Source organism: Musa acuminata, chromosome BXJ2-7, assembly GCF_036884655.1.
Source record: "Musa acuminata AAA Group cultivar baxijiao chromosome BXJ2-7, Cavendish_Baxijiao_AAA, whole genome shotgun sequence".
NCBI classification, from domain to species: Eukaryota; Viridiplantae; Streptophyta; class Magnoliopsida; order Zingiberales; family Musaceae; genus Musa; species Musa acuminata.
In genome coordinates this window covers 21,430,245-21,502,333 of record NC_088344.1, presented here as the reverse complement: position 1 = coordinate 21,502,333, position 72,089 = coordinate 21,430,245, and the positions used below count along the sequence as shown (strand labels likewise).

Here is a 72,089-nt window from a genome sequence, read left to right as displayed (position 1 = left end):
TCGTCGAGAGCCACCAAGGTATAGTTCACCACTTTATCTTTGTTAGTTTGTTCCTTGTTTTCGGATGTACTAGATTTGTCTCACGTCGCCTTCAGTGTCTTCTTCTTCTTTGGCAATCTCTTCTTTTTAAGTTTATTTTTATTTTTTGATTCTTGTTTTATGAACTTTTGAACCTTTGTTGTTAGGAGTTCAAGATCATCATCACTTGAGCTTTCGCTCGAGTAGTCTTCTTTTGTTCTAAGTACAAAATTCTTCCTATTCTTTGGAAGGTTATTCTTATGTTCATCATGTGCCACATAAGTCATTTCGTAGGTCATCAAAGACCTGATAAATTCTTCAAATGGAAACTTGTTTAAGTCTTTTGCCTCTTGTATTATAGTTATATTTGAATCCCGGTTTTTAGGAAGAGAATATAAAATTTTATTCACAAGTTCAAGATTCAAAAAACTTTTACCAAGTGCATTTAAACCATTGACGACATCCGTAAAACAAGTGTACATGTCTCCAATGGTTTCACTTTGTTTCATATGAAACAACTCAAAATCATGCATCAAAAGATTTATCTTAGAATCTTTCACTCTACTAGTGTCTTCGTGTGTGATTTCAATTGTGTGCCAAATCTTATAAGCTGTTTCACAAATAGAAACTCGATTGAATTCATTTTTATCCAAAGTACAAAACAAAGCATTTATAGCTTTGGCATTCAAAGAGAAAGACTTCTTATCCAAATTATTTCAATCATTCATTAGAAGAGAAGACTTTTGAAATCCATTTTCAACGATATTCCATAACTTGAAATCCATAGAAATCAAGAAAATCCTTATTCTAGTTTTTCAGTATATATAATCCGTTCCATTGAACATGGAAGGACGTGTGATAGAATGACCCTCATGATTACCAACAAAAACCATCTCTCTTGGGTTTTAAACCAAATTAAGAGTAATATTGCTCTGATACTGACTGTTAGGACCAAGTTGGTACTAGGAGAGGGGGGGGGGGGCGGGGGGTGAATTAGTGCTATCGCAAAACTTTATGTCGATTCAAAAATCTCATTCGATAAAAGCCGATATCGGAAATAAGCTTGACTTAGAGCGCACATTCATAAGCATAGTGAAAATAGTAAGTAAAGTAGTTTGCAATGAAGTTAAAGAGCTTACAATAAATGTAAACCGAGTTTTATAGTGGTTCGGTCATCGTGATCACATTCACTCTCGATTCCTCTTCACTCGAGGCGACTGACTTTCACTACTGATATTCCTTCAATGAACGAAGATCTACTACCTCTTTTTTAACAGGCTCAAGAGAGAACCTTTACACCTCTTTTTTAGACCTCACTCCCCCCTTAAAAACCTTCTAACTCTAGAAGGAAGAGACTCACAAATCTAGAGAGATTATAATTTTTACTCAAGTATTCTTTCCTCCTATTTTGCTCAAGTACATGCTATCCATATAGGAATAGCTGGGGTATTTATAGACCCCTAATGACTACAAAATTGGAGCAAAAAAAGGTCATATCCTGAGTTTCTTGGGTCCTGGCAGTACCACCACCTGAGCTGGGTAGTATTACTACCTGCAGCACTAATACTAAGCAGTACCACTGACTAGTCTGGCGATACCACCGACTAGTCTGGTAGTACCACCGCTTGACACAGTTTGGGATACTGTGTTTAGGTGGTGCCTAACACTGGGCAGTACCACCTCCCAGTCTGGCGATACTACTGCTTGACATAGTCTCGGAGACTATATCTTGGAGACTGAGCCTCTAGCGGTGCCACCACCGGACCTAACTTTTAGGTCACTGAATGGGCCTTTCTCTTGGCCCAATACAGCCCCAATTTAATCTAAATTGGCCCATAATTGAGTTGCTTAATTATATTATAAACCAACCTAATTATAACTAAAACTACTTTGATCTAGACAATTATTACAATGTATTAATCACATGTTATCCGGTATGTCATTGGTTCATCGGTGCATCATCCTCTTTTGTGGTCTTTTACCCAATTGGCATGTTGACCTATACAACTCTGATCTCCTTGGCACAATGTCCACTCTTCTAAGCCTAATGCCCGAACTCATGGTACGAAGCCTTTTGTCGACATGTCAACCAATCCTCCAGCTCGACGTCCAATATTCTGACATGTTCCACTTTGACCCAACATTGAATCTTCTTACTTTAATTGTCTCTTAATGATCAAAGCTAATCCTACATTACTCAATATGTAGATTAGATCATAAATTCTATCAATTGGTTTCATCATCAAAATGCAAGATTCAATAAGTCAAGCCTCACGTTTACCAACTTAATATTATCGATAGAGGGGATTTTATTTGGTCTCCTAATATGACATGTCACACACATACATATTTAATATATATCTACATTGTATGCAAATATATATACATATCTAGTAGGTGTAGAGACAATTACATATCATATGAGCAATCACACTAGATGATCATGGACCACAGACTAATGTGATCATACATGAGTTAGTGGGCCTAATCAATCACATCAAGATCTATGAGTGCAGCGATGTATCTCAATGCCTTGTGATCCTCCATCTCATCCTAGTCGGTTCTATCGGCATCTCGATACATCTCCATGTTAGGATCGAGTCGGCACTAAGAGGGGGGGTGAATCAGTGCAGCGGATAAAAATGACGTCGTATCTAAAAATCTTCGTTTCAATTAAAACCAATCTTGGAATATATTAACTTGAAAGCATATGAGAGCGTAGTGAGAGTAAGAAATCAGTTTGTAATATAAAATAGATTAAAATAAAGGTAAATAGTAAAACAGAAATGCAAACCGATTTATAATGGTTCAGTCATTGTGACTTACATCCACTCCCGATTTTTCTTCACTCAAAGCCACCGGCTTCCACTACCGATCTCCTTTTGATAGGTTCAAGAGAGAACCTTTACAACCCTCTTCATTTCTCTCTTAAACAAGATTAACACTTAGAGCTTGAGAGGAGTTCTCAAAAGATTACAATAGCATTTTTGTTTCTTTTTGCTCTCAATTCTTATGTATATTAACCAAGGATGAGAGGGGTATTTGTAGGCCTCAAGTGGATTCAAATTTGGAGCCTAAAAGTGTCTCATCCCCGGTTTTAGGGGTACTAGCGGTACCACCGCTTGTAGCACTAATACTGGGCGGTACCATCGTCCTGTTAGGATCGGAGCGGCACTAAGAGGGGGGGTGAATTAGTGCAGCGGGAAAGTACGATAAACTTTTGACGATTTAAACACTTTCGAAAACTTTGTACGATAAAAGCAACGTTTCGTTTGAAACCATTTCGATTGCATTTTAACTTGAAGGGATACGTAAGAAGGAGACAAAGAAGTAAAGCATCAACGTGAAGATGGTTTGCAGTAATATAAATGACAATAAGATAAACACAAACCAATTTATAGTGGTTCGGTCATGCGACCTACATCCACTTGCGAAGCCTTATTCAATGAGGCTCCCAACTTCCACTAGCAAATCACTTTGAAGGGGAAGGACAAATACCCCTCTTACAACCTTTTACAAGTGGTTTACTCTCTTACAAATTTTCAAAGAGAAAGAAGGAGGTGAACACTCAAGCAATTGAAAATAAAAAATTGCAAAAGACTTTGCTAAGACTTTTATCTCAATATCTTGCTTCTCAAAGGTTATAATCTCAGCTGAGAATTGAGGGGTATTTATAGGCCCCAAGAGGATTCAAATTTGGACTCCAAATTTTGAATTCTCTTGGGTTCCCGAGGCTGGCGGTGCCACCGCCCGACCTCTCGGGTTCTGGGCAGTGCCACCGCTCAGTCCAACGGTGCCACCGCTCAGTTCTCAGGTTCTAGGCAGTACCACCACCTAATCTGGCGATGCCACCGCCTACACTATTTCAGCTCACTGGTTGGGCTCCAAACTTGGCCCAAACCAGTCCGAACTCGGGCCCAATTGGCCCCTACTTGGGTTATAGGATTAACACCTAATCCTAACCCTAATTAACGTGTTAAATACGAATTTAAAGACATTTCCTAAGCTATTACAAAGTCCACAAGTCAAGACTTCTTCCGGCGAGCTTCCAGTGAACTTCCGGCGGTCTTCCGATAAACTCTCGGAAACCATTCTGCGGACTCCCGGCAAGCTCCTAGACTTCACAATTTGATCTTGGCGAGTTCCAACGAGCTTCTTCGGCAAGCTCTGATCTTTCTTGGTGAGCTCCGCGAACTTCTAACGAACCTTCCGGCGAGCTTCCGAAAAACCCTTCGGCAAGCTCCCTACTCATTCTCGGCTAGTTCCGACAGCATTCCCGACGAACCTTCGGACTTCCGTCGAACTCTCGAACTCGCAACAAATCCTTCGCGCTTGACTCCGACACTTTGTTTCACTTTATGTCTTCATCGTTATCGTAGTTAATCCTGCACACACAAGCCAAAACTCTACTCCGATCTAGACAATTATTACAACATGAATTGACATTCTGTTGCCCGGCACGTTATTGGTTGGCGCTTCGTCTGATTCTTCAGTGCATCGTCCTCTCTTGCGGCTTGTTGCCCAATCGGTGGTTGACCTCCGTAACCCTGATATCCTTGACGCAATTCCGCTCTTGGCCCGATGCCCGACGTCCGAAGCCTTCTGCCATCCAATATCCTAACGTGATCTCCTTTGGCGCAACGTCAATTCCTCTTGCGTTAACTATCTAATCCTGATCGAGTAGACCTGCATCACTCAAAATGCAGTTAAACATCTAAACACAATCAATTAGTTTCATCATCAAAATTCGAGATTCAACAATCTCCCCCTTTTTGATGATGACACCTAATTGATGACTAACGGAGTTAACCTTAACTCCCCGGAGTTTAACCAAACTCTCCCTATCAATATGCCATTGATAGAACACTTGGATTATCCCAAATCCAAGTAACATTCATCACATGTTATGAAAAACATTTAAACCATCATGCAAATATATATAAAATATTCAATTCAATGCATGAAGTCATCAATATACTTCTCCCCCTATGTCATCAATAAAAAGGAGAAGTAGCTCTAGCTATTTTAAAATATATTCAAGTTTTTATAACATGAAGCTAGATTTTCATCATAACATATAAGCACAAAAGCATACCAAGATTCTCAAGTTCAATCATGGCAATTCAACACTTGAATTTTTGAGCAAGATTGCACTTTGCTTTTCTTTGCAAGTAACAATATTTATGATGTTTGATATAGTAAATTTCTTCATTACAATTATCGAGCTAGCAAATTCTTCATTCAAGTGTGCAAGCTAGCAATAACTTTCTCCCCCTTTGTCAATGTCAAAAAGAAGGAGAGGAACCAATGATTTAGACTTTTACATCAACTTTGCATCAATCAATATTTCAATCATCACATGATGCATACAAGACAATAATGCAAAGAAATCATTTCATGAAGGATATCAATGTGAAAATTCACCAAGGATCACATGATACAATCGTAAATCATGATATCATTATACGATACATCATGAGATTGATAATTTATCATATCAATGAAAGATATCAATTGTTAAACATGATATGATAATAGTCTCAAAATTTTCAATTTGCGATACATGTGATACATTGCAATACACTAAAAAATTTAATGCGATGCTTTTAAAGATATCAACCTATTTTTGATACAAAGCATGGCAAGAGCAATTTTGTTGCAAGATTTCTAAGTTTCGCACTTTTTGCTTCTTTCGATAGGCAAGATCTTTCTTCTCTTTTTGAGAAGTGCAAGCTTGCAAGTTTTACTTCCTTAGCATGCTAGGAAGTTTACTTTCATTTTCAATGCACAAGCTAGCAAAACCTTCTCCCCCTTTATCAAAGTCAAAAAGAAAGGGAGGACTCAATGGCTAAAAATTCCAACCATTCAACAAGCTAAATATGCAAAGAATTCATGAAATATATCAATAAGGATCAATTCATGAATACCAAATATATGATTCATGGTTCATTAAAATTCTTCTTAACAAATTCACGATCAAGATTCATATAATTCATAATAAAGCAAATTGATGTACAATCATCACAAAAGTGTTAGGATCGGAGCGGCACTAAGAGGGGGGGGTGAATTAGTGCAACGGTAAACTATGATAAACTTTCGACGATTTAAACACTTTCGAAAACTTTGTACCATAAAAGCAACATTTCGTTTGAAACCATTTCGATTGCGTTTTAACTTGAAGGCAGTAAGCTATTGAAGGGGTTTGCAGTAAGGTAATAGCAGGAAGTAAATGCAAACCAGAGAAGACGGTAGTTTATAGTGGTTCGGTCAATCGTGACCTACATCCACTCCTCTGATTCCTCTTCCGTCGAGGCCACCGGCATCCACTAACGATCTTTCTTTACTAGGCGAAAATCAACCTCCTTCTTACACCCCTCTTACAACCTCTTACAAGTGGTTCACCCCTTTTACAAAGATTTCAATGAAAAGAAAGGAGGTGAACACTCAAGCTGTTGAAAACAAGACTTTTCCTTAAGCTTTTCTCAACTTCTAGCTTCTCAAAAGGTTGTTGTCTCAACTGAGATTTGAGGGGTATTTATAGGCCTCAAGAGGATTCAAATTTGGGCTCCAAAATTTGAATCATCTTTGGTTCCCGATGCTAGCGGTGCCACCGCCTATCAGTGTCATACACTGACAGTCGACTAGCGGTGCCACCGTCCACCCAAGCGGTGCCACTACCCAGCTCTGGGTGCTGGGCGGTGCAATCACCTAGTCTGGCGGTGCCACCGCCAAACCCTTCGATTCACTGGTTGGGCTTTAAATTTAGCCCAAACCAAGTCTAATTTTGGGCCCAGTTGGCTCCTAACCAGGATATAGGATTATCTCTTAATCCTAATCCTAATTAATGTGCTAACTATGAATTTAAAGACATTTCCTAAGCTATTACAAAGTCTGCAAGTCAAGACTTCTTCCGGCGAGCTTCCGGCGAACTTTCGATGGTCTTCCGATAAACTCTCGAAAACCGTTCTGCGGACTCCCGGCAAGCTCATAGACTTCACGATTTGATCTTGGTGAGTTCCAACGAGCTTCTTCGGCAAGCTCCAATCTTTCTCGACGAGCTCCGCAAACTTCCAACGAACCTTCCGGCGAGCTTCCGAAAAATCCTTTGGCAAGCTCCCTACTTATTCTTGGCTAGTTTCGGCAGCATTCCCGATGAACCTTCGGACTTCCGTCGAACTCTCGAACTCGCAACAAATCCTTCGCGCTTGACTCCGACACTTTGTTTCGCTTTATGTCTTCATCGTTATCGTAGTTAATCCTACACACATAAGCCAAAACTCTACTCTGATCTAGACAATTATTACAACGCGAATTGACATTCTATTGCCCGGCACGTCATTGGTTGGCGCTTCGTCCGATTCTTCAGTGCATTGTCCTTTCTTACGGCTTGTTACCCAATTGGCGGTTGACCTCCGCAACCCCGATATCCTTGGCGCAATTCTGCTTTTGGCCCAATGCCCGACGTCCGAAGCCTTCTGCCATCCAATATCCTAACGTGATCTCCTCCGGCGCAACGTCAATTCTTCCTGCGTTAACTGTCTAATCCTGATTGAGTAGACCTGCATCACTTAAAATGCAATTAAACATCTAAACACAATCAATTAGTTTCATCATCAAAATCCGAGATTCAATAATCTCCCCCTTTTTGATGATGACAACTAATTGATGACTAACGGAGTTAACCTTAACTCATCGGAGTTTAACTAAACTCCCCCTATCAATATGCCATTGATAGAACCCTTGGATTATCCCAAATCCAAGTAACATTCAACACATGTTATGAAAAACATTTAAACCATCATGTAAATATATAAAATATTCAATTTAATGCATGAAGTCATCAATATACTTCTCCCCCTTTGTCATCAACAAAAAGGAGAAGTTCCTACTCTTATGTGTTTAGAGAAAAAAAGTTCCATACATTGCATGAAAAACATAGTATCAAATTTTATCGTCATGCAATCTAGCAATTAAAGACGTGTAAGTTTAGCATGTTTGCTTTTCTTGAGATAACAACTAATTGCTTGTCTTTAGATTACAAGCTAGCAATTTTCATGATATGCAAGTTGCAAACTAGCAAATTTTTGCTTCCTTTGCAATGTTTGAGCTAGCAATTTTGCTTCCGTAGCATGTTTTGTATTTTGAGATAGGCAAGATAGCACTTTTACAAATTTTTTGTTTCTTAAGATAGGCAAGCTTGTGATGTTTAAGATAGCAAGCTCTTTCTTCTCTTTTGAGAAGTGTCATTTTTGCTTTCTTAGCAAAATGCCAAACTACCAAGAGACAATGTTTTACATGAGGCAAGCAAACAATTTGGCAAGTGTTACATTTGCATCTTCTCTTTAGATGTGCAGGAAAGTAAATAATTTTTTATATTTTCTTGACATTTCAAGCTATCAATTTTTGGTGATGTTCAAGATATCAATTTCTTCTCTTTTGAGAAGTGTAATTTTTTGCCTTTTTCTTGAATTGTGCTAGCAATCTATCTCCCCCTTTGTCATTGTCAAAAAGAAGGGAGAACTCAATGGCTAAAAATTTCAACCATTCAACAAGCCAAATATGCAAAGAATTCATGAAAGATATCAATAAGGATCAATTCGTGAATACCAAAGATATGATTCATGGTTCATTAAAATTCTTCTTAACAAGTTCACAATCAAGATTCATATAATTCATAATAAAGAAAATTGATGTACAATCATCACACAAGGCATACAAGGCAAAGAAATCTTGTTATTTCTATATTATGAAATATATGATATCAAGGCTCATGATTCATTTGAAAAGATATAGCACAAAGAGTAACTTGAAACATTCTTATCAAGATCACATTTTAAAATATTCCAAGTATCAAGATATCAATATGACGCTTTATTGAATTCTTAGAAATCAAAAGACAAGTTACACTTCATTTGAAGAATTCCTTTCTGATAAATGGAGGGAGCATAATGAACGATCTTGATTTATAAAGAACTTCATGTTATAATTATCAAGATCATGATTTTAATAATTATTTTCTTTAGCAAAGAATCATAAAAACACTTTATTTTTGCATAAGAAATCTCATTATATTATGATTTATAAATTCTTTCTCTACACATGAATCATAGGAGATATAATAGCAATGATAACATGATTCATTTGGTAATAAATAGCAAGGAGAACAATTTGTTTCATGCATAAGAAATCTCAATAAGATCACATTTCACAAGAAATTTCAAGCATCAAATATCAAGTAATCATCATGTTTCTTCTTAAGTCAAGAAGTCAAGGGAAAGTTCATGATTCAGTTAAAACAAAATTTCATTCAAGTTAATTAAAAAAATCATAATCAAATTATCATTTTTGAGATTCATAACATGAATAACGTTATTACTATTTCATCAAAATCAATTTCGAGATTCACACAATATCATGAAATCATTAATCTCGATAAGATGGGAAAAGCATTTTCTTTTTAAGTGATTCTTTTAACACATCAAAAAAAAAAAAAAAAACTCATTCATAATTCAAGTGATTTACAAGATATTATAAATGAATTTATCACTTGTATTTCATCAAAATCGAGAACTCTAGAGATAGAAAATGATTGAAGCATTATTCATATTTAAAATGTATCTTATGTCGTAAATACAAATCAAGCATTTGTCAAATCTGAAATCATCCTCAAAATTACATTCAATAAATTCATATATGACAAGCATAGATTTATTAAAAAATCAATAAGATAGAGGATTACTTTTCATTTTTATAAATTTCTATTCATGTGATTTGCTTCTTATGAGCATGCCTTTGCCCCCTTTTTTTTAAAAAAAAAAATGTCAACATTCAAGATAGAAGGGTAAATTTCATAAAATAAATCATCAAGCATGATTCCATGATAACATCCTTTTAATATCTTGATATTCATTATCAAGTATGATTTCAAAAAGTATGTTCAAGAGAAATCATTAAGACCAAATGCATGATACACTCATTTATTTTCAAAATATTCATCATGTTTATTTTCATGAGATTCACAAGATTGGTAAAATAAATTCATTAATCTCAATAGGATATAAAATTCATTTCTATTTCATATAATTGATTTCATGTGAGGGTATTCAAGTCTTTTTGTGAAAACATGTATCATCATTTAAAATCAAAACATAAGTTTCGTCATTAAGCCGTCAAGACCAAACACATCAAAAATGATATCACATCTATCATCAAAAGACTATCAAGAAATTCATACAAGGATGTACATGCACTATGTCATCTTAATACGTCATAAAAATGATTAAACCAAAAATATGTTAATCCAATTGTTAATTTAAAATGAGAGTTTCAAATCAATATTTACTTCAAAAACTCATGCATGACATAAAATCATCAAGATACACATGCATAGATTAATCCTAAGCATTATCACATATCATATAGTTAGCATCCCTAATGTTGCATACATCATTCAACATTTCAAAACATAACATATATGAAACCTTAGCAATATACTTTTCATGATTAAATATTTAATTTTTCAAAGATGCTAAAAATAAAAACAAATTTTTATTTTCTATTCCTACTATTTAAATTAAGCACTCACGAAAAACTTCAAGTAATTTCAAAATAATTCAAGAGAGTTGAGTTACTTACCTTGTAGTCGAAGCCCGTCAAAGCTCAATTTGCCGTTTCATCTTTGGAAGTTCTTGATTCATCCTTGGTTGACTTCCTCTTTTTTGGCCTCTTCCTTCGTTCAAGTTCATTGTCTATTTTAGATTTTTGTTTAATAAACTTATTAAGATTTAGTGTTCGAAGTTCAAGTTCATCATTGTCCTCATCACTTGAGTCATCGCTCAAGTGGTATTCATTTGTCCAGAGTTCCAAATCCTTCCTATTCTTTGGAAGGTGGTTCAAGTGTTGATCGTGTTCATCATGTGCATTGCGCACCATTTCATATGTCATCAATGAGCCGATAAGTTCTTCAAGTGGAAAAATATTTAAATCTTTTGTTTCTTGTATTGCCGTTACTTTTGATTCCCAAGCTTTAGAAAGTGATCGTAAAACTTTACTAACAAGTTCAAAATTCGAGAAACATTTGCCAAGAGCTTGTAAATCATTGACGACATCCGTAAAACGGGTGTACATGTCAACAATGGTTTCGCTCGGCTTCATTCGAAAAAGCTCGAAATCATGCACTAAAATGTTAACTTTCGAGTCTTTGACTCTACTAGTTCCCTCGTGCGTGATTTCAAGTGTTCGCCAAATATCAAAAGCCGTTTCGCACGTTGAAATCCGATTGAACTCATTTTTGTCCAAAGCACAAAATAAGGCATTCATAGCCTTTGCGTTTAAAGAAAAATACTTTTTCTCCAAATCCGACCATTCGTTCATCAGTTTAGAGGGAAGTTGAAAATTGTTTTCAACGATATTCTATAAATCTAAATTCATAGAAATCAAGAAAACTCTCATTCGAGTTTTCCAATAAGTGTAGTCCAATCCGTTAAACAGCGGTGGACGAAAAACCGATGTGCTAACTATGAATTTAAAGATATTTCCTAAGCTATTACAAAGTCCGTAAGTCAAGACTTCTTCCGGCGAGCTTCCGGCGAACTTTCGGCGGTCTTCCGATAAACTCTCGAAAACCATTCTGCGGACTCCCGGCAAGCTCCTAGACTTCACGATTTGATCTTGGTGAGTTCCAACGAGCTTCTTCGGCAAGCTCTGATATTTCTCGGCGAGCTCCGCGAACTTCCAACGAACCTTCCGGCGAGCTTCCGAAAAATCCTTCGGCAAGCTCCCTACTTATTCTTGGCTAGTTCCAGCAGCATTCCCGATGAACCTTCGGACTTCCGTCGAACTCTCGAACTCGCAACAAATCCTTTGCGCTTGACTCCGACACTTTGTTTCGCTTTATGTCTTCATCGATAAGCCCTCTTGAAAGCCATGAAGAGCCATTTCTCTCGGGTGTAAATCCGAAATGAGAAATACCGAGCTCTGATACCAATTGTTATGATCGGAGCGGCACTAAGAGGGGGGGGGTGAATTAGTGCAACGATAAAGTATGATAAACTTTCGACGATTTAAACACTTTCGGAAACTTCGTACTATAAAAGCAACGTTTCGTTTGAAACCATTTCGATTGCGTTTTAACTTGAAGGCAGTAAGCTATTGAAGGGGTTTGCAGTAAGGTAATAGCAGGAAGTAAATGCAAACCAGAAAAGACGGTAGTTTATAGTGGTTCGGTCAATCGTGACCTACATCCACTCCTCCGATTCCTCTTCCGTCGAGGCCACCGGCATCCACTAACGATCTTCCTTTACTAGGCGAAGATCAACCTCCTTCTTACACCCCTCTTACAACTTCTTACAAGTGGTTCACCCCTTTTATAAAGATTTCAATGAAAAGAAAGGAGGTGAACACTCAAGCTATTGAAAACAAGACTTTTCCTAAAGCTTTTCTCAACTTCTAGCTTCTCAAAAGGTTGTTGTCTCAGCTGAGATTTGAGGGGTATTTATAGGCCTCAAGAGGATTCAAATTTGGGCTCCAAAATTTGAATCCTCTTTGGTTCCCGATGCTGGCGGTGCCACCGCCTATCAGTGTCAAACACTGACAGTGGACTAGCGGTGCCACCGCCCAGCCCAGGCGATGCCACCGCCTGGCTCTCGGGTGCTGGGCGGTGCAACCGCCCAGTCTGGTGGTGCCACCGCCAAACCCTTCGGTTCACTAGTTGGGCTTTAAATTTAGCCCAAACCAAGTCTAATTTTGGGCCCAATTGGCCCCTAACCAGGATATAGGATTATCTCTTAATCCTAATCCTAATTAATGTGCTAACTATGAATTTAAAGATATTTCCTAAGCTATTACAAAGTCCGCAAGTCAAGACTTCTTCCGGCGAGCTTCCGGCGAACTTTCGGCGGTCTTCCGATAAACTCTCGAAAATCGTTCTGCGGACTCCCGGCAAGCTCCTAGACTTCACGATTTGATCTTGGTGAGTTCCAACGAGCTTCTTCGGCAAGCTCTGATCTTTCTCGGCGAGCTCTGCGAACTTCCAACGAACCTTCCGGCGAGCTTCCGAAAAATCCTTCGGCAAGCTCCCTACTTATTCTTAGCTAGTTCCGACAGCATTCCCGATGAACCTTCGGACTTCCGTCGAACTCTCGAACTCGCAACAAATCCTTTGCGCTTGACTCCGACACTTTGTTTCGCTTTATGTCTTCATCGTTATCGTAGTTAATCCTACACACACAAGCCAAAACTCTACTCCGATCTAAACAATTATTACAACGCGAATTAACATTCTGTTGCCCGGCCCATCATTGGTTGGCGCTTCGTCCGATTCTTCAGTGCATCGTCCTTTTTGCGGCTTGTTACCTAATTGGCGGTTGACCTCCGCAACCCCGATATCCTTGGTACAATTCCACTTTTGGCCCGATGCCCGACGTCTGAAGCCTTCTGCCATCCAATATCCTAATATGCAAGTTTTACTACATACAAGCTAGCAAATTTAAAGATTTGCAAGTTAGCATATTTGCTTTTCTTTGCGATGTGCATGATAGCATTTCTTTGTAATGTTCAAGATAGCAAATTGTATATTATGCTAGCTAGCAAATTAAAGATGTTCAAAAAAGCATGCCCTTTCTTCTCTTTTGAGAAGTGTCAATTTTGCTTCCTTAGTAAAATGCCAACCTAGCAAGGGAGAATGTTTTACATGAGGCAAGCAAGCAATTTGGCAAGTGTTACATTTGCATCTTTTCTTTATATGTGCAAGAAAGTAAGCAAGTTTTTGTATTTTCTTGACTTATGCAAGCTAGCTAATTTCATTTTGAGATGACCCTTTACATCAATTCAAGATAGCACATTAGCAACTCTTTCTCCCCCTTTGTCATTGGCAAAAGGAAAGGAAGATTCAAGTCATGAATATCAAAATAATAATTTTATCATGAATATTTCATCATTGCATGCATCATTATCATACGTTAAAGTATTGCATACATAATACCAAATCATCATATATTTTTTTAAAATATATAAACTCATCATTATATGCATGATTCCAAATCATCATTTATATTATTTCAATCATTTTTTCAATCATCACTATAACTCATCATGCACAAAATGTAAAATTATCTAACATGATACAAACATTTATTTTCAAAATATTTATCACTATTTTCATGTATGTTAATAAAGTATTCATGATACCGAACATTAAATCAATATTTTTAAGTATTTATCACTTCATGATTGTTGGTACCAAACATTTATCATTTAAAGCATTCATGATACACATCATATGCAATACATCACATACATCATCATAATAAAAAAACATATGCATCATTCCAAATCATAAACATTTCAAATCATCATGGTATTAATCTATCAAATTGCATCCTGCCATACATGATTATAACTTGTTCCCATTTTATCATTGTAAACAAGAAAGAATAAGGGAAGAATAAAATAGTGCATAATATTTCAATTATTTCGAGGCATACAAGCCATAAATCCAATGGCATCATGTCATGAAAGATAAGACCTCTTGAATTACAAAAGACATGATTCATTTTATCAAATATCTTTTTTAAATAAAATATCAAGAAAAATCATAAGAGTACAAAGAATAGATCTTGTTTTAAAAGAAAATCAAGTAATAAATCCAAGAAATCAAGATCATAATTTGAATACAAATTCTTTCAAATTCAAATCGTCAAATTCATCAAAATCTCAACATTACTTTCAAGAGATTCAAAATGGTATACATAGATTTATCATAATAAACATCAAGATCAATAGGATAGAGAAAAATAAATTTTCAAGGAAAAAATATTTTCCTCTTTTTAGTTGTTTCAATTCATATGATTTTATTTCACTTATACCAAATAAAAACATGTATCATGTTTAAAACCGAAAGTGTAAGATTTATTACAACAAAGATTAATAAGGCACTTTCATTATGGTAAAAATCAATAATCCATAAATCACAAGATTCATCATGCATAATTTCAAAATTTATTAAGCATGATCATTATGCATGACACTAAAACATAGTTTCAAAATGTTTAATATTTTCATTACATCATTATGCAATGATTTCATTGAACATAATTTTGAATGATTCTTATAGATAACTAAAACTTTTTTAGTTTTAATTTATGTGATTGACTTTATATTAGCATGCTCAAGTTTTGTTCTTATGTCAAAAACATACATCATGTTTGAAAACCAAAGACAAGATTCATAAAAAAATCATCAAGCCTTCCATATAAAAACCATGCATTATCATTGAAAGTCAATATGGAAATCATCAAAATACACATTCTTGCCTCTCAAGCGCATATATATATATATATATATATATATATATATATATATATATATATATATATATATATATATATATATATATATATATATATATATATATATATAATCATTTAAATCTAACATTTTATTCTATTAACATAAAACATACAATTTTCAAGAAAAATAATTATTCAAAAAAAAGAAAAGAGAAAATGCATCATGGAAAACATCAAGTAATTTCAAAATAATTCAAGAGAGTTGAGTTTTACTTACCTTGTAGTCGAAGCCCGTCAAAGCCCAATTCACCGTTTCACCTTTGGAAGTTCTTGATTCATCCTTGGGTGCCTTCCTCTTCTTTGGCCTCGTCCTCCGCTCAAGTTCATTGTTTATTTTAGATTTTTGTTTAATGAACTTATTAAGATTTAGTGTTCGAAGTTCAAATTTATCATTGTCCTCATCACTTGAGTCATTGCTCAAGTGGTATTCATTTGTCCAGAGTTCTAAATCCTTCCTGTTCTTTGGAAGGTGATTCAAGTGTTCATTGAGTTCAACATGTTCCAAAAGTGTCATTTCATAGGTCATTAATGACTCGATTAATTCTTCTAATGGAAAATCATTTAAATTTTTTGTCTCTTGTATTGCAATTATTTTAGAATCCCAACTTTTTGGAAGGGATCTTAAGATTTTAGTGACTAGTTCAAAATTAGAAAAACTTTTACCAAGAGTTTTGAGTCCATTGATGACATCCGTGAAACGGGTGTACATGTCTCCGATGGACTCACTTGGTTTCATCCGAAAAAGTTCGTAAGAATGCACAAGAATATTGATTTTGGACTCTTTCACTCGGCTAGTGCCTTCATGAGTGGCCTCTAGAGTTCTCCAAATATCAAAAGCCGAGTCACACATAGAAACGCGATTAAATTCATTGTTGTCAAGTGCACAATATAAGGCATTCATAGCCTTTGCATTTAGAGAAAATATCTTCTTCTCCAAATCATTCCAATGGTTCATTGGAAGAGAAGACATTTCAAATCCATTTTCGACTATGTGCCATAAATTCAAATCCAAAGAAAGTAAGAAAACTCTCATTCGAGTTTTCCAATAAGTGTAGTCCGTCCCGTTAAACAACGGTGGATGAACAACTGATAAGCCCTCTTGAAAGCCATGAAGAGCCATTTCTCTTGGGTGTAAATCTGAAATAAGAAATACCGGGCTCTGATACCAATTGTTAGGATCGGAGCGGCACTAAGAGGGGGGGGTGAATTAGTGCAGCGGTAAAGTACGATAAACTTTTAACGATTTAAACACTTTCGGAAGCTTCGTACGATAAAAGCAACGTTTCATTTGAAACCATTTTGATTGCGTTTTAACTTGAAGGGATACGTAAAAAGGAGACAAAGAAGTAGAGCATCAAAGTGAAGATGGTTTGCAGTAATATAAATGACAATAAGATAAACGCAAACCGATTTATAGTGGTTTGGTCATGCGACCTATATCCACTTGCGAAGCCTTATTCGATGAGGCTCCCAACTTCCACTAGCAAATCACTTTGAAGGGGAAGGACAAATACCCCTCTTACAACCTTTTACAAGTGGTTCACTCTCTTACAAATTTTCAAAGAGAAAGAAGGAGGTGAACACTCAAGCAATTGAAAACAAAAACTTGCAAAAGACTTTGCTAAGACTTTTATCTCAATATCTTGCTTCTCAAAGGTTGTGATCTCAGTTAAGAATTGAGGGGTATTTATAGGCCCCAAGAGGATTCAAATTTGGGCTCCAAATTTTGAATTCTCTTGGGTTCCCGAGGCTGGCGGTGCCACCGCCCGATCTCTCGGGTTCTAGGCGGTGCCATCGCTCAGTTCTCGGGTTCTAGGCAGTGCCACCACCTAATCTGGCAGTGCCACTGCCTACACTATTTCAGCTCACTGGTTGGGCTCCAAACTTGGCCCAAATCAGTCCGAACTCGGCCCAATTGGCCCCTACTTGGATTATAGGATTAACACCTAATTCTAACCCTAATTAATGTGCTAAATACGAATTTAAAGACATTTCCTAAGCTATTACAAAGTCCACAAGTCAAGACTTCTTCCGGCGAGCTTCCGGCGAACTTCTGGCGGTCTTCCGATAAACTCTCGGAAACCATTCTGCGGACTCCCGGCAAGCTCCTAGACTTCACAATTTGATCTTGGCGAGTTCCAATGAGCTTCTTCGGCAAGCTCCGATCTTTCTCGGTGAGCTCTGCGAACTTCCAACGAACCTTCTGGCGAGCTTCCGAAAAACCCTTCGGCAAGCTCCCTACTCATTCTCGGCTAGTTCCGACAGCATTCCCGACGAACCTTCGGACTTCCGTCGAACTCTCGAACTCGCAACAAATCCTTCACGCTTGACTCCAACACTTTGTTTCGCTTTATGTCTTCATCGTTATCGTAGTTAATCCTGCACACACAAGCCAAAACTCTACTCCGATCTAGACAATTATTACAACGTGAATTGACATTCTGTTGCCCGGCACGTCATTGGTTGGCGCTTCGTCCGATTCTTCAGCGCATCGTCCTCTCTTGCGGCTTGTTGCCCAATCGGCGGTTGACCTCCGTAAACCTGATATCCTTGGCGCAATTTCGCTCTTGGCCTGATGCCCGACGTCCGAAGCCTTCTGCCATCTAATATCCTAACGTGATCTCCTTCGGCGCAACGTCAATTCCTCTTGCGTTAACTATCTAATCATGATCGAGTAGACCTGCATCACTCAAAATACAGTTAAACATCTAAACACAATCAATTAGTTTCATCATCAAAATCCGAGATTCAACACGTCCAGCCTAGCGGTACCACCTCCTGATACCCTACCACTAGGTAGTATTGTTAGGATCGTAGTGGCACTAAGAGGGGGGGGGGGGGGGGGTGAATTAGTGCAGCGGATTAAAACTTGTAAATTTGAAAACGATTTTGTAAATGCGTAGAGATTTCAATTCGTCAATGACTTAGAGAAAGTAGCTCGAGTAAAGTGAGAAGATGAAAATAAAAAGCTTGCTGCTATGTAAATAACAGTTTCAGAAAAGTAAATACTCACACATTCAAGGAATACATCAATTTAAAGTGGTTCGGTCAAAATGACCTACATCCACTTGCGAAGCCTTCTTCAATGAGGCTCCCAACTTCTACTAGCAAATCACTTTGAAGAGGAAGGACAAATACCCCTCTTACAACCTTTTACAAGTGGTTCATACTCTTACAAATTTTCAAAGAGAAAGAGGGAGATGAACACTCAAGCTATTGAAAACAAAACTTGCTAAAGACTTTGCTAAGGCTTTTATCTCAATCTCTTGCTTCTCAAAAGTTGTTATCTCCGTTAAGAATTGAGGGGTATTTATAGGCCCCAAGAGGATTCAAATTTGGGCTCCAAATTTGAATTACTTTTGGGTTCCCGGTGCTGGCGATGCCACCGTCTATCAGTGTCTGACACTGACAGTGTACTAGCAGTGCCACCGCCCAATCCGACGGTGCCACCGTCGGACCTCTCGGGTGCTGGGCGGTGCCATCGCCCAATCCAGCAGTTTGCTGGTAGTACCACCGCCGAAACTCTCAGGTTCTGGGTGGTGCCATCGCCCAGTCTGGTGGTGCCACCGCCTAGACTATTTCATCTCACTGGTTGGGCTCCAAACTTGGCCCAAACCAGTCCAAACTTGGGCCCAATTGGCCCCTAACTGGGTTATAGTATTAACCCTTAATTCTAACCCTAATTACATGTAAACTACGAAATTAAGACATAGTTCTAAGCAAGTTTTTATTCGGCAATGTCGAATTTCCTTCTGGCGAGCTTTTCGGCGAACTTCCGACGGACTTCCGATACACCCTCGGATTTCTTCCAACGAACTCCCAGTAGGCTCCCGATCTTGTGGTGAGTTCAGCGAGTCTTTGGTAAGTAGCCAAATCTTCTCGGTGATCTCCGCGAACCTCCGATGATCTCTCCGGCGGACTTCCGAAAACTTTGGCAAGTCCCCGATTTCTTCTCGGTTGGTTCCAACAACACTTCCGACGAATCTTCGAACTCTCGGCGAACTCTCGAACACCTATCAAACTTGACTCCAGTAGACTTGCTTTATGTCTTCATGCTATCGTAATTAATCCTACACACTTAACTCAATAATATGGATTAGATCAATTAACCCATCAATTGATTTCATCATCAAAATCTGAGATTCAACAATCTCCCTCTTTTTTATGATGGCAATCAATTGATGATGGAGTTAAACATAACTCCCCCTATCTACATGCCATATAATGAGAAAATAAAAACTCTTGAATTCAATTTCTTTGAATTTAAGCCTAAACCGATAAGTTCTATCCGTTGAACTTATCGTTATTTTCTATAAGCATGAGCAAATATGAAACTTCATATTTCTCATAATTTCAAGCTATGAAAATTATTTTCAAGTCGAATGATAAAAGACAATTATCATTTCGACAAGAGATATGAACTTTTAACATAAATCTCATGATATCAATGTAAGGCATGATTTCATATGATCATGAGATGAAATGACAACCAATCTAAAAACTTTCATACTGCGATATTCTCAAAAAGTTTTACAATGTATATAAGATATTTTTGCGATGCATATAAGACATTTACATTACACAACATATTAGCTTTTGCAATTCATATAAGTCATGCTATCACATTTGCGATGCATATAAGACATTTGCATTACACAAGCTTTTATAATTCATATAAGTCATGCTATCACATTTGTGATACATATAAGATATTTGCATTACATAAGATTTTGCAATTCATATAAGTCATGCTATCGATGCTTATAAGACATTTGCATTACATAAGCTTTTGCAATTCATATAAGTCATGCTATCGATGCATATAAGACATTTGCATTACACAACATATTAGCTTTTGCAATTCATATTTTGCACAAGTCATCAATCTTTTGCACATTCTTCTCCTCCTTTGTTATCAACAAAAAGGAGATGAGGTTTTAAGCATAAAACTCATGATCATTGAAGCCATTCATAAAATTATCTCATAAGAAAAAAATCTTGAAAAGGAGATGGCAAAATTGACAAAGCTTTAACTTGGCATTAATATTGATCATTCAAGGAAGACATCAAATCATCCAAAATAACATGAAGGAGCCATCAAAATGTTGATAAAATTTTGAAAAGAAACATCCAATATCATATTCTAGAATAATGTCAAACGCATGTGAAGATAGCATAGAGGTTTACAATAATAAGAAAGAAGTCAAATCCACGAAAGCCGAAAAGAGGATGAAAAATTTTTGAAAAATATATACAATCAAACTCATTCACAAGGACAATTCAACATGCCTAATTCCCTTCTAATAAAGTCAAATTGATCTTCATTTAAGGATTTTATAAAAATATTTGCTAATTGATACTTTGTATAAATAAATTCTAGAATGACATTATTATTATTGACATGATCTCGTATAAAGTGATGCCTAATATCAATATACTTAGTTCTATAGTGTTGAATTGGATTTTTGGTTAGACAAATATCACTTGTATTATCACATTTTATGGGAATGTTCTTTAAGTAAATTCCATAGTTTTCCAATGTATTTTTCATCTAAACAACTTGTGTACAGCATGCACTTGTAGCTATGTATTCGGCTTCCACCATAAATAGTGCAACTAAATTTTATTTCTTGGAAATCCAAGAAACAAGTGCATGTTCTAAAAATTGATATGTTACGGATGTGCTTTTTTTATCTATTCTACATCCGCCAAAATCGATATATGCATAAGCTATTAAATCAAAATTATCAGATTTTGGATATCATAATCCTAAATTAGGAGTTGCTTTAAGATATTTAAGGATTCTTTTAACACTTTTAAGATGAGACAATTTAGGATTAGCTTGAAACGTAGCACAAAGTCCTACACTAAACATGATATCCGGTCTAGTTGCAGTGAGGTAAAGTAAACTACCAATCATTCCCATACATGTTTTTTGATCAAAGTTTTCACCACTTTCATGTCTAACTTAATGGAAGTACTCATAGGAGTGTTTATAGCTTTTGAACCATCCATGTTAAATCGTTTTAACAATTCACTTCATCTCTATTTAGCCCCTCCATCAGATATGCCCTTATGTTGAGATCCTTCACAATAAATAGAGTAAGAATTTAATTAAAATATTATTAAAAGAATATAATTTAGAGATAGATATTAGGTTCTTCATAGTAGGAATATAAAGAACATTAGAGAGTAAAAAGGATTTTGAGAAAGATGGAAGGTTTATAGAACCAATGAGTTATTTTAAGACCTTTATCATCACCTATCATGAGATTATCTGAACCATCATAATTTGAATGAAGAGATAGATTATTCAAGTTAAACATGACATGATAAGAAGCCTCGGAATCAACTAATTTGATGAAGGTTGAAAGGATTAAGCAATAAAGTGAGCACATGATAGTAGTAATAAGAATCAAGCAAGAGTAAAACATCCGTGGAATAGCAACTTACAAGCGATAACATTCTTACTAGCATGGCCTTCTATGTCATATATTTGATAGGTGATTTTGTTATTGAATTGTTGCTCGAATTTATTGACTCTTTTTTTATGGCATTGTTGCAAGTTGCTTCTAGAATGATTGTTTGGATGATTATGGATCTTGCCTTTATTGTTAAAATTAGCCTTGTTAGCAAAATTGGTAGTGAAAGAAGTAGTATCACAAGATTGTGACTCTCGCATAAGATAAGCTTTATAGTCAGAAAGCCTATCATGAAGTTCTTCAAAAGATATAGAACTATCACGAGCATATATCGTAGCCGAGATCTTCTTATAATCTAAACAAAGACCATTTAATATATAAAAAATAATCTCTTCATCATTAAGAGATGTATCAACTATAATAAGTGCATATGCTTGAGTTTTGATAGCCTACATATAGTCAGAAATAGATTTTGTACCCATAGAAAGCTTGAAGAAAGTTTCTCAAAGTTGCATGAGGCAACCACGAGATTGGTCCGCAAATATTATTGCAAGGGTAGACCACATCTCATGAGAGGATTTTGTAGAGGGTATGTAGGGAATGATTTGAGAAGAGAGAGAAGTAATTATAGCACTTTTAAGAAGAAGATCTTGAGAGATCCAAACAAGTGTATTTATGATTAACAACTTCGAGATTATTTTCTCTAATCATTTATGAAGGACAAACGATGGCTCCATCTATATAACTTATGAGATCATAACCGATTAAAAGATAATAAAATTGAGTATACCAAGAGATATACTTTGTGGGCATGAGTTTTTTAAAGGAGCTTTAACTATAACGTTAATGGAGATAAGAGTATTTTGAAGAGTAAAGGAGTTAGAATAAAATTAGATAACTAGCTTGTTGAAGATGTATTATCGGTCATATCAAAAAGTAAAGAAGAAAAAAAAACGAAGCAACTTATAAGAAAGATAAGCTTGTTTGAGCATAAAACCAAATAGAAATTATAATGCTAGTTTGAACGATAATCGAAAAGAAGATACAAAACAAGAGAGAGGATCAAAGGAAAAAAAAAAAAAGTTCATTGGAGCAAATATTGCTGTGATATCATGAAATTAATGACTAGCTTGAATTTTTACTGATAATATATATGAGTTTATATATACAAATAGAGATTACAAAATATGATAATTATATAATTTTCTCAATCAATAGTAAATATAAAATATTTATCTAAATTATTTCATAATATAGGAGATTATGTTGATAGAATTATGATAATATGTTTCATAATTTTTATAATTTAAAATTATTATAATATATTATCAAAATATTTAAAATATTAATAATTTATTTTCCTCAATAACATTCATGCTAATAATAATTTTCGTGTTCTAAAGATACCTGAGTCAGGTAGCAGACGAACTCCACCGATGGACATGCACTGTTCGAGCCTACTTCGCTTGTAAAAAGACCACAATACTGTTGCAGGTTTCAGGCTTCTCCCAAGACGAGTGCAGAAAAGCGACATAAAAGCAATAGTAGATGGAAGGACGGGGCAAAAGGGTTGCGATGGCGCTGCCGCTGTGGAATCCCAACCATGTCCTCCATTTAAACTCACTCGAGATACCTAGAAGAAAATGACAGAAGGAAGCAGGTAGAGATAACAGTGGTAGAGGAAGCGTCTCCCTCGTCTCCTCTTCCTCCTCGTTCTATTAGAGTGACGAAGAAAAGGAGAACAAAGATGGCTCTTTTGCCTCTCTTTGACCCTCTGTGTTGCCAAGAAGAGAGCTTGGAGCTGGAAGAAGAACGGACAGGACCATTGTCGCCCGTCCACCTCCTCGAGGACTGGGCGGCGGTGGCCGAGGAGGAGTGGGTGGAGGCGCTTTGCTCCTTGGCGACCAGAGAAGGGGAGACCCGGCTGCCTGACGGCCGCGGGGAACACACGTACCTGCTGTCGGCAAGGATGGAGGCGGTGGAGTGGGTGGCTCGCGCCTCGGAGCGCCACTTGTTCTCCGCCCTCACGGCGCTGCTTGCCGTCGACTACCTGGACCGGTGCTTCCTCACCTCTTCCGTAGCTGGCGGGCTCCGGCTTCAGCAGGACAAGCCGTGGATGGGGCGGCTGGCGGCTGTGGCCTGCCTGTCTCTGGCAGCGAAGGTGGAGGAGACCCGCGTTCCCCTGCTCCTTGACCTGCAGCTGTCGTTAGCCGCGGCGACGGCGACGGAGCCGGAGGACAACAAGTTCGTGTTCGAGGCCAAGACCATCCGGCTGATGGAGCGACTCGTGCTCTCTTCCCTTGGGTGGCGGATGAACCCCGTCACGCCGCTCTCGTTCATCCACCACCTCCTTCCTCGACTCTGTCCCTGTTCCAAAGACAAGAACGCGATCTCCACCACAACCGCCGCCGCCCGTGTCCGAGATCTGGTTAACGGGTGCGAAGCTATTCTCCTCTGCGTCATAGCCGGTGAGTGCTCGGCCAAACGTCTCCTACTCCTCAAACACTGTTCGTTTTGTCAATCTCACATCATCATCGGATCTGTTCGTGGAAGATCGGAGATGGATCCGCTATCCTGCATCCATTTGGGCCGCGGCGGCGCTGTCCGCCGCTTCGCTGGAGTCCCACGAGACCCACCACCTCATCTCTTTCCTCAACGTTCCAAAGGTTGGATTCTTCTCCCATGTCTGGTTCCCCATTAACTGCTCCGTTGTCATCATCTGCTCACCGATGGAAGTAATCCATCTGCAGGACAAAGTGGACGAATGCTATCAGCTCATCATGGAACGAGGAATCCATGGCGGTAAGCGAAAGCATTCCTCTGCCTCCTCGTACTACGCCTACAGTTCACCAGCAAGTCCAAGCGAGAGTTCGTCGAGCGGCGGCGATTGCTGGTCAAGGTGGCCAACCTCGGGCTCACCTTCGCCGGAGATTCGCCCTCTCAAAAGGCCAAACTGCAGCAGCGGCGGCAAGACCTTCGGAGACAATGAACTCTGCTCCTGTTCCAATGTAAATAGATTATGATCCGGCACTCGTACTAACTACTGCACTCCATCTCTGTTCTCCTTATAATCGGCACTGTTCTTTCCTCGTTGTTGTGAGGAATGCTCGTCTTCATCAAGTCATTCTCTTATCACTTAAGCTCATCGACTCATAAAACGATCCGAAGGATGCGCGCAAATCCTCTCGCCATGTTATGCTTGCCTCTGGCTTTTCTTCTTAATGCTTGTTCCGAGGCATTTAACCCCTCTCTCTCTCTCTCTCTCTCTCTCTCTCTCTCTCTCTCTCTCCTCCTTATCGAGTACTCTCTCAGCTCAGCTCTGCTCTGCACGTCATCTTTTGCTTTAAACAAGGATGTCATGGCTGAGTGTGTGGAGTGTGGTAGGACACATAAGATCGGATTGCTGCCGCAGCACTGGCCACTCCGAGTTCTATCTACCGGAGGCCTACGAGCCATCATGCCACAGGAGCTATCAATCATGAACATTTGTACCAAAATCTTTCTTGGAGTAAATGTCACACTTGGTAAGGAGAAACAACGAGGCCTGTGATTAAAGATTAAAAAGAAGAACAGAGGAGGGTAGCTAAAGCAATTTGCTTCACTTTCTGAGCTGGTTGACCAATGACCTTGACATTGCCTGCATAACCTTGTGGTGCGTGTGTGTGTGTGTCTTCCTTGATGTGGGGAGATGGATAGGACTCGTCCGATTTAACTCATCATTAGGTCTCTGTGATTTGCCTGCTACCCAACTGCTGGCGTTTCGGTTGGGCACAGCTCGAGGGCTGGACGGATTAACCTTGCAAGGTCACATCACGTGTACTAATCTAAGAGCGGAGTATTTAGTAAATAAAGATTGTAATTGAAGTATCAGTTATCCCACAAGTTTAATTTTAAATGAGTATTATACAAGATATTTTTAATTAAATATTTTTTAAAAAAAAAATATGAGTAGATACAAATATTTTTTTTATTTTATTAAATAATCTCAAAAAATTGAGCTATTAGAATATGACTCGATATATCCGTCGTTATGAGCACGATTCACTTGTCTTCTTTTTTTTTTTTTTTTAAGTACTTTGTAAATTAATTGAACTTGTGATGTAGGAGCTCCTCAAGCTTGAGCATATGACCATATTTTAAGAAAAATATTTTAACTTTTAATTAAAAAATAGGTGGATTTTTAAATCACAAAGAAAATTCACCTAATAAATTAGATTACAATTCCATCAGCTCAATCGTCATGTTATCATCATATCAAAATGAAAAAAGAAAATTCCTCTTAATGATCCATGTATGCAAAATCTGTTCTCCAAACCCATCCGTTAAATTCTGATTATTTTTTTTCATGGGATAACAAGATAAATATTTGATTTTTCTTTTTCTTTTTTTTTAGCTTTTCGTTTGCTTTTCTCCGCTTTGTCCTCACTCCATTACTAAAATGTTGACCTCTCAATTCCACTTGCCATGTCGGTCGACGTGCTTTCAAACATGAAAAGTAGATCAGATCAGCTCTAATCATTCATCTCGGACGACTTTACTTTGACTTTTGTCACTCAAATAAAGATTGATCCAAACCCATCTTCTCCCTACATCGAATGGAGGAGAGTACTGCTGTTCCCAGCTTTTCTTTTCTTTTCTTTTCTTTTATTACTTTCGTTTTTGCCGTGGTTTACTGATCACTGTTGGTTCGTCTTTTCTCTCTATTTTCACCTGCTCCTACGGTCCACGCTGCTTCGAGGACACTTTTTGGGTAGATTTCTTTTCTGATAACAAGTCATAATGCAACGCTCACTTTCGTATTTCCAGTACAACAAACGTACCTGAAACAGCGGGAGTGGTTCTTTAATATGCATGTTCCAATGAGGACACGCTACCTGTCGGTCTTTCATGTGATGAACGTTGGTTTCCAGATGCATGCTTGTAAGGGCATGGCGTTTATAGGTTGCGGAGGGATTATTCTTAATGGATTGGTGAATTGCATGAAAAAGGCATGAGGTGGATAGCTTTGGGGAAGGGAAGAAGAAGAAGAAGAAGAAGAAGAAATGTTACAGATGTCAGGCCTGGTCATAAGAAACTAAAATTAGAAAAAGTTTTCATTCTTCGTCAATCTGTTCCTCTCTCTCTCTCTCTCTCTCTCTCTCTCTCTCCAACAAGCAAGAGCGCCAGACTATAGCTTAGGTGAGTTCGAATAAAAGGCTGTTTGTTTACTTTTAATCTATCTATATGAAGTGGATAGCTCAATTCAATTCTTTAGAGAACAAGCAGCAATGGCTAACGCACAATGATGGATAGAACAGCAACTCTACTGAAAGTACACCGCGCAACCGTTTCCTTTCTACTTTAGCCGTCCTTGGCATTCTTGATTCTACGGGAGGAAATAGGAATGATGCCCAATTCCCTCACTTACGTTAAGAGGGCAAGGAATTGAAGCGGTGAGGAAGGGACTGATTTATAAGCCAACCGACTATGCATCCAACAATGCTCGGAGGAAGTTGGATAGAATCTTATGCATTGTAATAGGAACCGACATGACATATCTATCCTGCATTCCCACCTTTCAGAAAGTTTGATTGTCTTATAATATTAGATTTGGACAGCTACTGACTTTTTTTTTTTTTTTTTTAAAGCTATGCTTAAAACCCTTTGAAGAATCTCTCTCTCTCTCTCTCTCTCTCCGCCTCTTCTTTAATTGTGAACGGATAGGAAGCCTAATTAGCATGCACGACAGACGGAACCCTTTGACGTAAAAGTGGTTTTGCTTGCCTTCAACTCCGCATGGCATGAATTCACAAAAGAAAAAACCCCTTTAAAGGGTGAATCAGAAAGAGTTTTAATTAGGTATATTTTGCTTTTTTTTTCTCTGACATTTATAATACGTTTTTTCAATTAAAAAAATTGATTGAGAAACTTGAATTGAACCGTTATCTTAATTATTATTCACACATGGTGATCATCATCATCATGGTGATCATTTTAGGTCAAGTCTGATGCTTCCGAATCCTGATCCATTTTCTAGAACAAAAACCCAAGTTACGATCTGGCTCTTCGGTGCACAACACTGTTGAATCCTGATCCATTTTCTAGAACAAAAACCCAAGTTACGATCTGGCTCTTCGGTGCGCAACACTGTTTCGTGGCGCAAATCATAGACCGAGCTCATATCTCGCACTTTTGATTTGTGGATTGTGCAAACAAGGGCTTTGTCAATGAGGCACGGAAGGAATTGGACAAAATGGAGAAGACATTCTAAAATATAAGATGGAGATGGGCATGAAACCCTTACCTATTCCTTCGACTCATCTCGTAGGATTCACAACGTCGCACCTGATACCGTCAAATGCAACATACTGATCACTGTTTGTGAAATCAAGCAGAGAAAAACCTATGGAGCAAATGGGACTTCACCTCGAGGGCCAATCTCTTGAGAAGAAGAAGCTTCAGCCAGTCTTGTCCAATATAAACTACTCTCGAAAGAACTTTATGCAACCCACATCCAGATCTTTAACATTAGTAAGCATATGCTCATTTTAATGCATTTGAAACAAGCTAAAACGTGCAAATCATTACATTCTATCAGTACACTTTTTGTGATTCATAGCAGCAAAAGTTCTGGGAATTGCTCTGCTGACAAATAAGATGGATCAGTTAAATTAGTATGTCCAAACAAAAAACAAAGAAAAACAATAAATGAAATGCAGTTGGTTGCAGAGTGACATACGCTGATAGGCAACTGCACATTTAACACTAGAGTAGATATGGCTCGATGGGGCAATGCAGAGACAAAATGATGCACATTTGAATGAATGTTCGACTATAAGTAAAGAAGAAATGGTTGTTTGTATGACGAGTTTCACGTGTTTATGATCATAAATTGCTCATGACAGGTATTTCGAGCAAAGCTCACATGATCATATGGTAGTGTGGAGGTTCTCAATGGAATTTTCATCACGGATTCACATTCTCTACATTGTGTTATACTCCAGATGTGCCACCATTTCTTATTCCATGCTCGGATGCGCCATAATCTTGTATTCATACACCACATGTCCTCTCGCGATTATTCTGTTTGGCCAAAACTACAAGAAGAAGATCTTTCGCCATTGCTAATAGTAATTTAGAAAACTAAAGTTCAGATTGAAAATTGGAGCTGAATACAAACTAAAAGTAGGGGCCTGAACTATCCTGCATGTCCAAAATCAACTTCTCCGTGTCCAAGATCTAAGGTCCCGAAAGAAATGGAAGCTCAGCCAAAGAAGTTGGTAGAGAGAACGGCAAGTTATGGACCACCACGTATGCAACAATTCCAGCAGTATAACCAGCAAAAGCAAATCCACTAACCTGTAAAAAAGATTTGAAGGCATAGTGAGGATGGTCTCAAACATACTGAATAATGTAGAAAAGTAAGTCTTGAATATTTTTCTAAATATCTTCAATGCTACAATATCAAAAGAGATTTCTGTTCTTACTCGTCAAGAGATCAAAGGATGAAATCGCAGCACAAAGATTTCGGTATAGAAATGTTAACACAAAAACACAATACAACGTTCATCAACAAACATTGCTTTACGGGCATTGTGTATGATTACTTCTACTCCTGTATAACATTGAAAAAGCTGCAGCAGGCACTGAAAACAATAATTTGTGCTACATTATGAATGACACTGTATTACCTTGCGAAGATACCAAAAGAAATCCACTTTCTCCATTCCCATAAATGCAACCCCAGAAGCAGACCCTATGATAAGCATGGAGCCTCCAGTTCCAGCACAAAAAGCAACCAGCTGCCAGAACTCAGAGTCTTGAGGAAAAGAGGTAAGGTTATACATTCCCATTGTTGCTGCTACAAGTGGCACATTGTCTATGATTGCTGAGACTACACCGATTGCACTTGCAATCAATTCAACACTTGGGATATGCGCATCAAGGTAATTAGCCAACTCCCTTAGGACTCCAGCAGCCTCCAGGCTACAAAGCACAAACACCAAAAAGAAAATCAAGTGATGAAAGAAGATTTATTATCATTGCTCTTGAGCCTTATTGCCCACTTGTCTTCTGCTAGAAGCTAAAGATCTGAGATGCTTCTTTCCAACATGCATAAAACTACCATGCATTTGCCGAAGTTTTGGGGATGCAGGAAGTAACTGAAGATGGTTATTTCCAACATGCTTAAAACTACCATGCATTTGCCAAAGTTCTGGGGATGCAGGAAGTAACTGAACTGCCCAAGTTCACAGAACAAGAATACTACAAGAGGAAATACTTTGTTCATTTTACTAGTGGATGCAGATATCAAAATTAATGATGTTGATCTTTAACCTTTGTGAAAAATATTCAGTAGTAACACAACACCATAGAACAATTTGAACGACTCATACAAGTGAAATGTGTGTTGATTATTATGGAGGGAGATACAAGTAAGGTGGCTCAGGGCACATTTAGCTATGTTCTTTGAACAACTATACTGATTTAACAAGAGAAAAAAGTGTTTGGCAAATGGTTTTTCTCATTTCAGAAACCATCCGTTCGCTTTTCTGCTTTCGGATACCACTTATCCAAGTGGCAGTGTACTGCTGGCAGTGAGTAACCAACAAAGGAAACAACGTAGACTTATTCCTTACTTTCAGATTAAAAACTGGATTTTGAGAATATTTTTTTTGTGAAACACAACCAAATAAGGCCTTGATTTCTTGACATGTCATACATAACTCCTAATATTTCTTTTGTTAGGTAAGAATCCCTCTTCTTGCTAGGAGGGTTCTGCAAAGATTTTACATATCTAAACGAATGCTTCAAATAGATCACTTAAAAGGATTAATGCATCAACAAAATCATAATGTTTATATGCCAATATGATTGAGAAATCTTGATACTAGTGTGATGCAGAATGGGGGGTAAAGTAGAATGGATTTCGAAAGAAAAACCGACAGTACAATTGTATTTGCTGGAATAAGTTTTTTGGGATAGAAAAGGAACGAACTCGTGACAAAACTTTAATAAAATCGAAAAGAAAGCTTACCACCAAGTTTAAAATCACAAAGGGATACAAAAAGATTACCACCCCAAGGATAATAAACAAGGATACAGAACTAAAAACAAAAGACTCACAACTCAAGGACGCATCCAAGAGATACAGAGTTTAAGAAAGCACACCAAGAGAGCTTATGCCAATATCATCAGTTTTCTAAAGTTCTTTCTAAGCCCTTAATAACCAAATAAATACTAGTGCATGAAACAACCCTTCATACATAGGAAATTTTGAAATTAAGTATTTTACAACCGGTAACCAACTTCTTTAATGCATTCCTTGGTCATGAAGAAAAGTACCTTAAAACAACTGTAACTTCATCTAAGGAATGTGCTAATGAGCTGTCATATTTTAGTGGGCTGAGTTGAAAACTATGAGTCAACATTGTGGGCGCTAAAAACAATACCATAGCATCAGCAAGGTCCATATGAGCAGATTGTAAGAAATTAAGCACTCTCGTATCAATCTCCCTTGGTTGAAAAAGACTTATCCTCAAGTCCTTGTTTGTTTCGTCACCATGATTATGAAAATGACTTAAATCAGCCACATTAAATGTTGGGGACACTCCGTAATCTTCAGGTAGCTTGACCTCATAAGCATTTTTACCAATTCTCTTAAGCACCTTGAATGGACCATCTGCCTTTGGTTTCAATTTTCTAAATTTTCCCGGTGGAAACCACTCCTTCCTTAGATGAATCCAGACCAAATCACCTGCATTAAACTCCACATGTTTTCTGTGTTTGTTGGCAGCTTGCATGTATCTCTCATTTTGCTTCTCAATGGTTGCTTTAACACCCTCATGCAGCTTCTTTATCTACTTAGCTCTTTTATCAACATCTCCACTAAATTATTTAGTTGTAGAGTGAGGGATTAAGTCCAAAGGACCAACAGGATTAGCACCATAAACAACCTCAAAAGGACTTTTACCAATGCTATGATCCATGGAACGATTGTAGGTAAACTCAATTTGTGGAAGAATGAAATCTCATTGCTTAATGTTCTTGCCAACATAGCTTCTAAGTTTCCTAAGCTTCTGTTCGTTAACTCAGTTTGCTCATTGGTTTGTGGATGATGAGAGCTTCTAAAATTCAAAGAAGTACCTAACTTCCTTCAAAGATCTCTCCAAAAATGATTAAGAAATTTTGAATCTCGATCAAACACCATAGCTTTTGGAATGCCATGCAATCTAACAATCTCCTTAAAATATAAATTAGCAATATGAGATACATCATTCGATTTATTGCAGGGAACAAAGTGAGACATTTTTAAAATTTTGTCAACAACAACCATGATAGAATCCTTGTTCCTTTGAGTTCTTGGCAGTCCCAAAATGAAATAAAAACTCACATCCTCCCATGGAGCATTTGGCACTAGGAATGGAGTGTACAAACCAAAATTTTGATTTCTTGTTTTTGCCAAATGACACACTCGGCATTGCTTTACATGTCGCTCGACATCTTTGAACATCTTAGGCCAATATCAATAGAAATTTGATTGAACAAGAGCTAGAGTCTTGTCCCTACCGAAATGTCCTCCCAAAATACCACCATGAGCTTCAGTTATAATTACTTGTCTCAAAAAACAAGATGAAACACACAAGGCATTAGCTCGAAAAAAAAAACTATCAAAGATAGAAAATTATTGAAAAGAACCTGATTTGCAATTCTACCGTATTGAGCCAAAATCTACATCATTCTCATATAGATCTTTGAATATCTCAAATCCAACTACTTTGACTTCCATTGCTGATAATAAATAATGATTTCTGTTCAATACATCAGCAACTACATTTTGAACACCAGATTTGTGCTAAATTGTAAAGTTATAAGATTGCAAGAACTCCACCCAAGCTGCATGCCTCTTGTTTAGCTTATGTTGTTGATTAATGAACTTTAATGCTTCATGATCATAATATAGGACAAATGGCTTGGCAAGAAGATACTGACTCAAATGAGATAAAGCTCGATAAATGGCATAGATCTCCTTATCATAAGTAGAATATTTTTTTCTTGTATCATTTAGCTTCTCACTAAAAAAAGGCAATGGGCTTTCTGTCTTGATTCAAAACTACACCAATTCTCACATTAGATACATCACATTCAACTTCAAACACATTATTAAAATTAGGTAGTACAAAGATAGGAGCTTCGATCACCTTTATTTTCAATAATTCAAAGGCATCATTAGCCTCACTAGTCAACTTGAATTTGTCACCTTTCCAGCATTCAGTGATTGGAGCAACAATAGAGCTGAACCCCTTGATGAATCTTCTATAAAAGGAAGTTAAGCAATGAAAACTCCTCACCTCAAGCAATGAAGCAGGTGCTGGCCAATTAAGAATAGCCTCTACCTTACTTTGATCCATCATTATTCCATCTTTGAAACAACATACCCCAAAAACACAAGACAAGGAGTAAAGAAACCACACTTCTTTAAATTAGCATAAAGCTTCTACTGTCTCATAATAAGAAAAATCTCTTTAAGATGATTCATATGCTCCTCTTCACTCTTGTTGTTTACCAATATGTCATCAAAATAAACCACAACAAAAATTCCAATGCATGGTTTAAGTATGTGATTCATAAATTTCTTGAAAGTGCTAGGAGCATTAGATAGTCCAAATGGCATAACCAACCATTCATATAAGTCTTCTCTAGTTTTAAAGGTTGTTTTCCACTCATCTCCAGGCCTCATTCTTATTTGATGATAGCCACTTCTCAAATCAACTTTAGAGAAAATAGAAGCACCATACAGTTGATCAAATAAATCATCTAACCTTGGAATACGAAAACGATAGTCTACTGTGATTTTGTTGATGGTGCGACTGTCCACAAACATTCTCCAAGAACCATCCTTCTTAGGCACCAATAAGGCTGGAATCGCACAAGGACTCATACTCTCCCGAATTAATCTCATTTTCACCAATTCGTCCACTTGCCTTTGAAGTTCTTCATGCTCCTTAGGACTCATTCTGTATGCTACCTTATTAGGTAGAATAGCCCCTGGAATAAGATCAATATGATGCTAGATGTCTCTCAAAGGTGGAAAGCCATGTGGAATCTCTTCCAATATAACATCTTGAAACTCCTCCAGGATTGGTTTCATGATTGTTGGTGTCTCCTTGTGTTGTTCATTCTCCTCTATTGCCACTAGAGCCAAAACATGACCACCCTTGTCTAATGCACCCTTGCATTCACCATAGGCCATGAAAGCACTAACTTTCTTCTTTGGTGCATTGATTTCAGAAGGTTGTAATGGAGCTAAAATAATCTTCTTTTCATTCACCTTAAAAGAATAAGTGTGTTTGTAGCCATCATGCAACACCCTTCTATCATAATGTCAAGGTCTTCCCAATAGCAAATGACAAGCGTCCATAGGAGCAACATCACACCATGCTTCATATTTATAATACTTTCCAATAGAAAACGAAACTAAACATCTTTTAGTTACCTTGATGTCATTTCCTTTTTGCAACCAACATAATTGGTACGGATGTGGATGAGGGATTGTGTCCAACTTTAGCTTCTGCACCATCTCCAAAGACACCACATTCTCAAAACTGCCACTATCGATGATCAACAAGCACACTTTGCCATAAGAAGTGCATTTAGTATGAAACATGTTCTTTCTCACCCAACTTTCATCCTCGGCCACGTAGGATACTTGTAAGCTACGTTGCAATACAATAGACAAACCATGATCAGCATAGTAACCTTTTCCTCATCATCATCGTATTTTCGTTCTTCGTCAGCTTCATCTTATCCTCCATCACTATGATTTTCAACCAAAGTAACAATCTTTCTATTTGGACAATCTGAAACAATATGCCCATCTGAAACAATATGCCCAAAACCATGATATTTGAAATATTTTCGGCCACTTGGGATAGAAGAATTAGGTGTTTGTTTGTTGCCAGCATATCCCTCACCCTTGTCTTGCACCTTTGATACCTTGCTCTGGATAGTAGGCTTAGAATTTCCTCCTTTCGTATAGCCTTCTTTTGACCCATAACGAGAACTCGTTTCAAACTTCTATTGCTTTTCAACTTTTAAAGCTAACTTGCTCACATCATTTAAAAACCAAAATGGCTGCAGTTGAACCACTTTAGCAATCTCATATTTCAAACCTCCTAAGTATCTTGCAATGATTTGCTCTTCCGGTTCTACAAACTCTCCTTTTAACATGAGATTATCGAATTCTGCAGTGTACTCCTCCACACTAAGATCTTTTTGCTTGAAATCATGGATTTTGAGAAAGATCTCTTGCCTATAATTGTGAGGTAAATATTTTCTCTTCAGCTCCCTTTTCATTTTCTCTCATGTCACGATCTTACTCTTCCCTTTACATTCTTTTTGTTTCTTCATATTTTTCCATCAAAAAGATGCATTCCGTCTAAGTTTAAGTGCCACAAGTTTTACATTCTTTTGTTCTGGTGGTTCATGAAAATCGAAAATTCTTTCCACTGTATTAAGCCAATCAATAAAGTCTTCAATATTAATTTTACCTTCAAACTCCGGAATTTCCAATCTTGGGTTGTATTTATTCTGCCACTCATCTTGGACTACATGTCTTGCCCGAAATCTTCTCGACTCCCTTGGATGAGGAGGTGTATCATCATCAAAAGTAAATTCTTGGATACCATTTTCATACTGGTTTGTCTACTTCAAAGTTCTTTAATTATTTCATTTTTTTCTTATAGACTACGCAACAATTTTCGTAGCTGCAGCCCCAACGACTCAACATCATCTTCATGGTCGCTACCTTCATCAACTATATCTTTTCCATTCCGCCTTACCATGATTTCTAGCCTTTAGCTCTGATACCAAACTGATAACGGTGTGATGCAGAATGGGGGGTAAAGTAGAATGGATTTCGAAAGAAAAACCGACAGTACAATTGTATTTGTTGGAATAAGTTTTTACGAATAGAAAAGGAACGAACTCGCGATAAAACTTTAATAAGATCGAAAAAAAAGCTCACCACCAAGTTTAAAATTAAAAAGGGATACAGAAAGATCACCACCTCAAGGATAATAAACAAGGATACAGAACTTAAAACAAAAGACTCACCACTCAAGGACGTATCCAAGAGATACAGAGTTTAAGAGAGCACTCCAAGAGAGCTTCTACCAATATCATCAGTTTTCTAAAGTTCTTTCTAAGCCGTAAATAACCAAATAAGTACTAGTGCATGAAACAACCCTTCATATATAAGGAATTTTGAAATTAAGTGTTTTACAGCAAGTAACCCAGCTTCTTTAATGCATTCCTTGGTCATGAAGAAAAGCACCTTGAAACAGTTATAACTTCATCTAAGGAATGTGCTAATGAGCTGTCATATTTGAGTGGGCTGAGTTGAAAACTATGAGTCAACATTGTGGGCTGAAAACAATATCATAGCATCAGTAAGGTCCATATGAGCAGATTGTAACAAATTAGGCACTCTTGTGTCAAATCTCTCTCTAAAAGGTGAAGGATTTAACAATACTTAAGAGAGCAAAACAAAAGTGCATGCATTCAGGTTTGAATAATGTGACAAAAACTATCATAGATAAAATGTTCATATTAGCACATTATTGATCATATATTGCAAAGATAACCACCCCAAGGATAATAAACAAGGATACAGAACTTAAAACAAAAGACTCACCACTCAATGACGCATCCAAGAGATACAGAGTTTAAAAGAGCACTCCAAGAGAGCTTCTACCAATATCATCAGTTTTCTAAAGTTCTTTCTAAGCCCTAAATAACCAAATAAGTACTAGTGCATGAAACAACCCTTCATACATAGGGAACTTTGAAATTAAGTGTTTTATAACAAGTAACCAACTTTTTTAATGCATTCCTTGGTCATGAAGAAAAGCACCTTGAAATAGTTGTAACTTCATCTAAGGAATGTGCTAATGAACTATCATATTTGAGTGGGCTGAGTTGAAAACTATGAGTCAACATTGTGGGCTGAAAACAATACCATAGCATCAGCAAGGTCCATATGAGCAGATTGTAGCAAATTAGGCACTCCTGTGTCAAATCTCTCTCTAAAAGGTGAAGGATTTCACAATGCTTAAGAGAGCAAAACAAAAGTGCATGCATTCAGGTTTGAATAATGTGACAAAAACTATCATGGATAAAATGTTCATATTAGCACATTATTGATCATGTATTGCAAAGATGAGGTGGATGTTCTTGGTTGTACCTGCTCACTGACAGAAGAATCCCTAAAAAGAAAAGAACTCCTTGTGTATCTATACGAGATAAGGCTTGTGGCACTTTCAATTTTTGCCTTCCAGAATCCCCAAAATGTATTGCATCTGTCAAAATCCATAGAACTCCTAGTCCAAGCAGCATACCCATGTAAGGCGGCAGGCCTGTTATGGCTTTGAATACAGGAACAAACAATAAAGCCCCTATACCAACAGCAAAAACTAGCTGCCCTCTAGGAGCCATCTGCTCTGATGCTAAAACATTGGACTGTTTCTCAGATGTCCCATTAACTTCACTACAATGAAAAACATGAAAAACTGATGACTGCTTATGCTAGTCATAATTAATAATTTATAATCTGCTAATTATTCATTAAATACCTTGTGAGGGACATCAAAGCCAGTGGGACAGCTAAGGAAAGAGCTGAAGGGATAAACAAGTCCTGCGATTGAAAAATGACAGAATCTATCTTAGCTATCAGAGATTTTGCACCTCTCATGGTATCTATCTAAAAGTAACATCCGGGTATAATTTCTAGCAACAAATGTTAGCAAACAACTAAGGGAGCAAAAAAGAACAACAAAATTGTGACCACTTAAAGAAACTGGCTGTTGCACTGAACATAAACCTTCAAAATGGGCTAGCAAGCAGCAAAATTGATCAAGTCAAGAGGCATATTGAACATAAAAAATGGGTCCAAAGACTATCTCTCCTGCAAATACCTCGATGATGATCAATTCTTGTCTGCATATTTTGACAAAATACAAACATATACAATTGTCTCTGAGAATATGTCCTAGTGTTTACGATGCAATTTCTACAGTTACGAGATCAGGAATTCGAGTCCTGTAGTGTCTAAAATATACATGGTTATGTGATACTTGAATGGAAGGAGTAAATAGAAAAAAATTGCAAATAACAATTTGACAAAGCAGAACCTTTTTCAATTGAAATTCTCTCATACATAATGGGATGCTAAACCACTAACATTATGCAAATATTTTCATTAAATTTCAGATATTCCAAAGTCAAAGCTTTCCAACAACCATAATATAGATGTTACACAAACAAGCACAGTTTTCTAAACAACATTTATGAATTCACTCTTGTTGGCAACGAAAAGGAATCCCATTTCAAAATCAGTTTTTACATAGAAGAATTATGCTTTATGTAACACTATATCTAATGTATATACTTGCATTACATTAACAATATGTTAATCAAGTCAACATTTGAATAATGAGAATAGACACAGTAAAAGACTACTCACTTGAATATTGAAAAGTAAATTATCATAACTTTTGCTAATTCAAGTTAATAGCAGAAATCAAACAACATTAATATATCACTTAGAAGTTCTCAGTTTTTTTCCCTCGTTCGAAACAGCTTTTTGCACATAATAAACTCTACCCATAACCTGTTGCCTCTCAACAAATTTTTTGCAGTGTTTAGTGAGCTGTGCTTTTGTTTGAACTTGGATGCTTGTCTTTTTTTTTTGTCTGTAATGGCATTAAAGTTAGTTCCCAGTAATAGAATCTAGTTTTCTCTGGATCTTGAATGTCTCTGGCAATCTTGGATGGCCTCTCCTAACTTGTATGAGATTACATGCATGATTAAGAAAAAAAGGTTCTTGTGAACTTTCCATAAAATGCCAGCAGATTACACCAAGAAAGAATGTTGCAACTTGCAAGTGCATCTCCATTACACAATTAAACTGTCATTCATTCATATCAAGGTATGCAATTTCGAATAATATCATCCGGTACGGGCAGTATGTACCGGTCCGTCTGATCGGTACACGGACCGCCCGTTACCGGATGGAACGATATATATATATATATATATATATATATATATATATATATATATATATATATATATATATATATATATATATATATATATATATATATATATATATATATATATATATGCCAGCATATTACAACAAGAAAGAATGTTGCAACTTGCAAGTGCTTCTCCATTACACAATTAAACTGTCATTCATTCAGATCAAGGTATGCAATTTCGAATAATACCACCCGGTACGGGCAATATGTATCGATCCGTCAGCTGACCGGTATACGAACCGCCCGTTACCGGACGGAACGATATATATATATATATATATATATATATATATATATATATATATATATATATATATATATATAAACGAGGCGACGTCGCGTCGTCGATTTTATATATATATATATATATATATATATATATATATATATATATATATATATATATATATACACTGAGCAGTAGACAGTATCGTACCGTACCGAGCTAACGTCGAAACTCTTGTACGGTACGAAATTACGAACCTTATTCAGATACTTAAGAAGTATTATCATCAAAAACAATTTTATCATAGATCTATGAGGCAGACTGAATTGGATAATAGATCAAGAGCTAAAGGACCACTCCGGAAGAAGATTGGAGATCTTGAGGTCTGCTCATTCCATCATATGCTTTTTTGTCATCCCATACATATTTAGGTAGCTAATAAACTCTATAACAGGATATTGACCAATAAATATCAGTTTTGAGAACTCTTTTTCATTTATTTAGGATAATTTCAGCCCATGAGAAAAGAAACAAGAAGCATACAACCTAAATTTACCTGCATTGTTTGTAAAGTGGAAATCTGACCATTAATCCACAACATAGTAGTTGTGACATCACCTATAGGCGTCCATGCACCACCAGCATTGGCTGCTATTACAACAACAGCACCTAAAAATCTGTCACATCATGTGCTAACCATAAAATATCAATGTTGAGAAGTTGGCCTAAAACTGTTGGAGCAAAATTCAGCAGATAAATATTGCTGACAATGACTAGCACCGTGATCATAATCAAATTAAAGTACAAAAATGCTACAATGAATTGAAATAATAACGGAAACAATAAAAAGGAAACTACTTTTAACATAGGAATAACTTAATATATCATGCCCATTACTTATTACAAATGACTTAACATAAGAAACTTAATTACAAATGGTAAGTTTAAATATGAAAGTTAAGAGCAATGACTAATAATCATTATGCTATTCTGAATTAAGACCTGACAAACCACGCATTAAAAATCACAAAATTTTGAATAGGATATCATAATAAAATAACAAATATAGATATCCATAATATTTTTAATATTTTATTACATACATTGGGGTAGTTGCAGGTTGTAACTGGATATCAATTTCCAACATGGCCAGCTCGTGCACAGGGGACAAAAAGAGAGCATGGCTATGACAAAGGTGCAAGCAATGACCATTGTACAGCCTGAAATGTATGAAACAGGCGGTACATAGCAGTTGGGGTGTGGCCCAATACATGACCACCCCCGTTTCGAGCAGTCTGGTCAAACTCATATAAAAAAAATAAAAGATATCCTAAAATAGTGATTAGGGCTTGCGACATCGTCCCCGGTTAGGGCTTGCAACCCCGTTTCCCCCTGTTTCCCGTGACCAGCTGCCGCTTGACGTCACTGCCATTTGTCTCTCCGGTACATTCCCTCCACTTCTCCTCTTCTTCCTTCTTCTTCCTCCTCCACCACTTCCTTCTTCTTCCTTCTTCCGCTTCCTCTTCTTCCTTCTTCTTCCTCTTCCTCTTCCTCTTCCTCCATCAAGTTAGATCATACACTTTGATTAGGAAAATAACATCATCTTAAGAACCTCCCTTACGATAACTATTCCTGCAACAAATCAACATAAGACTTCTGCATGACTTCTTGTTGAGCAATGACTAATAATCATTATGGTATTCTGAATTAAGACCTGACAAACCACGCATTAAAAATCACAAAATTTTGAATAGGATATCATAATAAAATAACAAATATAGATATCCATAATATTTTTAATATTTTATTACATACATTGGGGTAGTTGCAGGTTGTAACTGGATATCAATTTCCAACATGGCCAGCTCGTGCACAGGGGACAAAAAGAGAGCATGGCTATGACAAAGGTGCAAGCAATGACCATTGTACAGCCTGAAATGTATGAAACAGGCGGTACATAGCAGTTGGGGTGTGGCCCAATACATGACCACCCCCGTTTCGAGCAGTCTGGTCAAACTCATATAAAAAAAATAAAAGATATCCTAAAATAGTGATTAGGGCTTGCGACATCGTCCCCGGTTAGGGCTTGCAACCCCGTTTCCCCCTGTTTCCCGTGACCAGCTGCCGCTTGACGTCACTGCCATTTGTCTCTCCGGTACATTCCCTCCACTTCTCCTCTTCTTCCTTCTTCTTCCTCCTCCACCACTTCCTTCTTCTTCCTTCTTCCGCTTCCTCTTCTTCCTTCTTCTTCCTCTTCCTCTTCCTCTTCCTCCATCAAGTTAGATCATACACTTTGATTAGGAAAATAACATCATCTTAAGAACCTCCCTTACGATAACTATTCCTGCAACAAATCAACATAAGACTTCTGCATGACTTCTTGTTGATCTGTGCTTCATCACTTGGTTCTTCCAGGTTATAAAATTTATAGATAGGCTAAGCGTTTACTTGTCCTTCAATCCCTATAAAGCAATTGTCTGTTTTCTTAATACATATGCAAGAAATACCAGAACAAAATAATCATTGAATCTATGTAAGATGTCTGATATGATTTGACTCTTCAGTGAGAATTTAGTGCCCGTACAAATCACAAAAATAAGATTAATGTAAAAAGTAGAAGGTACATAGATCATTATGTGGAAGAAAATGAAACAGCCAAACTGCAAATATATAATACTAGGTTTAGTGTGTCCATAGAGCTTGGCCATCTACATAAACAAGAATATTGTAGGATAATATTATTGAACTAGAGGTCATACAACTCGGTCAACTTTGGAGATACTAAATTAGAGAAAACTAATTGAATCATACTTCCTGTATTCTGATGGCGGAACTAGCTTCCTTAATAAGGAAACCATAACAATTGTTGATGTCAGATTATCAAGAACTGAACTCAGGAAGAAAGTCACAAGACCAACCTGTAATTACAACCATAATATTATCAGTATCCAGATAAATTGAATGTGTCAAAAATATATTGCATTAATTACGTCTAATATACAAATTAATGACAAATAGTTTGATTATTCTATAGGTATCCAACATTTCCTACACAAATAACAAAAGAAAAAAATAATTTGATATATTTTTGCTAGTAAAATTTCTGTGACACAGAACAAAACAATTTGACCAACGCATGTTGAGATTTGATTCATAATTATCGAGGTAGTTATCATGATCTAGTAGTTATAGGGTGGTTTCAATAACTACCTCAATCATGATCTAGTAGTTACAGGGTAATTTCAATAACTACCTCAATAATGGGTGACATGGGGAGTGACTAGGTCCTATAAATAGGACCATAGTTCATGAAGCAAGGGATATAGAGAGTGTGTGTACTTGAGAATATCTTGTAAGTGTTCTTGTCAATCCTCTTGTTTTTAAATACAATATCGTTTTTCTTGAATCGAAAGGATTCTTTTACTTGCATCATAGTATTCTGTTTTTTCCTTGCTCCTCCATCCCCAACAACACAGTCAAGACCATAAAAAACCTTTCTAACTATTCAAACCAAGGACCATTGGTATGTTTCAGTTTGAGCGTGGACTAGTACGTGGATGGATCCCATTTCAAGCAATCCAGTTCAAATTACACACACACACACATATATATACATCGAACACAATCAAGACCATGAAACACCTTTCCAACTATTCAAACTTAGGACCGTTGGATGTGCCAGTCCACATGTGGACCGATAAGTGGATGCCTCCCATTTCAAGCAGTCTAGTCCAAATCATACATACATCAAACACACATGCCACCCCCAATTAAGGCTTGCGACCCATTCCCCCATTTCTCACAACATTGCCGCTACTGCTTCCATTGGACATTGCCTGCCAATTCGCTGTTATTTATCTCTTTGATACACGCTTTCCTCTTCTTCCTTCTCTTCCTCCATCGCTATGGCTTCTTCCTTTTTCTTCCTCCTCCACCGTTGTGTCTTCTTCGTCCTCCTTCACTCTCATCCTCTGCTGCCTCCCTTTCTTCCTTTCTCTTCCTCCTCCTTCCTTCTCTGGTTCCTCCCCTGCCCCTTTCTCTCATGTCTTTTTCTTCCTCTTTGAAACACAGTACACCAGTATTGACTAGTATGTACTGGTCTTATCATATGACTAAAATGGGTTCCGTACCCAAAACTACAATCCTTGATTCAAACAATAAATTGAATACTTCCAAACACATTTTGGCCAAGTGCATAGTTGTCTTACTAAAGATGCCTTGAAAATTAATACACATTTACCCTCAGATATTGCCTGTATTTGTTGCAACAGTGAAGTATCACTTTAATGCTTTTTTTCTCAATCAAAGTAGACTAGAGTGGAAGATTAAATAGTTAACTATATCATTATTTCTTCTCAGGAAATACTTCTACTAGGATGATAAGGATGGCAACAAGTATTGCATGCTCAATCGCTTTTGTCAAATTCAACATAGTTGATGCAACACCAGATCTGATTTTGTTACTATTTACAGTTACAATATGCACCAAATAACATGAAGTTCATCTGGAATATATCCAAACTTCATATATTGCAACAATGACTGCTCTGGATACAAATTTAACCATCAACTTTGCATCTATTAGGTCACTCTGAGAATGAAATCTACACAATTGGATTCCATGACCAATGTAAACTTCTTACGATCAATTTTCACCAATATAAACTCGTGTGCCCATAATTAGTATGTGCATACAACTTCGGATGACATCATCCACTATGCAGGTTCCCTACAAGTCTCTGGTAGTAAAGATTTGATGACATTTTTTCTTTGATCAAATTATACCAAAAACTTGGACTTAGCAAAAAAACAAATGGACCTAGCAGTAACCCATGACCATTTTCAGCATGGTAGACATCATATTTACTACAAACAGCGGGTGACTCCAGTTGCATATATCCTGATAGAAAACTACAAAGGGAATGTAACAGCGAACATGTTTAATGGCTATTCCAGATTGTAAGATAATAATATAATATGTGGCAATGACCAAAAAAATAACACTCACCACCCAAAGGAGAATGCGAGGTTTCCGAGTAGTAATATTGTCAGTAACTAGTTTAAAGCCTTGATGTGCATCAATAATCTCCACTATTGTCATTGCACCAAGTAGGAAGAACACAATTTCACTGACTTCAGCAGATGCATGGGTTAATTCTGAAACAGCTATTTCCGTAGATGGAGCCTATGAAAGAGAAATGTAACATGTAACTTCCAAGTGCAAATTAATCATGCCAACATATATATACTAATGCTCAATGACTTTAATAGGAGTTGGTATGATATCTACAAGCTCCTCAAGTAAGAAATCAAACCATTATGCACTATTCAACACTGAAACAAAAAACGAGAGACTTTCAAAGACTAATAACTTTGAGTACATGCACAAATCATTCATAATAAAATCCAGAGGAGCATGCCATGGACAGTGCAGTATAATTGTAATTCCAAACTAAGCGAGGAAGATTTATATGCATATCTATTTTGTTTTACTCATGAATCATCGAGTATACTGCTCAATTTGGCCTTTTATACAACATTATCAACTGACCACCTGATTGTAGAAGGTCAATATATTTTGGAATTACAGTGATTGTCTAACACGTTCAACCATTGTACTATCTAAAATTGCCAAGAAAAAAAGAAGATGCAGAGTCATAATGTTCCTACAGAAGCAACTTATAATCGCTCCTACTAGGAAAAATGCCTGAGAAGCCCTTGGTGTTTTCTAGGTGGAACATGATCAAATAAAGGATAGCTTGATCATAGCCATCCCAGCATTACTAGTGCAATATAGATGACCTATCTACTCATGCTACATCTCATTCTACCTTTAGATTACCAAGGGCATCTTTGTTAGGACTCTAGCTAGGAGAGTCTAAATTAAGAGGGACATTCATGTAAAACCTACCTAAGCCGACCCCTATTAAAGAAGTGAAGAGGCCGGCTAGGGTTAGGAGATTGTTTCTTAGAGAAGAATTAGGAGTTGTAAAGGAATAGAAGTCTTGAGTAGGAGTCCTATTAGGAGTTAGGGTTTAGAAGCCCTATAAATAGCCATATATTCCTTCTCTTTTCATAAACAATAGATGAATCTTTACTGCAGCCTTTGAGCAGCAACTTGGAGGGAGGAACCCCTAAAGAGTTCCAAGGAAGCCGATCCCCTAAAGAGATCAACCCCAAATTTATAATCTGCAAGGGTTCTAACATCTGATATCAGAGCAGCGCTCTTGGCATCTCGCTGCCCTTCCACAACCATCCATCAACCCTCCACAGCCGCCCAAAGCAATTCCCACAATTGCTTAAAAGATCATCGCCAAATTCCGCCGTCATCTCCACCACCGCGGATCATCCTTTGATCTCCCCGTGAATTGCAACATGTTCCGGTTTCCTACCTTACTGCTACTGCAATTTAGTTATCCTTATTCGAAAATATAAAAAAAAAAATTTGTTCCAAAATTACTGCATAAACTTTTCGTCGCAAAGTTTTCATCTCTACGACGAAAGATACATTGCAAAATTCCAGCCGCATAGCACAGATTGTTTGATTTTGCTACTACGTTTTTTCTATCCAAATCTCTACGAAATTTTTATGACAACTTTGACACTTCCTAACAGCAAATTTCCCTTTAGTTTTGTCAAAAAATTCTCAATATAAACTATTGATCTTTTACGTCTAATCTGCTATACTTGAAAATCTGTACTATAAAATTTCAATCGCATAGCACTACTTGTTTGATCTTGATACTACGTTTTTTCTATCCAAATTTCTACGAAATTTTTATGATAGCTTTGACAATTCTTAACAGTGGATTTCGCTTTGGTTTCGTCAAAAAATTCTTAATATAAACTACTGATCTTTTATGTCCAATCTGCTACACTTGAAAATCTGTGATGCAGAAAATTTCAACCGCATATTGTTGCCTTAACTCATCTATTTGCAATCTTTTTTTAATAAAATTTCTTATACACTTCATAGATCATCTTGGCTTCCATCTAAGATTGATCCAAGGTCTGCCATACCGAATCATACCGCCTGGTATGGGCGGTACGTACCGGTCCGACAGGCCAACGGTACGCGGACCGCCTACTACCGGTCCGACTATAGCAATGCACTGTAGTAGTGCACAGTTTACTATTGCAGTGCATTGTTATAGTAGCAGTACAGTGCACCAGTACACTGTAGCAATGCACTGTAGCAGTGCTACAGTGCTCGGTGCACCTGGGTGTACCGCTCGGTACACCGTACCGTACCGGTACCGAGCTCAGGTCGAAATACTGGTACGGTACGGTATTGCGAACCTTGGATTGATCTATTGAGGAATTCATCTCTAAAAACGATTTTGTGTTGCTGCAAATTTTCATCGTAAAATGCTGAAATTTTTTTATGAGAATTCTGCTATCGCAACTTGCACCAATTTTCTTGTTGTTACTATCGAAATTTTCTTGATTAAATTGGACATCCTTGCTATCAATATAAACTGAGATATTGCTATCAATTCCCTCCTCAAATCTCTCGAGTTTTTGGTGGAAATTTCGTCGAGAAACTACTGTTTCTTTGACGACAATTCTGCTCTTACAAGAAAGCACATATTTGCAGCAACTTCCATTGATTTCTATCAAACCTTTGCTGCCATCTATCACAGATCTAAAACTTTCATCCACAGCCCTAAAACTCCATCAAACCATACCCACAAACTGCACCCAAAACAGCTATAAAACAAGCCTAAACCGTAGCCTACATTCACCGATCCACCAACCAAGGTTCGTCGTACCATACCGTACCGGCGTTTCGACCCGAGCTCAGTACGGTACGGTACCGGTGTACCGGATGGTACATCAGGGCGTACCGAGCAGTACACCTTGGTGTACCGAGCGATACACCTTGGTGTACCGAACAATTTTATACAGTATATTACTGTAGCACTGTAGCAATGCTATAGTATAATACTGTAGCACTGTAGCGGTACCGGACGGTTCGCATATCGGTAACCTGGCGGACCAGTACGTACCGCCCGGTACGGGCGGTACGCTTCGGTATGATAGACCTTACCACCAACCATTTCGACCATCACTTCTCTCAACCTATACATGCCTTTAACCTGACAACAAAAGAGAGATCTTAACATCATATATTTGGAGGCATATACTATAGCATCTGAGAAGGCAATCAATGCTAAATTCGAAGCCTTCGAAGCGCGAATGGAGGATAAGATTCGGATGCTCTTTACCGAACTCAGATTGGGCCGACCACTAAGCCCGAAGAAATCACATCAAGGAGAGAGCTTTGCCCAATCACACCAAGCCCGAAGAGATGACTTCCAAGGGAGGGGAGGCTCTATGATCGACCCCAACTATCCATGCATGAGGGTGGACTTCCTTAGATAGGAAGAAGGAGACCCGATTGGTTGGATCTCGCGCGTGGAGCGATATTTTCGGTACCACAAAATCACAGATGAATCTATGGTGAAAATTGCGGCTATACATCTTGAAGGGGATGCCATATAATGGTTTGACTAGTTTGAACATACTCATGGAATCCTCTCATGGCGACAATTCAAAGAAGGACTATTGACCCGCTTCGGACCAACAGATTACGAGAACATTGACGGACAACTAACAAAGATCCGACAAACCTCCACCATTCAGGAGTAGCAAACCAGGTTTGAAAGGTTATCTAATCAAACTCGTGATTGGTCTCAAAAACAGCTATTGGGGACCTTCATTGAGGGCTTGAAGCCGGAGATCCGGGGAGAAGTTAAAACGCGACAACCGTACACGCTTATGGCAGTCATCTCTTTCGCACGATATCAAAAGGAGCAATTGAACCATGAAGCTCGGAGGACTAGGGTCACTCCTCGACTAGCAATACTGAAGCCCTCAGCCCCCCCTACTATCGACCGAGTCCCTGCACAAAAGAGGTTAACAAGAGAAGAGCTTCGGGAGCGATATGCGAAGGGGTTATGTTGGCATTGCGACGAGCCGTGAAGCCGTGAGCATCGCTGTAGTAAAGGGAGACTTCTTATGATTGAACCAATAGAATTTGAAAATCCAAACCTACTTCCTTTGCTTGAATTTTCAGATATATTTGACGAACCGCACAACCTACATCTTACCCATCGGCATGATCATTATATAACGATTCTTCCAGGCAAACCTCCAGCAAATACTCGGCTATATCAGTATCTACATCTCCAGAAGGATGAAATAGAATGGATTGTAAAAGAGATGCTCGAAATAGGAGTTATTCGATCAAGTTGCAGCCTCTACTCTTAACTGGTGCTACTTGTACGCAAGAAGGACAAAACATGACGAATATGGGTTGATTACTGAGCACTCAATGGCATAACCATCAAGGATAAATATCATATTCCAGTAGTAGATGAATTGCTAGATGAAAGGGAGCACAAATCTTCACAAAGTTGAACCTTCGATCCTGGTATCATCAAATACGAGTGTACGAAAACCGCCTTTCGAACACACAACGGGCACTATAAATTTTTGTTTTCTTCAACAAAAGGTGAAATATCATGAGCATATCATATCAGAGGAAGGTGTGACGGTGGACCTCTCCAAAATAGAAGCAATGCAGAACTGGCCAACCCCAAAGAACATAAAATTGCTACGTGGCTTTCTCGGTTTAATAGGCTACAACCGTAAGTTTATGAAAAACTATGGAAAGATCAGTGCACCACTCACTTCTCTACTGAAAAATGATACCTTCCAATGGTCGAACAAAGCCTCTGCTGCCTTCGACATACTTAAGGCAGCCATGACGACGACGCCGGTGCCAGCACTACCAGATTTCAGCCAACCCTTCATTATTGAGGCCGACGCATCTGGAGTCGGAATTGGAGTCATTCTCATGCAAGTTGGTCGACTACTCATATACACTAACAAGGCATTGTCTCCCTCCTATCAAAATATATCAACATATGATAAGGAGATGCTCGCCATTGTACATGCAACAACGAGGTGGAGACCTTACTTTATCGGTCGACGATTTCAAATTAAAATCGACCATAAAAGCCTCAAGTACTTTTTGGAGCAAAAGATATCATCCCCTGAGCAACAAAAATGGGTAACAAAACTTCTTGGATTTGATTATGAAAAAACTTACAAAAAGGGGAAAGAAAATGTTGTTGCAGATGCGCTTTCGCAGCTTCCCGAGGAAACTGAATTTTCGGTCGTTTCACTTCCGACCAGCGACTTCCTTGAGGATATTAAGATGGAATGGCAAGAAGATTCGGAGACCAGTAAGATCATAAAAAAATTGGAGGAAGCACCAAGCTCCGTGGCTCATTACAATTGGGACTCAAAAGAATTACACTATAAGGGACGCATTGTGCTTATGACAAATTATACTTGCATCTTCACGAGCAGATTTTAGACAAAGTTATTCCATATACAGGATACTAAATTGAAAAGGAGTATGGCATATCACCCACAAACCGACGGCCAGACGAAAGTTGTAAATAGGTGCTTAGAGATAGCCGAAAGCCATACCCAAGCAGAACTCCAGACCCAGCCAAGTGCCATTATTGATCGACGGATCGCGACTCGACGACGACGACCCACTACTGAAGTGCTAATACAGTGGGCAAACCTACCAATAGAAGATGTCACTTGGGAGAACTATGACGACTTGAAGATCAAATTCCCAGAATTTATGAATCGTCAGCCTCGAGGACAAGGCTGATTTGAAAAGGGCGGGTCTGTTAGGACTCTAGTTAGGAGAGTCCTAATTAAGAGGGACATACATGTAAAACCTACCTAAGCCGACCCCTATTAAAGAAGTGAAGAGGCCGGCTAGGGTTAAGAGATTATTTCTTAGAGAAGAATTATGAGTTGTAAAGGAATAGGAGTCTTGAGTAGGAGTCCTATTAGGAGTTGGTTAGAAGTAGGAGTCTTGAGTAGGAGTCCTATTAGGAGTTAGGGTTTAGAAGCCCTATAAATAGTCATATATTCCTTCTCTTTTCATAAGCAATAGATGAATCTTTACTGCAACCTTTGAGCAACAACTTGGAGGGAGGAACCCCTATAGAGTTCCAAGGAGGCCGATCCCCTAAAGAGATCAACCCCAAGTTTAGAATCTGCAAGAGTTCTAACAATCTTGTTGCTTTTCCTAGTAGGAGAAACTTAAACACTGCTCCACTAGAAGCAAAACATCTCTAACCAGAAGAAAAAAGTATGGATGTATCAAACAAAGGTAAGAGTGAACACTTGATAGACAATACTCTAGCTATGCAGAGTTTACCTGAGAGCATGTCAAAATCCTTTAATGAACTGAAAGGGGATGAGTTGATGCATGTTACTTGTTGATGTATTACTAATGTGATAAGAACTACAATGGGTGCCAAAGTGAAAGAGTAATATTCTCAGGCACAACAAAAACAACCATAGATTAACCATGACTTGATATAGAGCGAGTTAAATAAAATTACATCATGAACCATTGATATCTTTTTATTTATTTAATGAACTTATAACATAGAAAACATACATGAGAATCAGTGACAATTCAATGAATGTATAATTAAGAAGCATGCTACATATATAACTCATCACCTCAAGTCAGTCTATTTGCACAGGCATGGGCATGAGAATCTAATGTAAACAAGTATCCAAGCGTCCAGTTCAACCAAGAGACAAAAAAGAGATCTAACATGTAGGAGAACAATAACTTAAGGGGAAAACAAGGTAATACTTGCATTGTATTGTAGTGACAATGTGAGATATAGAAGCCTCAGAATTGAAAGAATATTCACGTATTATAACCGTTATATCATTTTATGTATCAGAATAGTATAATTAAGAATTCTAATAATTGTTGAAATCAAAGTTCTTAATTTCGTACCATACTGACGTTTCGAGCTTTGCTCGATACGGTACAATACGAGCGTACCGAGCGATACGCTAGGGTATATCGCTCGATGTGTGTGTATATATATATATATATAAATAAGAAAATGGAGGCATACGCTGCCTCGGCTGCAGGGAAATCTAGGGGCGACATCACATGCGCAGCGGAAGAACAGAAAACAAAAACCCCAAATTTTCTAAAAAGGTATTCATCGTCGTACGAAGATTGGTGCGCAAAAATCCGCGAAACTTAAAACCACGCATGAGATAGTTGTGTTACCTAGGGAGATCGTATATCCCTGAATCCCTATAGATCTGTAGGTGAGGATGAAGGAGATCAAGCATCCTCCACTCTATCGGTGATCCACATAATAGGGTTGCGACAACGCTCCTCAAATCGTTGCCCAAAACTCCACAACTACTATCTGAGGAGAAGGGGAGAGGAGAATAGGAGGTGGAAACCAAGAAGCCTCTGGCCTATGGGTGTTTGGTTCCCTCCTATTTTTAGAGGCCCCCTGTCAACTTAACCCTAATGGATCCTGCCCTATTGGGTATTGGATCTCCATCCAATTACCCAAGCCTCTTAGATTAGTAGATCTTTATCCAATAATCTCTCATTGACTCTTATTAGATCTCATTCATAGGATCCAATAATTCATGAGCTTATTGGATATCTAATAAGATAAGGGCTCCGGCGGATATCTCATATTCGAACATCTACTCGTCGCAATGCCTACCATATGTGTATGATCCTCTAGGCCCAATATCGAGCTGGCTGTGAGTCTTACCTGTCAGAACTCCTTCTGGCTCAGTGAATTATTATCTTCATAATAATTCACTCAACTCATCGACTATGGACGTACTAGACCACTACGCCGTAGCCCTCAAACGATACAGGGGAATCCAATTCATTAGACCTGTCTGTCCTCAATTACCGTGTATCTATAGTCCCTCATCCATCTAATATCCCAGAGACCGTATACCGGGCATGGTGCTATCAGACCCATACGGTTTCTACTCGAGTCCCGCTTTAATCGAATTCTCCCGAAGAACTCTTTCTCTATCAATCCGAATGATGCTGGCTAGGGATTTATCTGAGCAAAAACACATGAGATATTCCTCTCAAGACACAGAGAGTGGATAATCCTCTATCGATAATCAATAGTCCTCGTAAGGTTGGCGAGCACTCTCGATGACCGGCTATGCTAGATCTGGAACTTTCAGACTTATAAGTCTGGTATCAAAGAATGGAATACTCATACAAGACATCTTTGGTGTCTCAAGTCTAAAGACCAGGTACACCACTGGGATAACGAAATCGTTGTCTAACAATGAGGTATCATTAACCATCCAACATTCCGTGAGCGAATCAATCAGTGAACTCATTCTCCAATAAGCACCTGCACTGTAACCTTAGTGTACCCACACGAGTAGCTATGAGACCAGTTGCCTCCATCATATAGATGGGTATACAGCACACTAGTATGTCCGGTTATCTCGATGTCCCTTTCGAGTAACCTATGACCAAGATTATTTAGGGTTTGTGTTTAAAAGTGAATCGATCTCATTATCGTGATCTCATTACGATCTGATTCTCATTGCACAAATAAATGGACATCACAATATATATATGCAAATATGTAATAAACAATATAAAGTGATAAAATACCAAAATGTAATAAGCAAAAAGAATGTGTATCATATCACACGTGTCATCACTCACGTGATTGGCTTGTAGGGCACCTATGACTAACAATCTCTCACTTAACCTAAAGTCAATCACCTACGTGTCTGATCCTCATCAGATCCCTATGATGCTCAAAGGCAATCTAAGACAATTGTTTTGTCAGTGGATCTACGATGTTATCTTCGGATGGAACTCTTTTGTTAGAACCCTTGCAGATTCTAAACTTGGGGTCGATCTCTTTAGGGGATCGGCCTCCTTGGAACTCTATAAGGGTTCCTCCCTCCAAGTTGCTGCTCAAAGGCTGCAGAAAAGATTCATCTATTGCTTATGAAAAGAGGAGGAACACATGGCTATTTATGGGCTTCTATACCCTAACTCCTAATAGGACTCCTACTCAAGACTCCTACTTCTAACCAACTCCTAATAGGACTCCTCCTCAAGACTCCTATTCCTTTACAACTCTTAATTCTTCTCTAAGAACAGCCTCCTAACCCTAGCCGACCTCTTCACCTCTTTAATAGGGGTCGGCTTAGGTAGATTTTACATAAATGTCCCTCTCAATTAGGACTCTCCTAGTTAGAGTCCTAACAGACCCGCCCTCTTCAAATCAGCCTTGTCCTTGAGACTGACGATTCATGAATTCTGAGAATTTGATCTTCAAGTCGTCATAGTTCTCCCAAGTGACATCTTCTGTTAGTAGGTTCGCCCACTGTATTAGCACTTCAGTAGTGAGTCGTCGTCGTCGAGTCACGATCCGTCGATCAATAATGGCACTTAGCTGGGTCTGGAGTTCTCCTTAGGTAGTCATATTTGGTGGATGGCTTTGGGCTATCTCCAAGCACCTATTTACAACTTCTGTCTGGCCATCGGTTTATGAGTGATATATCATACTCCTTTTTAATTTAGTAACCTGCATATGGAATAACTTTGTCCAAAATCTGCTCATGAAGATGCAAGTAGAATTTGTCACAAGCACAATGCTTCCCTTATAGTGTAATTCTTTTGAGTCCCAATTGTAATGAGCCACGGAGCTTGGTGCTTCCTCCAATTTTTTTATGATCTTACTGGTCTCCGAATCTTCCTGTCATTCCATCTTAATATCCTCAAGGAAGTTGCTGGTCGGAAGTGAAATAGCCGAAAATTCAGCTTGCTCGGGTAGCTGCGAAAGCGCATCTGCAACAACATTCTCTTTCCACTTTTTGTAAGTTATTTCATAATCAAATCCAAGAAGTTTTGTTACCCATTTTTGCTGCTCAAGGGATGATATCTTTTGCTCCAAAAAGTACTTGAGGCTTTTATGGTCGGTTTTAATTTGAAATCGTTGACCGATCAAGTAAGGTCTCCACCTCGTTGCTGCGTGCACAATGGCGAGCATCTCCTTATCATATGTTGACATATTTTGATTGGAGGGAGACAATGCCTTGCTAGTGTATGCGAGTGGTCGACCATCTTGCATGAGAATGGCTCCAATTCCGACTCCAGATGCGTCGGCCTCAATAATGAAGGGTCGGCTGAAATCTGGTAGTGCTAGCATCGACGTCGTCGTCAGCAAGATGATCTAATTTATATGACAGCAAGGATGTCTAATTTAATCAAAAAAATTTCAGCAGTATAACAGCAGGGAAATTGGTGCAAGTTGCGATAGTAGAATTCTCGTCGAAAAATTTCAGCGGTTTACGACGAAAATTTGCAGGAACATAAAATCATTTTTAGAGATGAATTCCTCAATAGATCAATCTTAGATGGAAGCCAAGATGATCTATGAAGTGTATAAGAAATTTCATTCAAAAAAGATTATAAATAGATGGGTTAAGACAACAATATGCGACTGATATTTTCTGCAGCACAGATTTTTAAGTATAGCAGATTGGACGTAAAAGATCAGTGGTTTATATTGAGAAATTTTTGACGAAACTAAAGGGAAATCTATTGTTAGGAAGTGTCAAAGCTATCATAAAAATTTCGTAGAGATTTGGATAGAAAAAACGTTGTATCAAGATCAAACAAACAGTGCTACGCGGCTGAAATTTTACAATGCAGATTTTCAAGTATAGCAAATTAAACGTAAAAGATCAATGGTTTATATTGAGAATTTTTTGACAAAACTAAAGGGAAATCTACTGTTAGAAAGTGTCAAAGATGTCATAAAAATTTCGTAGAAATTTGGATAGAAAAAACACAGTAGCAAGATCAAACAGACAGTGCTATGCGACTGGAATTCTGCAATGAATCTTTCGTCGTAGAGATGAAAACTTTGTGACGAAAAGTTTATGCAGCAATATAGGAATAATTTTTTTTTGGATTTTCAAATAAGGATAACTAAATTGTAGCAGCAATAAGGTAGGAAACCAGAACCTGTTGCAATTCATGAGGAGATCAAAGGATGATCTGCGGTGGTGGAGATGACGACGGAATTTGGCGACGATCTTTTAAGCAATTGTGGGAATTATTTTGGACGACTATGGAAGGCTGATGGATGGCTGTGGAAGGGCAGCGAGATGCCAAGAACGCCGCTCTGATACCAGGTGTTAGAACCCTTGCAGATTCTAAACTTGGGGTTGATCTCTTGAGGGGATCGGCCTCCTTGAAACTCTATAGGGGTTCCTCCCTCCAAGTTGCTGCTCAAAGGCTGCAGAAAAGATTCATCTATTGCTTATGAAAAGAGAAGGAATACATAGCTATTTATAGGGCTTCTAAACCCTAACTCCTAATAGGACTCCTACTCAAGACTCCTACTTCTAACCAACTCCTAATAGGACTCCTCCTCAAGACTCCTATTCCTTTACAACTCATAATTCTTCTCTAAGAAACAACCTCCTAACCCTAGCCGGCCTCTTCACCTCTTTAATAGGGGTCGGCTTAGGTAGGTTTTACATGAATGTCCCTCTCAATTAGGACTCTCCTAGCTAGAGTCCTAGCATCTTTTCACTGCCACATCTCCTTGGGCCACGATCTCTCTAACAAGTTGGAACCTCCTCAGAACACTTCTAATGAGACCCGGGTTTCTTTGCTTGAGCAATTGCTTCGTTATTGTCGCAATATAAGGGAATTGGCTCCTCACTGCCCGACACGACTCCCAAATCTGCGATAAACTTTTTCATCTAGACTACCTCTTTTGCTGCCTCTACTGCAGCAATTTACTCTGCCTCTGTGAACGAGTCAGCAATAGTATCTTGCTTGGAACTCTTCCAACATACCGCTCCTCCATTCAGGATGAACACATATCCCGAATTAGTTTTGCTATCATTGACATCGGACTGGAAACTCGAGTCTGTGTAGCCTTCAACCCTAAGGCTACTACCTCCATATACCAGTAAAAGATTCTTAGTCCTTCAAGTACTTAAGGATACACTTTACTACTTTCCAGTGCTCCAAGCCTAGATTCGCCTAATACCTACTCTTGACACTTAGAGCATACGCTATATCAGGCCCGGTACATAGTATGGCATACATGATAGACCCTATCGTTGAGGCATAGGGTATCCTATCCATGTTCGTCATTTCTTTAGGAGTCTTTGAGGACATACTCCTAGAATGCGATATCCCATGTCTCATCGGTATGAGTCCTCTCTTGGAATTTTCCATGCCAAACCTTTTGACAATGGTGTATATGTACTTAGACTAGGACAAGCCAAGCATCCTCTTGGATCTATCTCTATAGATCTGAATTCCCAAGATATAGGATGCTTCCCCTAAGTCCTTAATGGAGAAGTGTCTAGATAACCAAGTCTTTATCGTGGATAGCATTCCTACATCATTCTCAATGATCAGGATGTCATCCACATAAAACACCAAGAAGGTGATAGCGCTCTCACTTACCTCCCTGTACATACAAAGCTAATCATCGTTATTAACGAAGTCATAAGATCTTATTATCTCATCAAATCTTATGTTCCAACTTCGGGAAGCTTGCTGTAGTCCATAAATGGACCTAAGCAACCTACACACCTTATCTGGGCAGTCCTTGGACACGAATCCCTTAGGCTGTATTATATACACCTCTTCCTCAAGGTTGTCGTTGAGGAACGTTGTTTTCACATCCATCTATCAGATCTCATAATTATAATGTGCAGCAATAGCCAACAGAATTCAAATGAATTTTAGCATGGTTACGGGTGAGAATGTTTCGTCATAGTCAACACCTTACCTTTGACGATACCCCTTAGTCAGTAGTCTTGCTTTATAGGTCCTCTACCTTTCCATCTACTCCGATCTTCTTCTTGAAGATCCACTTGCAATCAATGGGTACAATACCCTTGGGTGCTTCAACTATGTTCCAAACCTTATTGGAGTATATGGAATCCATCTTAGAATTCATGGCTTCTTGCCACTTCCCGGAGTCTATACTCGTAACAACCTCCTCGTAGGTCTGAGGATCAATATCCTCAACATCCTCTCCCTATAATATGTCACACATATCTCTCAGGAGGATGGGATACTCTGTCGAACCTACGTAAAGTCGGAACTTGTGTGCTAGGTACCTGAACAGACTCGGGCTGTGGAGTGGTGCTTGAGCTAGGTTCTCCAACCTCGCTCAACTCTATCACGCTCCCACTGTCTCCACCAAGAATGTGTTCCTTCTTAAGGAACACTGCTCTCTTGGCTATAAGGACCTTTTGGTCCTCGGCGTGAAATAATACCCACAAGTTTCCTTAGGGTATCCCACGAACTTGCACCACTCCGTCTTGGATTCCAACTTATCGAGGTTGTGTCTTTTAACGTGGGCAGGGTAGGACAACCCCAAATCTTAACAACCTTAAGATCAAGATCGGGCTTCTTCCTTTTCTATATCTCATATGGTGTAGATACTACCGACTTAGTTGGAACTCTGTTCAAAAGGTAAGCTGCGGTCTCTAGGGCATATCTCCAAAATGAGATGGGTAGGTTGGCGAAGCTCATCATGGACCACACCATGTCTAATAGTGTATGATTCCTCCTTTCAGATACACTATTGAGCTGAGGTGTATAAGGAGGTATATATTGGGATAGAATTTCATGATCCTTGAGGAACTGGATGAACTCTACACTCAAGTACTCACCTCCTCGATCTAATCGAAGAGTCTTGATACTCTTTCCAATCTGGCTTTCTACTTCATTTTTATACTCTCTGAATTTCTCAAATGCCTCGGACTTGTACTTCATCAAGTACACATGTCCATACCTTGAGAAATCGTCAGTAAAAGTAATAAAGTAAGAATAACTACCTATGGCATGAGTTAACATATAGGTCCACATATATCACTATGTATGAATTCCAACAGCTCAATGGCTCTCTCTCCAATTCCACAAAAAAGAAAGTCGGTCAATTTTCCACAAAGGCAAGACTCACAAGTTACATATGACTCATGGTCGAATGGATCTAGATATTCATCCTTTAGTAACTTTTGAATCATTCCTTCATGGATATGACCTAGCCTACAATATCACAAGTATGCACTATTCACCTCATCGCGTTTCCTTTTGGACACACTTACATTCATAATATGTGGAGCAGTGTCTAGCATAAACAAATCATTATGCAATGTTCCTCTCATGATGATCTCATCATCTAATAATATTGAACAACCATTGTTCTCAAAAAATAATTTATATCTACTAATGTCAAACATGAAATGGAAATAATGTTTCTGCTAATAGAAGGAACAAAATAGCATGTATCCAAGCTTGATAGTGCCTTCCTTATCTTTCTGGTCTCACTAGTATAGAGAACCAACTTCTCTTTCTTGTTAGTGCTCTCTGCCTCCCTCAACATATTGAGGAGCTCAAGGAGAGTCACCTCAAGCTTGTTCATATTAAAATTCATTATGAACTGTGAAAAAAAATCTAGTAGGGACTGAAGCACAAGATTCACACACAGGTTATCCTCTAGGACTATTCCATTCCTAGACCTGTGAATTTGTCTATCCACTCAATCATCTTTAGGACATGGTTCTGTACTGATGTCCCCTCAGTCATCCTAACGTAGAAGAGACTCTTAGATATCTTATATCACTGAGTCCTTCCCTATTCCTTAAGCAGTTTGCGGAGTTGTATGAGAATAGATCTAACATCCATCTTTTCATGTTGTCTCTGTAACTCAAGAGTCATGGAGCTCAACATATAACACTGAACAAGAGTGGAGTTATCTATGTACTTCACGTAGCGAGCAATCTCATCCTCGCTTGCTCCTTCCTCGGGAGTAGGCATCATTGTATCAAGGACGTACGCGATTTTCTCCGCCGTGAGAATAATTCTCAAGATGCGGAGTCGATCCGTATAATTTGGACCAATGAGGCGTTTGACATCAAGTATGCAACATAAGGGACTTGAAAGCGACATTTTCTGAAAATAAATATATGGCAGAAATAAATAACATGTAGATTTTGTAAAAAAATAAACAATCAAGATATGGACTTTTATCTTAATCTGCTCTCACTATTTTCTCGCGAAACACATAACTCTCTCTGGTATATGAATCGGAGACCCCCGACGGATCTCTAGTGGGGATCAGGATCCAATCGGCGTTTTAAAGTAATCTCAAGGGACTCGACCAATCACGTTAAGCCCGTAAATGTAGGCAACTCTTGCCGATTACAACTCCTTGTGATTCCTGTCCTGTTCGACCTTCGAACCACCATGATCTCGAAGGACTCGACCAACCATGATGTTCGGTTAAGTCAACATTATCGTTACAAGATGAGTATGATTCGATGATATAGCCTCGAGGGGCTCGACCAAGCATATCTTATCCTCAAGTCACCAGTGACATCTCTATATTGTAGGCAAGATAACGAATCGCAATATATGTGAGCCTTGAGGGACTCGACCAACTCAACCTACATCAAGAATCGGTCCCTAACTATAATGATGGAAGGCCACGTGGGTCAATCAAATTGTCTCACGTTTACCGACTTAATATTAATATTATTGAGAAAGGATTTTAATTTGGTCTCCTAATATGACATATCATACACATACATATTTAATATATATCTACTTCATATGCAAATATATATACATATCTAGTAGGTGTATAAACAATCACACATCATATGAGCAATCACACCAGATGATCATAGACCCCAGCCTAATGTGATCAGGCCCGAGTTAGTGGACCTAATCACTCACATCAAAATCTATATATAGCGGTGCATCTCCATGCCCTATGATCATCCATTTCGTCCTCGTCGGTTCCGTCGACATCTCGACGCATCTCCATGCATTGCGATCGTCCGTCTCGGCCTCGTAGGTCTCACTATCGCTTCCATTCTCCCGCTGCGCCTCCTCGTGTAATTACAACTTAATCATAGGCACGTAGGCCCAACAATAAACAAGAATAAAATTGGAGGCTCGCAGGCCCCAATAATAATAATAATCACATGTACACACACCACACAGTCCATGATCATCCGTCCACATCATACATCATATGTAAATATCATTACGTAGGACTACTAGATAATAATAATAGCTAATTAAACCTTTTAATTAACTAATATTTTTTCTGAAATTAGGGACATGTAGAGAATTTTCTCAATTGTGAAGGGTATTTTGATAATTTAGATAAAAGGACAAAACCTAAAATTTCTTAAATTTCGAGGGGTAAAATTATTGTTTTACCCCAAAATGCCCTAACTTCATCCTTGCTGCGTTGCAACCGCAGCCACCCTGCTGGCTGCAGCCACTGCGGCCGAGCGCACCCTTGTTGGGGGGTGACGCCGCCCTTGCCCACGGGAGGCTCGCCCGCGAGCAGTGTGCCTGCGAGCGGTTCTGCAACACCCGTAGGCGGCGCTGCCGCACCTATGGGCGCCTCTGCCCATGAGTGCAGCACCCGCAAGCAGCACTGTTGCCCTCGCGGGCACCTCTGCCCGTAGTCGCCGTCACTACGGGTGCCGCCCATCCTTGTGGGCAGGTTGCCTGCAGGCGCCGCCCGTGCGGCTGCCTGCCTGTGGTTCGTAGGCTCCCAGCCGTAGGTGGCCAAGCCTCGACCAAGGCTGCAAGCAGCCATTGGCCAACCTCTGAGGGCAGCAATTAGCTTTGACGTCAAAAGTCTTTCTAAAACACAACACACGTAGTTCAAAACCAATCTTTCGCACGAACAACATGACTCTGATACTACTGTAGGGAAATCTAGGGATGACATCACATGCGCAGCGGAAGAACAGAAAACAAAAACCCTAAATTTCCTAAAAAGGTGTTCATCGTCGTGCGAAGATTGGTGCGCAAAAACCCGCGAAACTTAAAACCACGCGTAAGATAATTATGTTACCTAGGAAGATCATATATCCCTAAATCCCTACAGATCTATAGAAGAGGATGAAGGAGATCAAGTGTCATCCTCTCTAGCGGTGATCCACACAACAGGACTACAACGACGCTCCTCAAATCGCTGCCCAAAAACTCCATACCTGCTATCTAAGGAGGAGAAGGGGAGAGGAGAATAGGAGGGGGCGACCAAGAAGCCTCTGGCCTATGGGTGTTTGGTTCCCTCCTATTTATAGAGGCCCCCTGTCAACTTAACCCTAATGGATCCTGCCCTATTGGGTATTGGATCTTCATCCAACTACACAAGCCTCTTAGATTAGTGGATCTCTATCCAATAATCTCTCATTGGCTCTTATTAGATCACATCCATAGGATCTAATAATTCATGGGCTTATTGTATATCCAATAAGATAGGAGCTCCGACAGATATCTCATATCTGAACCTCTACTCGTCGCAATGTATATCATATGTGTGTGACCCTATAGGCCTAATATCGAGCTGGTCATGAGTCTTACCTGTCAGAACTCCTTATGGCTTAGTGAATTATTATGATCTTCATAATAATTCACTCGACTCATCGACTGCAGACGTACTAGGCCACTACACCATAGCCCCAGATGATACAGAAGAATCCAATCCATTGGACATGTCTGTCCTTAGTTACCGTGTATTTATAGTCCATCATCCATCTAATATCCCAAAGATCGTATACCGGGCATAGTACTATCAGACCCTTACAGTTTGTAGTCGAGTCCCGCTCTAATCGAAGTCTCCCAGAGAACTCTTTCTCTCTCAATCCGAATGACCCTAGCCAGGGATTTATCTGAGCAAGAACACATGGGATATTCCTCTCATAACACCGAGAGTATATAATCCTCTATCGACACTCAATAGTCCTCGTAAGGTTGGTTGCCACTCCCGATGACCCGTTGTGCTAGATCTAGAACATTCAGGCCATCCTTAGTGTCTCAACTCTAAGGACCAGGTACACCACCGGGACAACGAAATCGCTGTCTGACAATGAGGTATCATTAACCATTTAGCATTCTGTGAGCGGATCAATCGGTGAACTCATTCTTAAATGAGCACCTACACTGTAGCCCTAGTGTCTCCACACGAGCAGCTATAAGATCGGTTGTCTCCATCATATGGACGGACATACAGCACACTAGTCTATCCAATTATCTCAATGTCCCTCTCGAGTAACCTATGATCAAGATTATTTAGGGTTTGTGTTTAAAGCTGAATCGGTCTCATTATCATGATCTCATCACGATATGATTCCTATTGCACAGATCCACGGACATCACAATATACATATGCATATATGCAACAAGCAATATAAAGTGATAAAATGTCAAAATGTAATAAGCAAAAAGAATGTGTATTATGTCACACATGTCATAACTTACGTGATTGACTTGTAGGGCACCTATGACTAGCATCGACGATGTCGCTTCCTTTTCTTCTCCTCATATGTAGCGTTCGACGAAGACATCGAAGGCGGCAAACGTCTCCGAAGAACGCGGTAATGGCCGCAGGCGTCTCCGACCTTCGGCGAAGAACGCGACGAAGAAGAAGTCGAGCCGTCACCTCTCCGTTACCCCCTAGATCGAGATCTTCGAGGGAGGGCAATGTCGGATCGGGAAGCGTCGAGGTTCTCCCGATTCTCCCTCTTCTTCGAGCGTCTTCTCCCTCTTCTCTCTCGGCGCTTCTTCTTCCCTCGCTGTAACCAAGCTGATATCGCCCGATAGCAGGCGACGATGGTCGAAAACGACCATTACTGACCTGTGGGCGTACTAGTATGTACCACCCGGTGTGGGCTGTATCATTCGAAATTAAAATCCTTGGTTGAAATCGTACACGTGGATGTGTATCCAACCTATTATGTAGATGTGGATACAAATCCATATAATAAAACAACAGGAAAAAAAAATAAAAAGAATTGATTTGTTATTCAATAGTGATACATACACCAAAGTAGCCCATCTTATATGCTTGTTAGCCGAAACATACTAAAATGTTAATTTTGAATACATGTTGCATTAAATTTAGCTTCAGAAGTGCTTTATATGTGCTGCCACAAACCAGATAACTAATATTGCTTGATATCCTATATAGCAGTGATACATATTCCATCCTAAAAGACAAGATAAAAAAATTCATAAAATCAAATTAGTTCTAAAAAAATATCACGGTCATGTTTAACACGAGCTGTGATATCCATAAGAGATCCATAATGTAATGATCTTAACTGATTCCAATTGATGGATAGGAACCAGGTTGTTTAGGTTGATCCAGATTGTATGGCTCCAACAAAAAGAAACATATGTGACTTTCAATTATTTTACAGTATGGCAAAAGCTTTCACTTCTGCTCAAGCTCCAGTATGACACTATTTTCAGAAAGATAGCTATTGAGTGTCTTGTAAACAGAACAAGCATATTACAAGGGCAATAAAATGCAAGCAAGCTCCTCATGAACACCATACAACATAAAAGCCCAAAAGTGTTATGCAACTTTTGGATATGCTAGGGAAGATCTGCCATCCAGTGTCTGGACTACAGTATATATCACTAACTTCACACTCTGATCAGCAAATGCAATTAAGGGTAACAAAAGGAAGATAGTGCTTGGAGTAGAATGCAACACAAATCATACATGCTAATCTGATTTCACAAGGTAACTAGAACATAATCATAACATGGAACATTAATGAGTCTCACCCCAATGCTTCGAATGACCCATAAGCAGACAGCCATTAGTAACCCAACTCCACTTTTGTTGAATGCTAGTGATTCCTCAAAAACAATGCCTGCATAACCAATTGCAAATACCAACACCAGAGCAAGATCCTGCATCATGTTTGATGAAGTGCATGATGAGCATTAAATACTCCCAAGTTCCAAGACAATAAATTTCAAACTAAATCCCATCAAATTTCAAGAAAATGGTTCATATCTTGAGACAATTATGAAAATTCAAAACCACCAAAGTACAATGAATTTAATATGTATTGTAATTTGTGCTCGACTTTTAGTAAATTGTGACTCATTTAATTAGGTGGTTGAAGGATCCAATGCACAAGGGATCAATAAAAAGCAAAGGAAGGAAGATTGGTAGGGCATCCTAGTTTTTTTTTCTAAAACCTTATCAAACTTTTGTATTTCGAGCTATTAGCTCCTAGTATCTCTTGAAATAGAGAGAGTTCTCTTTGTCCTCCCATATCTCACTTCTTTTCTCACCCTCTCCTCTCTTCCTTTTTTGTGTCACATCATTTGGTATCAGAGCCTTGCTACGCTCTTGGAGTACTTTCTTATTATGGCAACTAGAAGGGGCAAAGGGCAACGCGGTGAAAGAATAATGCAGCCAGATAGAGATGAAAGGGATGAAAAAATTGAAGCACTAAGGAGACAAATTGAAGAGCTTACCATGAACCTCAAATGTCAAGAAACCCATGGCTCTAGAGGCTCAAGCTATGGCTATGCAAGTGATGGATTTAAAGACATAAATTCCCTTGCATCCAAAGAAATTGTAGGAGACTCATCCATGGAGAGGTATTTTCATGCAAATGGCAACATCAAGAGTGACTTGTTGGAGTTCCATGGTCGACTTCAACCTGAAGAGTTTCTTGATTGGCTTAGTGTCGTTGAGAAACTCTTTGAGTACAAGGAGATAACCCGAAGACCGAAAAGTAAAATTAATTACTACAAGGCTTCGAAATTATGCTTCAATCTAGTGGGACAAGTCCAAGAGATGCATTTTCGGAAAGGGAAGATGAAGATTTCATCTTGGGAGAAGATGAAATCTCGACTCCATGAGAATTTTCTTCTATTTGATTATATTCAAACTCTCTTTTCACAATTTAATAATCTACAACAGGATAGCAAAACCATCATCGACTACACTAAAGAATTCTATAAGTTGATGGTCTAAAATAACACTCAAGTGACGAAAGAATAACTTATTGCAAGATATGTCGACGGCCTACGAGTTATGATTCAAGATGAAGTGAAGATGCAACGACTATGGAGGTTATATGATGCTTATCAATTAGTGTTAAAAGCTAAAGCAAAACTTGCTAGAAGTGGAGGAAATAAGTATTCTAATGTTCCTTTACATTTCTCTTCTAAAGCTGACTCTGGTCATTAAAATGCTAGTGGATCACAAGCCAGCGGAATCATGAAAAATGCATCCAAACTAACTCCTACCAATCGTGTAGGACAATCTTGTTGCACCAGTCACCTTCCTACTTGCTTTAAATGTAAACAAGTATGACACTATATAAACGATTACCCAAATAGATAAGCTGATGCACAAGTCAACTTTGCCGAAGAAAAAGATGCCAATGAACAACTTGAAGATATTGGAAAACCAATATATGGTGAATACCCCCGAGGAGGCTTTTGAAGAAGCGAATGCTTGGCAATCCATAAAGCGCTTGCTACTCTAAAAGATGATTCTTATGAAGAATGGTTACAAAATAAAATTTTTAAGACACTACAAGTCTCAAGGTAAAGTTTGTTCAATTGTTATTAATAATGGTAGTTTGTTCAATTGTGTCTCAAGATATGATAGACAAGCTCAAGCTCAAGACAGAACCATATCATAAATCATATCGGATTATATGATTCAAGAAAGGCAATGAGGTACGAGTTACTAATTGATGCCTAGTTTCTTTTTCGACGGGTAAAAATTATAAAGATGATGTGTGGTGTGATGTAGTACCAATGGATGTTAGCCATATACTCTTGGGGAGACCATAGCAATATGATAAGGGTGTTATTCATGATAGTAGAAAGAACACCTATACTTTTAAATTTAATGGAGTTAGAATTATATTTTTTCCATGCAAAGAAGAGTTTACAAAATAAGGCAAAGAAAGTGGAGTTGTATTTATGTTAGTTGCTAAAGAATGCATGCAGCCTATAGAAATTCCTCGTGAAGTAGAAGCTATTTTGGAGGAAGTCAAAGACATATGCTCTAAAGAACTTCCTAATTGCCTACCTCCTCTTCGAGACATTCAACATCAAATTGATCTAATTCCAGAAGCAATCTTGATAAACAAATCTCACTATTAGATGAGTCCAAAAGAACATGAAGAGTTGAAGAGACAAGTACTGGATCGACTGCACAAGGATTATATTAGGGAAAGTTTAAGCATGTGCACCATTCCAACTCTATTGAATCTAAAGAAGGATGAAACTTGGTAGATGTGCGTTGACAATCAAGAGATTAATCGGATTACCATCAAGTACAGATTTCCTATTCCATGTGTGAAGGATATGTTTACTGGTGCTCAAATTTTCTCTAAAATTGATCTTCAAAGCAGTTATCACCAAATCCATATTAGACTAGGAGACGAATGTAAAACCGCTTTCAAGACTCAAGAATGTTTATATGATTGGCTAGTTATGCCATTTGGACTTTCAAATATTTAGAGCATCTTCATGTGGGTAATGAATCAAATTCTATGTCCTTATATTGGGAAGTTTGTTGTTGTTTACTTTGATGATATTCTTATTTATAGCAGGAACAAACTTGATCATATTGAACATTTAAGAACTATCCTATCGAACTTGAAGGTAGAAAAGTTATAAGTAAATCTTAAGAAGTGCTCCTTCATGACCTTTAGCCTAGCTTTTCTAGGCTTTCATTTTAACCCTGTAGGTATCCAAGTGGATTCTAAGAAGACTAAAGCTATCCAGACTTGGCCAACACCCACATCCCTAAGATGTTTAGAGTTTTCATGGGTTGGCATCTGTTTAACGTCGATTTATTTGGAATTTCAGCACTATTGTAGCTCCTCTAACTGATTGCATAAAGAAACGAGTGTTTCAATGCACACCTATGGCAAACGACAGTTTTGAACTGCTAAAAGTGAAATTATCTACTGCTCTTGTTCTTGTATTGCCACATTTTTCTAAAATATTTGAAGTTGATTGTGATGCCTCTCATGTGGCTGTTGGTGGAGTACTTAGCCAAGAAGAACATCCACTTGCATTCTTTAGTGAAAAGTTTAATAATACAAGAAATAACTATTCAAGCACTACGACATTAGAGACCATTTAATCCAAAGAGAATTTATCTTAAATTCTAATCATGAAGCTCTTAAATATATAAATTCTCAAGCAAATCTTAATAGACGACATGCAAAATGAGTGACATTTTTACAATAGTATACTTTTTGTCTTGAAGCATAAGAATAGAATATGTAATAAGGTTGCATATGCACTCAGTCGACAATTGGCACTTCTTAATACTATGTGTGCCAACTAAAAGGATTTGATGCAATAAGAAATACTTACTCTAATGATGAAAATTTTGGAGAAACATGAGAGTTATGCACGAAGAGTCATCATAAAGATTATATTATCAAAGAGGGTTTTCTCTTTCGTGGAACTCAACTTTGTATTCCTAAATGTTCTCTACGAGAGCATATTATCCAAGAATTGCACTCCAGTGGATTAGAAGGTCATTTTGGAAGAGACAAAATAGTACTTCTCGTCAAAGCAAAATATTTTTGGCCTACAATCTACCGAGATGTTGCAAATTATGTGAAAAGATACAGAATATGCCAAATTTCAAAAGGGCATACTCAGATTTTTTATGCATATACTCCTTTACCAATTCCTAATGCCCCCTGGGAAGACATTACTATAGATTTCATAATTGGTCTACCGAAAACTCAAAGAGGTACAGAATCTATCTTTGTTGTTATTAATCGATTTTCCAAAATGGTGCATTTTATTCCTTGCAAAAAGACCATGGATGCTTCTTATATTGCTAACCTTTATTTTAATGAAGTGGTCAAACTTCATGAAATTCCTAAATCTATCACATCAAATAGAGATACTAAATTTCTTAATCATTTTTTAAGAAGTTTATAGAAGAAATTTGGCACCAACCTATTATATAGTAGTGCTTATCATCCTCATACAGATGGACAAATTGAGGTTGTTAATAGAACCTCGGGTAATCTGCTACGATGCTTTGCTGCAAAAAGACCAAAACAATGGGATCTCATGCTACTTCATAATGAATTTACTTATAACCCTGTAGTTAATCATTCTACTAGCAAGAGTCCATTTGAGATTGTTTATGGTCATATTTTACCTTATTATCTAGATCTTGCTAAAGTTTTTAAATCACCTTTATCAAGTTCAAAAAGAGAGAATTTTGCTATTACCATAACAAAAGCTTGAAGCTAGTAGTCAAGTTTACAAAGAAAAGGCCAACAAGCATCGTCGTGTGATAATCTTTGAAGAAGGAGATCTTGTTTGGGCCTTTTTTTAAGAACAAATTTTCCAATAGAAACTTGCAATAAACTCAAAGAGAAGAAAATTGATCCTTGCCAAGTTCTCAAGAGAATTAATAATCATGCTTACAAGATTGAACTTCCTCTTTACATTTGCACTCACTCCATATTTAACATTCTGGATTTATCAGTTTACCATGGCAATAATGATGACAACTCGTGGACGAGTTCTTTCTCACCTGGGGAGAATGATGCAATGCATGGTGAGCATTGAATGCTCCCATGTTCCAAGACAACAAATTTCAAGCTCGAACCTATCAAATTTTAAGAAAATGATTCGTATCTTGAAATAATTATAAAAATTCAAAACCACCAAAGTACAATGAATTTAATATGCATTGTAATTTGTGCTTCACCTTAGTAAATTGTGACTCATTAATTAGGTAGTTGAGGGATTCAATGTACAAGGGATCAATAAAAAGGGAAGGAAAGAAGATGATTGGTGAGGCATTCTTTTTTTTTTTTTTAAACCTTATCAAATTTTTGTATTTCGAGCTATTAGCTGTTAGTATCTCTTGAAATAGAGAGTTCTCTTTGTCCTCCCATATCTCCTTTTCTCACCCTCTCCTCTCTTGTTTTTTTGTTTCACGTCAACGTTCCACAATTTAAACTAACGACTGTCAACAGTCAACGAAAATTATTTGGATCAGGACAAAGGTAAGCAACATTTACATTAAAAGATTTTAGATCTTTACATATTATCGATCATGTTTGAGTGTCAATTTCTAAAAGCACAAGCAATCAAACGGAAAGGCAAACCTGATTGGCAGCAACCCAGGAATGATTGATAGCAGCTGCCCCTGCTAAAGCAGTTGCAAGAATAGTCAGAGCTTTCAGCAAATCAGTCTTTGGCTGGTAACTCGCTTCAAAATCCTGTGAGCTTACTTCATCAACAGAACATAATGGGTCACAATTTCCAGATCCATCTATCAACTCCTAACATGATACAAAGTTCGTCAATCAATGATGAGTATATCCAGTAAAGTGCTTAACTAAACGAGACCACACACACAAAACAATGGAAAAGTATGCTTCGATAATAGCGATTGTCATTGTTTGCCAAGTAGGTGGAAACCAAATTAGTTTATGAACCATAGGATGACCAATTGCACCATCATAAGCTATCCATTTGATTTTGTTATTTTTTAAAAAAACAGTTTTCTTTGAATGAGAATGGCTTAAAAATACCTCTTCAATCAAATACTTATTAAGAGTAGTGCCACATGTGCATTTAGGTCACTGTAGAGTCCATGTAAGTTAAAGAAAACCTAACCCAGTAATTTGAATATCATGCCTTTAAAGCATGTAAATGAAATTGCTTAAATCCAAATTACTCATAATAAAAACACAAAAGCTTTATGTAGTAAATAACCCACCATTAACTTCGGATGTGATACTAATAAAGTCAACACAACTTTTCACAAACAAGGTGGCAGTCATCCCCGTGATTCCTCCCTCAAATACACTTCAGCCAAATAGCTAAGAGTGTCCATTGGAAATTTTCTAGATAAGTAGCATCAAAGGCAAAACAACATTTGCATCAAATTAAGTTCTACCACTTTTCGTAGCTCAAGCTGCCTATCATTTTCAAACAAGCCTCAAGTAGGCTATAATATCAATTTTATTTTTCATGTAAAAAGTGACAATTACAATTCCATATTCACAATTTAACACAGTAGAGAGAAAGAGACTGATTTCCAGTGATAAGAAGGTAAATCGACCACACATATAGATAGCTCTACTAGAGAAAATAGTGTTGAAGCCAAAAACGCAGGGGCAACAAGAAACATAAAACAAATCATGTTTTTAGAAAGATCTCACTAATCAATCTTAAGATTCTCTAGCAACCAATACAATCCAGGAATGACGTTCGAGAAAATGGACTAAGTCTTTCAAATCTATTTGCTCTTTTTAAAAGCAGTCTGATGAAGCAATAGTATGACTTTTTTTTTTATCCATAGATTGTCAAATTGATCCAAAAACTGTCCATAAAATGTTATCTTTTGTAAAATTTAACTACACACGAAGAACCTCTGAATAAAGAATGGATTTATTGAGTCTGTATTTGGATGAAAGCAAATTATAACCTCTTCTTCTGAAAATATTGAATGGCTTTTTGCTCCCCTTAAAGGATTGCTGAAGCGATCAACAGAATCATATCAAACAAAAAGCATGGAAATAGAAATTCTGAATCAGAAAAATATACCAAGTATGAAGAACTATATATGGCTCAGGTTACAATGTTTACTTTATTGTTACAATCAAATTAACACCAGCAAAACTTAAATTCCAAACAGATTGATTCAAAGCTAAAGAAGATTCTGATCCAGAGCAAAAGGATTTCAAGATATTTTCTGGTTTAAGAGAGGAAATCCCAGTGCACAAAGAACCAGGTTAATTTCAAGCTAAAAGGGCCAACTCTTTTCTCCCATATGCTGCCATCCAACCAGATTTAGAAAATAACATCACCTATCGTTCAACAGAAATACAACCACATCAAATGACATATCACTTACGTTCTGGATTGCCTATCAAACACAAAGCAAAGGTTTCATATCTGTCATCCCTCCGTAGAAAGGAAGAGTACTATCACACCCTAAATTATTGCAGTTGCAAATTAAGCATCTAACCTGCAGTTATTATGAAGACGAAGCTTAAGATTAATAAACAAGGGGAAACAACGCAAAAAATTCAAAGTTGAAACATTTGTCTATGAATAACCGTTCTATGGAAGCAACCTAATTCTACTGTAAGTGTAGGATGACAAGAAGAAATTTACAGAATACCAGTAAAGAAAGAGAGAGAAACAGCTCACCATCACAAACAAGGATAATGGGCGGAGAAAAAAGACAAGAAACCAAAGCACCGTACTTTCACCAGCATGTGGACCTTCAGAAGCTAACCTACCCTGTAATCTCCGCGGTCTTTTCCTGGCAGAAGAGGGGAACACGGGGAAGAGGAGGAGGAGGAGGAGGAGCCCTTGGCCTTATCCTCCGCCCTGGCAATGCCGCTGGCCCTGCGCCTTCTCTGGGAGCCGAGCGACGAGCCGAGGAGCAACGGACGGCGTGGCAGGGCGGCGAAGACAGCCGCGGAAGAGGAGACGGCGGCGGCGGTGGAGTCGGAGGAGTTGAGGTTGCGGAGCTTGACGAGGGATTGGGTGAGGAGGCTCCCGTTCCCTATCAAGAAGGAAGAGGAGGCCATTTCTTGCAACCTATGGAGTGCGAGAGCAGAGTCGAACGGAGGATTAAGACCGAGACGATTCCGCCGCTTATTTTATATGCACCTGCTTGGCTAGTTGCATAATAATAATAATAATAATAATAATAATAATAATAATTATTATTATTATTATTATTATTATTAATGATGATGATGATGAAAAATTATTATTATCATTTAGTACATATAAAGATGAAATATGTCAAATTTGAACCTCCATCTAATAATTATATTATAGAAATTAAATCGACCGTTGATTCTCCTACATGATTCGCCTTTCTTCTGGCACAATTTATAAAGTGAATCCAATCATTCGTGTTAATTATTGAAAATTACACCTCCTTATCATGTTAATCCGTATGAGACCAATTAATAATAAAAATAATAATAATAATAATAATAATAATAATATCATAGCATCTCAAGTATTAAGTCAAAATTAGATTGTCAGAAAATAAAATTATTCGACTACGAAAGAAACTATATTAATGGAGCGACGATATCCTTTTTGCTTAAGTTAGTAAAGATTTGAAGAAATCGAAATTAATAAAGGGATATTATTTTAAGCCTAGTCAAAGATGCACAGACACAGCCCTTACAGTGAATGAGTGGGGGCCACTATTGAATTAAAGTAGGAGTTTTTGTAAAATCATTGGTCATTATTAGA

General features: G+C 38.0%; 2 protein-coding genes across 4 annotated transcripts; one reads left to right on the top strand and one right to left on the bottom strand.

Annotated features, from left to right (window-relative positions):
- Window positions 1-23,383: 23,383 nt before the first annotated feature.
- On the top strand, window positions 23,384-24,903 carry LOC135616160 (cyclin-D3-2-like). Of its 2 annotated transcripts, XM_065115346.1 has the most exons (3): window positions 23,388-24,255; window positions 24,341-24,453; window positions 24,538-24,903. In XM_065115346.1, the coding sequence occupies exons 1-3, from the start codon at window positions 23,535-23,537 to the stop codon at window positions 24,808-24,810; spliced, it is 1,107 nt and encodes a 368-aa protein (XP_064971418.1). In that variant the 5' UTR covers window positions 23,388-23,534; the 3' UTR covers window positions 24,811-24,903. The 2 variants fall into 2 exon arrangements, with proteins under 2 accessions (XP_064971417.1, XP_064971418.1); XM_065115345.1 differs by having other exon boundaries at window positions 23,384-24,255; window positions 24,341-24,903.
- Window positions 24,904-28,575: 3,672 nt separating this feature from the next.
- LOC103972867 (sodium/proton antiporter 1) lies at window positions 28,576-71,442 on the bottom strand. Of its 2 annotated transcripts, none has more exons than XM_065117430.1 (10): window positions 71,111-71,442; window positions 68,963-69,139; window positions 63,612-63,740; window positions 44,103-44,279; window positions 41,906-42,012; window positions 39,651-39,771; window positions 37,399-37,460; window positions 37,011-37,313; window positions 29,458-29,752; window positions 28,576-29,125 (listed from the first exon to the last, which is right to left on the bottom strand). In XM_065117430.1, exons 1-10 carry the CDS (start codon window positions 71,402-71,404, stop codon window positions 29,006-29,008), a joined length of 1,785 nt encoding a protein of 594 aa, XP_064973502.1. In that variant the 5' UTR covers window positions 71,405-71,442; the 3' UTR covers window positions 28,576-29,005. The 2 variants fall into 2 exon arrangements, with proteins under 2 accessions (XP_064973502.1, XP_064973503.1); XM_065117431.1 differs by having other exon boundaries at window positions 71,019-71,150.
- Window positions 71,443-72,089: the final 647 nt, after the last annotated feature.

What these genes read in the sequence shown, in the direction of transcription:
- LOC135616160 (XM_065115345.1), top strand. Translation starts at nt 23,535, where the DNA reads ATGGCTCTTTTGCCTCTCTTTGACCCTCTGTGTTGCCAAGAAGAGAGC. An exon ending in TCTCCTCTGCGTCATAGCCG is followed by an intron (nt 24,256 to 24,340) that starts GTGAGTGCTCGG and finishes TGTTCGTGGAAG; the next exon opens with ATCGGAGATGGATCCGCTAT.
- LOC103972867 (XM_065117430.1), bottom strand. Translation starts at nt 71,404, where the DNA reads ATGGCCTCCTCTTCCTTCTTGATAGGGAACGGGAGCCTCCTCACCCAA. An exon ending in CCGCCATCAGAATACAGGAA is followed by an intron (nt 39,772 to 41,905) that starts GTATGATTCAAT and finishes ATGATGTGACAG; the next exon opens with ATTTTTAGGTGCTGTTGTTG. An exon ending in GCTTTGATGTCCCTCACAAG is followed by an intron (nt 37,314 to 37,398) that starts GTATTTAATGAA and finishes TTTTCATTGTAG; the next exon opens with TGAAGTTAATGGGACATCTG.